This window comes from Vicugna pacos, chromosome 1, assembly GCF_048564905.1.
Source record: "Vicugna pacos chromosome 1, VicPac4, whole genome shotgun sequence".
Taxonomy (NCBI): domain Eukaryota; kingdom Metazoa; phylum Chordata; class Mammalia; order Artiodactyla; family Camelidae; genus Vicugna; species Vicugna pacos.
The window spans coordinates 78,618,671-78,690,759 of NC_132987.1; the positions used below are offsets into that span (position 1 = coordinate 78,618,671).

Consider the following 72,089-nt stretch of genomic DNA (forward strand, 5'->3'; position numbering starts at 1 on the left):
TAAGTCCTGAACCAGATGAATGTGCAGCTCCACGGTGTAGGTCTTCACCTTCATCTATAGGTCAGCTGCACCGTCGTGGTTGGAGGCAGTGGGACTCAGACCTGTATTTCAGTTTGTGCTGGCTGGTTCTAGACTGCCTTCGTGAGTTCCAGTTTGCTCTTGCTCTGTTCCCACCTTCCCTTCCTAAGTACCATTCTGCTGGCTCGGCAACTTCAGATCTACTGTCAGATGCAGAGGCAGCAGGCTTCCGCAGACTTCTTCACCATCATGCATAGTTGCATGGATCTACAGGGCCCTACGGTTTACCATGTATGTGATTTATACCCTCATTTCCTGATACTTCAAATGGGCCCTAATTTTGATAGTGAGTCTTTTGTCTCTTTTCTTAATGACCATTTCTTTTCATACTTCAGACCTAGACAGATTTTCTTCTCTTTCTGCCTGGAAAGCTGTTAATGCAACCTACTATATTATTCTCCAGTGTGCCTTTCTCTGGGCTATTACATCATGCTGACATGCCTCTAATATAGCAACTATTTTATTTGCATTACAACTACATCTTTGTTTTTAGGTTATTTGACAACTCTGGGTTTGCTGTTATTCAAAGTAGGTAGGATTATCTCTGAAAGGTTAAATTGCCTTTTATCTTGGGTAATTGAAATTAGAATGCTAGCAGTATTACATTTTTAAATCTTAATATTTATAATGTATGTTTACATTAAGAGAGTTCTAATTCAGCTTTGTACGAATTACCATATTCTTATGGGCAAAGTTAGGGCAAATGACGTTAGCTCTTCTGAGGGCAAAAACTGAATGTTACTCATCTTTATGTCTCCTTTAGTAGTCAAAGGTAGTAGTGCCTTATTCATTTAGAGACACAATTAATATTTTAATTTTCTTTGGTTTAGCAGAAATAAATAAATTCCCCCAAAATTAAAATTACAATTGGCAGCTTTATATAGTTACTTATTTAGCTTTATGTAGGAGATTATGTTAAAGCTTAGCATATATTCTAATAAAGTCATAGTTTAGAAAATGCATTCCAAGCATGAAAGAGTGATGGCATTTGTATTGCAGATGGAAAAGAACAAAAGATGCCGCTTACACTTTCAACATGCTGAAGATAATAATGAAGGCTCTTAGTTATAAATGACTGTGCTTATAATGAGGATAAAACAATCCACAGGAACAAAAGGACAGTTTTAGAATGAGTGGTAAATGTAATAGAGCTACTTAGGAAGGAAGAGAGTCATTACTGAGAGATGAAAGAGAAAAACAAATTGAAACAATGAGATTATATCCCATGATTGTTTTCACATTTTTACTATAGGAAGGTAGATGAGTTACAGAGCTCATCTTGATTCTATTAAGTATTTAAAGTAAAACTAGGAATAGAATTTTGAAAATGTTCTTTAAAAAATGTGAACGCCACTATTGACTGCTGGTGGAGGCTAATTAAGGAATCTCTTAATAATGATGAGAAAACTGGCTCATTCCCAATTCAGACTGATAATCACCAAGACAGACAACGTGAGTGATGGCTGTGCAATTCTATTATATATATCAAAGAATCTGTGAGGGAAACTTTGATATCTACAGTAAGATTGTCAATCCATGGCAAAATATAGCCATTTCAGATCAATTTTCAATTTTTTTATTTCATAAGAAGATGTGTGGAATAAATGATCAATTGATGGTATACCACAAATGAAAAGTTGGTTCAATGACATTGTATATTCTGTTTAAAAAATATTAAAAGCCACCTATCCAGAGCATTGGTCATACTGATCCCATGTTTAAACCTTAAAATGTGGTTGTAACACAGAAGCATGAGATGAAACTTAGACTGTTAAAGTGCTGTGTTTTATTTCAAATCTAACCATTCTATTAAGGAACTTAATTCAGTTGTATTTACTAAGTATACTTTGGAAAGTTTTAAGTTATAGCATTTGGCTATAATGGAATTTGTTGTTCTATTTTAAGAATAGAACAGAATTTAAATTTTAAGAATAGAGCACTTACATACATTGTCAAGCATATTATTACCTAGATTTGAATAAATTGCAGATAAGAATATGCCCCTGACATGTTAAAAACCTTACCCACTGATTTCCATTGCCTTATAAGTGGTTTAGTCACTACAGTAGCATTCTAAATATTCTATTTTATTTGGTGTGAACACAAGGTCTGATGACTGCGATTAAGGGTTAGCATCATTATTTCTGATGAAAAATGTTGGCTTATTGTTCCTGACAATAATTGAGATAGTTGGGCAGACTCTGTCTCCACCCAGAAAATATGTATTTTACTTGCCAAGAGAACATTAAATTTGCAAATGAATCTAATATTTAGTTTAATAATATTTTGAGATAATGACAGAATTTTGTATTTTCTTACAAAGACCAAAATTTTCTCATCATCTTGAGGCTATTTGCCCAGTGACTCAGTGGCATTTATTCATTTTGGGAAAGAGTTGACAGAGACTAAAACAAAGAAGTCTGTTGAATTTCTGAGCACATTTTTAAAATGTAGAACTGTCTTGGAATAGGATAGAGTCTCTAGTGCAAATACTAGAATTTTTGTAGACAAAAGGATTTGGGCTCCATTATGTTAAAAGGCTAGTGAGCTCAGAACAGAAAGATTATACCTACACCACATAACAAAGGAAATGTATGAATTTTATAAGAGCTCTTTTTCTTGCTATAGCAAATGGAGAAAACAGTAGAACCAATCAGATGGAGAGAGAGAGAGAGAAAGAGATCTAGAAGAGGTATGGCTAGAGCTTTAGATGCTCCTTGAGTTCCTTAAAAAAGACCTAAAACTTTCTCCAGGGCAGATTGCAAAAGGTGGATGTGAGAGTAAGTTTAGTGGGATCTGAGACAGAAAAGACTTGTGTCTCCTTCCTAGCCTGTGGCATGGAGAAATTAGACTCTCTTAGAGTGATCCCATGTCCAGACTGAATCCTGAGGGTGGTTCTAACAATGCATAAGGGTGGAGTCAAAGGGGATGGACCTAAAGTTAGATTTGTTGAGTCCTTGCATCCCATCACTAACTGGGAGTGTCTATGAAAGTTCCCTGGGTCCAGTTGGAGAGTATGGTTTTGGCTGAGAACAAATGAACAGAAGCAAAGATATACATGGATGCACAATGAGACATAGACCTGGATCCCAGAGGTCATGGGAGGATCATGGACATTAGCAGTAGAGGTTATACAATGATGGAGACCAAGCAGAATGAGTTACTCTTAGTGGAGGCCAGAGCAGATGAAAAATAATGGTAGAAAAAATTGTCCCATGATGCCACTCTAATCCTGCCTGTCAAATTTGGATCACTTCAAAGAGAAGGACAAAAGAAAAGAGAGGACTACTGAGAAAGACTCATAATTGACTAATTATGTAAGTATCTAACCTAAAAACTGAACTCATTGCCTAAAAATTAGCGGTATTGAGCAAAATGAGGATTTCTAAAATACGCTGAGTATAAAGTATAAAGTCACATAAGCATAAGCCCATTGTGTTGCTAAAATCTTGTGCCTGCCATCTGGCTATTATTATTTTACAAGTAAGAATTTTAACATATTCAATTATATTTATTTAACAAAGTGAAACGCCAAATTAGAACTTTAACAAAGGCCATATTTTAGTCAAAGTATTAGCTATAAACTTTGGAAGATCAAACTCAAACTGATTAACAGTTCAAGAAAAAACAAGAGAAGATAAAGTTGGGAAAAACATATATACCTACCTGGAACTCAAAACTGAAAGTTTTCTTATCTTGGCAATCTCCAAGATGCATTTGCATTTTGAAATCCCCTATTGCAAAACTGTATTCAGTAAAAAATAACTTCTGATGTGCTCAGTAGAAGAAAACTAACCTCATACATGTCCTGTGATGAGTAATTTAAGCCCTGATCGACTTATAAAACACCCTTTTGTACTTATTCAGGCCTGCCTTGAATTACTGAATATATCCTTTTAATATTTTTGCTCTGCTCCCATTTAAATAATAGGATAGATGTAAATTACCCTTTAAAGGTGCTGTAAGAAATGTCTAATAAGCCATGAAAATAAAATATATCTGAATATGAGTACTTTAACAGCTAATTGGACAACAATATAATCTGTTTTCTCTTCCATAAATAATTTTAGGTACAAATAATGCCAAGGTATTTGTAATAAGTAGCTGGGATAAAATAGTTATTTTTTATTGGTCACCAATGTTATCACAGTTGGAAACTAGAGAGGAGCAGTAGAAAGTCTCATGAATTATGGTACCAGAGTACTGGGTCACCTTGAGCACATCACTTATTTGAGTCTTTATTTGTAAAATGAGAGTTTAGACATTGTCAAATGAGAGCTAGAGTTGCTAAAGCTTCTTTTTGTTTTTTGATCATGTAGATCCTTTGATATACTGAAAGAGGTGATGCCTGAACTGAATCTTTGAAAGATGAGTTAGAAAGAACAACAAGGATTTTGGAGAAAGGCATATGAGATTGAAAAAAATAAAATGGCAGGCACAAAGATGTGGGAAGAGAGTTCTTGGAGTATAGCACGTACTACTTACCGCTCAGTATGCCTAGAATATTAAGTGATGAGACTGGAAAGGAAGAAAAGCCACACCATACAGGCTCGTGGGTGGCATTCAGAGTGGAAACTGAGGTTTAGATGCCAAGACACTTGAGTTTAGACCAATCTGCACTTAAGAAGCATTGGGGAGTTGGGCAGGTGAATTAACTCCTGTCTTTTAATGTATGAAAAGGAGAGGTTTAGAGTTGATAAATTTTATATTTTCCATATTATTTTAGAATTCTTCCATTCATACTTTTTCTTTACATTTTTGTGATTCTACAGCCTTATCAATCAAAAGTAATTTCTCTTACTATGTGTCTACACATTCCTTTAAAGTTTAGTTTCATGTTTATTAGAAATACAGGGAAAATATTAATCTTAAAAAGAAGACATTAGAAACAAATGAATGCTATTCAAAAATACTTCTTAGATTTATTTATTAAAGTAACAAAAGACATCTGTTTTCACTAAATAATACAATTAGCAGTGGAATACTTTTCAATAATTTAAAAAATTTAGGTTTAACATTGTGATGCTGCAATATGTTCCTTTACTTTAAAGAGAAAAATGAAGACCATTTTTAATAGATTCCTACCCACACCCATTTGTTATTGTAAAGGTTAAAAAATGTGAAATTCTTATCTTTTTGTAAAAGAAGAAAAATTTAATTGGTATCTTAATTTAACAGCTCTTCTATGGTCTTTGCCGTGAGTTAGCTTATGAAAATTCATGTACTACAAAATATTTTCATGGTCACACTTGATAACATTACAAATTTTTGTAAAGATTTTACCATTTAAAGGTCTTGTTTTTTATAAAATTAATCACATTAGAATTCCCTTATGCTTCCCTGCATATATCATTAGTGACAACCAAGTGAAGGAATGAGTGCCAATTTGGGTATTAAAAATAAACATTTTTTTTTAAAATAAACAAAAACATAGAAAGAGAAGTCCTATTGTTTTCATCCTACATCCCAATATACCACTTTGGAGCCTGTTTCTTTAATTAATTTAGAAAAAAATTTGTATGAACAACTTTGAACAACTTTTTAACTATTAATCACATTGGTATTATAAGAAGATCTTTAATTATTAAGTGATTTATAATTTAACATTAAGAGCAAAATGTTTCTTGGAAAAGATTAAATTCTAAAAGAAACTTGGTGCCAAAGCCTTTTTTCTCTGAGCAATTATGAAGATGTTTTTCTGGAAAACCTAATTTGAAGTTTTATTTCTTAGGCTATCATTAATTAGCATAAGTTGCTTAGAGGATGTTTGGGGAGAGGAAGAGAAACAGGAAAGGCCACCTGCGGAACACAATGATCAGAAGTTGTTACATGGAGATTTCAGCACTAATATTTTTACAAAGGAAAGGCACATACTGTAGTGATTATTGATTGCCTGTTGGGGAAGGGAGGGTGGGGGTCAAAAAGAGAGCAGGGGACTTCAAGGGTTTGAACATCTGATTAAGAAGCACAATTAGAGGATCCAGGAAGGGAAATACATTTGTGCAGATGGCTGTGAAAGGAAAACGATTGTCTTTGCTGTTGTGAGTCATAAATTCACTCTTTTTCCTCACAGAAGAGATAATTGATGCTTCAAAAATTATGCACCAAAAGTACAGCAGTGAATCCAGAGTTAGTCTTGGGTTCATATTGTCTTTTCTTAAATGTTACTGGAAGAATGGCTTTTAGGACATAATGAAATTCTATTCCCAATGATAAAAAATATTTCAAAACAGGGAACCAGGGCAGTTGTTTCCACTTATGAAGTGATCTATTTTTGAACTTCATGCAATGTTCATTTTCATCGAAACTTGTAGTTTTTTTAGAAAATGACAGGGATATAATTAGAGAAAAATGGATCAGCTTGCTTTATTTAAAGGTTTAGTTATTTATTTTTAACAAGAAAGAGGAAGCAGGCAGGCGAAGAAATACCAGAACAAAGACCATACATGGGGATAATGTGTGATTTCAGTTTCTCCCAAATGGTCATTATTTCCTTACTTGTACTTTCTTTACAATCATCCACCTTCCTTTCCTTGCTCAGCGAAATGCATTTTTTCTTCTCTTGTTGAAGCAAAACCCTTATCCCTCTACTTTCTTGGGGAATTTCATAGTTGAATTTTCTTTGTTATTATTATTTTTATTTGCAGTTGAGCAAAATTATCTCCCTGAGCTGCAATATTTTTTTCTGTAAAATGGGAGCTAATAATTCAATCTTTTTATTATAAATCCTTAAGAGGTAGAAATAGTTGGTTTCTCTCCTACTTGCAGTATATATCATGATACCTCACTCATGATGGTAGCTCAATAAGTATTAATTTTTTCTGAATAACAGACTGGCAGTTGTTCCCCCAAATGGCCATTATTTCTTGAGCTAATATGTGTGAAATAACTTTGTCAAATAAGGAAATATATAAATATATTTTTATAAATTGTCACAAAGGAATTTAATTATTCCCATGTTATGTAAATCATACCAAGACACAAAGAAGACTCAAGACCAAGTTATATAATAATCATCAAAGCAGGAAGGACTCTTATTATGGACAAAACACTGTGCTATTATATATATTTAACTCATTTATTCTTTACCACAAGATTTCACTTAGGGTTGTCCACACTAGACAGCAGAACTTTAACTCCAATTATCATATATGTACAATCCTTTTAGAACACTTACGTACAACATATGTAACATCAAGATAATTTTAGTTATTCTATAATGCAGGATTTAGTGGCGTGGTCAAAAAGAATTTGTTGATACTAATATCTAAATATACACTGTAAGAAGGAATAGAATTAGCTCACTGTACAGACACAAACCCTAACAGTTTAGACATCATTCCCCAGATCTTTTCCCCCAAGAACTGGTGGTAGCTCTCAGTGTAGCTAAGGAGTGTAGCCCAGTATAGATCCATTTCTGTATGTTTTATATTGTTCTTGTCTCATGCTGAGATGTCTGCTTCTTGTATGTAGTTTTGTTTTGTTTTGTTTGTAGTTAACTTCCTGATTAACTTGAGGAGTTACCATGGACATTTTTCACTATGACCTGAGTTTTTACCCTGTGTTTCTTGTGAAATGGAAGAGGGGACAACAAAAGAATCATCCAAACGTTTCTGTCAGTGAGACTCTCTTTTTGCTTGGGTCCTGAACTCAAAATGGCATCCCCGTGAATTAAAAGACACCAATGACATAATGGATTCTGTTCTGTACCATTAAATGGCATCTTGTCCTTGAGTCTTGTGGGACAGACAGTCAGTGGAATCATACTATTATGATTGCTGAACACCAGTTTCTGATTGCTGCCAACATCCTGTGGTCCTGTGTTCTGTGACTGAATTATTCTGCAATAGCTCTTTCCAGATATATCGTTCCTTCTTCTCTACCTTTCCTACCACACTTATTCACATGCCACTTATTCCCCTGCTTTTCTTGCCTCAAGATGCTGTCTTAGATTATTTCCAGGTTGTATACACCTTTATCATTATTAATTTAGCAAGTAGTTATATTTTTGTACGTTAATCTTTGGTTTAAGATTCCGTAGAACATATACTCAAGCCATTTTATAAAGAGAATTCTTGCCCAAAGACTGCCAGATAGCAAAACTCCAAGAGAAGTGGTCACTTAGAAAATGGTCGGCCATGGGTTTCTTTGCATCTCTGGCAAAGTAAGTTCCCTTTGAAATATTACTGTGAATAAGTCATTGTGTAGGCTATAGGCCAGCTCTAATATTTCTGTTCTCTGAAGTGCCCTAGTGGAATGTCATGCAAGCCCAACATATAGCAGGTGGGGCTTTTAAGGGCAATGCCCCTAAACAGCTTTCAATGCTACAGACTTCCACATTGCTTCCAGTTGAACTGGCATCCTGCCTAAGAAAAGCAGAGACTTCGTGGTTTAGGAGAGCAGCCTTGACCCATGTTATTTAGTTTTTGACAGTGTCTTTGCTGAGAATATGAACTCAAAATATGCTTTTGACATTGAGTATGCCACCGTGTCTCTCTCTTTTTCTTTGCATCTGTCGTATCTACCAGATACAGGAATGCCAATGATAAATAACAAAGAAAAAAGAATGACTAAGCAATTGAGTGTATTAAGCATTCATCTCCCAGAGCCCCTAAGCTAATTATTTAGTCTCACGTCATTCATGTTAGGTTCACTCTTCCCTCACAGTGTATTTTCATCACCCAGGTATATTACTTCCTATTTGTCAAAATCAATATAAGAAACAGTAGCAGTAAGTTCCCAAGAATATTGTCCTCATAGTTTTCGTTAAAAAATTAAAGGAATCCCACCTGTCCTCCCAAAGTACTATATTATTTAGCAATCAATATATTTACCCATCCATCCATTCCTTCTCTTGTTCATTCACCCACATATTTAACAGGAAGGTTTTTTTATGCCAAATTAATTTCCAAGGACCCTGCTGGGTTCCAGGGATATGGAGGTGAACAAGCCAGAACCCTTTTCTGAGGGAGGGATCACAACCTTATGGTTTAATCAGATTTTTTTAAAAAATCAAAGAATTACAGTAGGCAGGCCTATGCTAGGATTTTGACAAAGACTATTTCAATACATCATAAGAGCACCTGATTAAATTGAGAAAGTCAGGAAGAGTTTTCCTGAGGAGGTAGCACTTGAATTGTGTCTTGAAAACAAATAGTCCAATTGGATAGAAGGAGGTAGCTGTGCTCTGTGCATATGCAACGTCCTCCAAGCATGCAGTGAGCACGACATATTCCAGGGCTACCCGTGATCAGTGAGGTGGCACTGGGACGATGTGTAGGTTGCAGAAGCCAACCCTCGTATGACAGTTAAAATAACTTCTATTTGATTCTGAAGGCAGGGTTTATCTATTGAAGTGTTTTAAGCAGTAGATTCATGCCCAGGCTTGTGGCTTTATTAAATTCTGACATAAGGAATTGATTAGAAGGGTTGAGGCAGTAGACAAGGAAATAAATCAGGAGGTCTTGACACTAATGACCCCTTTACCTAATTAAATTATTTTCTTCGTATTGACCTATTAACTGTCTCCTTATCATAAATTGTCTTACCTTTTACCAGTCTGCCTGAGATATCTTAGAGTATATTTGATTAAAATGTTTATTAAAGATAGTATGTGCACAATACTGTAAGAAACTAGAGGAATAAAAGATAAATATGGACATTTTCTCTTTTCAAGATTTTTTTGTTAAACTGGAAATATTCAGGACCCAAGTGTCTTTATATAGACAGGTTGGAAGAAGAATGTTCATGAGAGAGATTGAAAAGGAGCGACAATACCTATTTGAGATAGAGGAGGATTGTGAAAGTCTTCAGCAGGAAAATTATCAGAAGAAAATGAATAGAATTTCAATCACTGAAACTAAGAAAGAGAAGAATAAATTTCTAAGAAAGTGATGTTAGGCAGATCCCCTGGCATGCATCTTGTAGCATTTTTTTTCCTTCTTTAGGGAATAGAGGTAATTAATGGATTATGACTCATACTTAAGAGACTAACCAAGGTGGCTATGTCCTTTTGTAGGTTGTTTGTATATTGTATAGTGACAGAATAAATGAAATATGCCAAATTTCTGTTTCAGTTCATTCAAGCAAACATTTATTTTGTTTCCTCTATGTCCCAGGTACTATTCAAGGTCCTAGAAATATAATGGTGAAAAAGACAAGCAAAATGCATGTCTTAAATATATTAACATTCTATCTGGGGAAGACATATGATAAACATATAAATATGTCAATGAATTAAGTTATTTCTGTGTTACATTTTATAAAAGAAATAAATCTAAGTAATGGGACAGACACTCAGGTGGGTAGGGCTTGGGCAGGCTATTCAGATAAGTGATTGTGGGAAATTTCTGATTAGTTTGGTTTTTAAAAAAGCTTTTTAATGAGATATAAATATACACAAAAAGGTGTATAAGAATCACTCAACTTATAGACATGGCTTCATCTTTTGGGGGGCATGTTTTTGCTTGTTCACCACGTAGATCAAGTTATGGACCATGTCCAGTACTGCAGAATTTTCCCTTTAGCTCCTTCCCTAGCAATACCCTGTTGTTGAACTGCCTGTTAAATATTTAACTTTTGAAATAAGACCTGAGTAGTGAGAAGAGATCAAGTCTGTGAAAATTTGCAAGCAGGATATTCTAGGCAAAGGGAACAACAAGTACAAAATGCTGAGGCAAGAAAACGCTTCCTTGTTCAACACACAAAATTAATGTCAAAGTGGCTGTAACATAGGGAAACAGAAAAATGGTAGAAGATTATATCAGAGGGTTATGCAGCAGGCAGGTTATATACGGCTTTTTGGTTACACAAAAGAATCTGATTTTTCTGCTTCCGATGTGGAACCTGTTGAAGGAATACAAAAAATGTCAGAGATCATTGATTGTTGTAAACATTCATTCCAAAAAACTTTACGTGAAAAGTATGTGGAGACTGAACTATGACAGTGGGCATGGAAGCTGGGAGCTCAACAGTGAGATTGTTCTCAAGAAAATAGATGATGAAATCTTGAATTTTGTTAGTAGCAGTGGAAATGGATAGCATTTGCTAGTTTCAGTCAAAATGTAAAGTCATAAAGCAAGTCAGTGGGGCAGAGTAACTGGCTGTGGCATATTCAAAATAAATAAATTGAGGATTTCTAGGCCTAAGCAACTGAGTGACTAACGGAAATATTCATAGAGATGGAGAATATTTGGGGAAGAATAATTTTGGCAAGTGTTACGGATGTATGTCAAGACATTATTCTGTTTTGACCACTTATGTTTGAGATGTCCAGGGGAGATAGTTAGACAGACTTTGGATTATATTTGGGGATTCTGTGTTAGATTTGGTATTTCAAAGCATGAAGCAGAATGAAATTACTCAAGGAGGGAGTACAGACAGAGAAACAAAACTGAAGGATAGCAGCAGAGAAGTAAAACTAGCAAGGAAGATTTGGAAGGAGTAGACAGAAAAATAAGGAGAAAAGTAAGAGAATGAGATACAGTAAAAGCCAACTTGCAACAATCTCTTTCAGACTCGATGTCAGAGACTTTGATAACACAAAAGGTTGAGAATTGGCCATAGAATTTGGCAAGATTAGAGAACTCTGGGGAACAAAGAGTTTCTATTTCTTGTTAGTCCAAAATTCTTTTATCTATTGATTTAGTCATTATTGAGGAAGAATTTACACAACAGCTGTGGTCTCTTTTTTCTTTTTTTCTTTAAAAATTCTTTTTAATTGAAGCATAGTTGATTTACAATAGTCTATAAGTTTCAGGGTACAACATAGTGATTCATAATTTTTAAAGTTATACTCCATCTATAGTTATTATAAAATATTGGCCATATTCCCTGTGTTGTACAAATATATTCTTATAGCTTATTTATTTAATGTCCTTATAGCTTATTTATTTTCTACATAGTAATTTGTACCTCTTAATTCCCTTCCCCTATCTTGCCCCCTCTTCCCTTTCCTCTCCCCACTGGTAACCAATAGTTTGTTCTCTGTATCTGTGAATCTATTTCTTTTTTTGTTATAGTCACTAGTTTGTTTTATTTTTTAGATTCCACACATAAGTGATATCATACAGTATTTGTCTTTCTCTGTCTGACTTATTTCAGAAGCCTTATACTCTACAAGTCCATCCATGTTGTTGCAATTAGTAAAATTTCACTTCATTCATGGGCTCCTTTTTAGGGGAATATTCACAAACTTTAGGCTTTCTTGGTTCTTGAACCATGTCAAGCAAGGCCACATCCTCACTCAGAAAAGCAAACAGCAAAAAAGATAATGCTAAGATGACCCAGAGTAGTATATCTCTGAGTAGTATATTTCAGCTTCTCAGCATTTCAAAAATTCCATTACCCTCAGTCACCGGTGTTTCTGATTTAATATTCCTTTATATATGTTGTTCTGAATTTAAACAGGGAAACATAATCACTAATCCATTTTCCCATAGCAGTTCACCTCTTACTATATCATAGCTGGCTACTGCCATCTTTGCACTGCAGGGAAACAGGCTCTACATCTCCTTTTCACAGAATGTGGTTAAGATCTATAGTTCAACCCATTTTTTATTAAGATGTTATTTTTAGAGCAGTTTAAGGTTCACAGCAAAATTGAGAGGAAGGTACAGAGATTTCCCATATACCCTCCCCACCATACTTGCATAAACTCTCTCTGCTTCAACAAAATTGTAAAGTTGGTGATACAACACAAGAGGAAAAAAATTAATACAGGGGAAAATGTGTGCACAAAATTTCTCCTTTTCAAAACAGAATATTTGCTGAAACCAAATACACACACACACACACACACACACACACACACACTTTTTTCCCTTTCCCTAAAATAAAAGAGCATCTCTCCTCCAAAGTAAAAAGATTCTCGCTCACCTGAGAGACAAAAACTGTGTGAGAGGACGTACACTTCTGGCACCACACTGTGACTAGGAAATGTGGGCCAGTCTCCCCACCACGAACAAATAGAAAACCTAATCAAATTGTATATTTTTAAAACTACTTGAAGGTATCATAAAGGTAACAAGGCACTGAAAAATGAGGACTCCAAGGTCTTGAGTAAGAAAAAGCCCAGAAAGAGATGCCTAGTATATGGAAAATGCCAAAAGACAAGTGAGAAACTGGGTAGACTTTTGATAATCTTATGGGATTGGGAGTGACACAGTTGGAGTCCAGAGCCTGCCAAGGAAGCAGTGCCTGTGAACACACAGAATAAGGGCTGCACTCTGCAAATCAGTGTGAACTTGAAATGGTTCCGCCATTGTGAGTGGCTCAAATGTTTGGAGATGACTGGTATGGCTTGGCTGGAACCTTATGTCTATGGCCTCAATTTTGGCTGTCAGCTGGGTTTTTCCATTCTCTTCCATGGGGTCTGTTGGAGTTGGAAAAACCAACGTGGTTCTTTCTTCATGTCTGGTGCCTGGATTAGAATGGCTAGAAAAGCTGGGTCTAGTCAAGCAGCTCTTTTCCTCTTTCTGAGTGGCCCCTCTCTACAAAGTCTCACAACTGCTGAAATTCTTTCATGGCACTGAACTTCTTTAGAAAGCCATCTTAAGAAACTCCAGTAGAAGTTGCAGGGCTTGATATGACCTAATCTTGAAAGCCACTCAGCATCACTTCTACGTTATCTTGATTATACATGCTAACCTAGGACCACTATGGAAGAGGACCACAGAAGGGTGCAAAGACCCAGAACTTTGATTCATTTGGAGACCATATTTGGAAACTAGCTACTACACAGTCCCCAGTGAGTTATGTATGTGCTTGCTGACTTCTGGAAGACACTTATTTTTCACTCAAAGTGCACTTCCTGAAACACAATTTCATCTGTGTCAGTGGGATAAATACAATTTATTGCAATGGTTTTGCAGTTGTAACTAAATTGGAATGACCTTCATAAGGCATAATGATACCAAAGAAACTAGATAATATCATCTTCATTTCCCAAAACCAGTAAGTTTTTGGTTTTACTTAAGCACCCGAGGAGCAATTTTATGGGCATTGCTTATGCACTGAAGACTTTCATATACTATTCCTTGTGTGTTCTTCTGTGGTCCCAGTGCTTATGTATTTATTCTGTGAGAATTGGTTATCATTTTTAATTATACACTTTCCCTTCAATCACAAAAATGTATGTTAAAGCATTGCAGTGAGTGGATACTCTGTATGTTTGTTGATGCTACTTTCTATATAAAAATATGATATTATTATGCATATAATTACTCAGTAAACATGTGATAAATACCTCTTTCATGCTGGCTCTGCATAATATTTTTATGGACGTGCACATCCTTGAAACAGCTACATAACCCTCTCCTCTCTTCTCCCCACTATCTTCCTTCCTGGTTACATGGCTTGGAGTACTACTCAGGGTAATTAAAGTTTCAAGAGCACTGACAGTCATTTAAATGTAATGATTTTATATCTAACAGTTTTCTTCAAACTGTCCCTGGACAGGTATAAGATTTTAAAATTTTCAAGGCAGTAGAATAAAATACATTCTAATTGCCTTCAAAATAACAAGAGCAGCGTAAAAAGATTATCCAGTGTGCAGTCTTTAGTAAATCTTCCCTCCTTCCCTCCTTTATCTTCTTTCCTTACTCCCTTACCTCCTAATACGGGATTGCCAAGAATATCACTTTCTCTTCTGAGAGACAAGTGTATAGTCTGCAGATATTTTCTTCCATGCCGTAGGTTGCATTTTCACTCTGTTAACTCTGTTGATTATTTCCTTTGCTGTGCAGAAGCTTTTTGTAGCATAATTCACAACAGCCAGCATATGGAAATAACCTACAATATCGTGACAGACAAAAAGGTAAAATCCAGCTGAGAATGAGGTTTTCTCTGATCATTGTTTCTGAAGTGGTATCTTGCCTTAACATCAGTCACAATGTTTTCTTTTTTTCTTTGGCCATACTCACCACAGTCTATAAACCTATTCATTTGTTTGCTTATTTCCTCTTCCCTCTTGAAAGTACAAGATCAGGGAGAATATGCCTCCTTTTATGTCTAGCATACCGCTGAATCTTTGGTACCTGGTTTTAAGTTAGCAATACATAAAGACTGGTTGCATAAATTAGGGAAATAAGTTATTCCAAATGGCCACAGAAACTAAGTAATGCAATGTCCATTGTGTAGTATTGCGGATGCCTGCTCAGTACATGCTCTCCCTTCTCTTGACAACTACCCCTATTTTCATTCAAGTTTCCATGTTTCCACTGTATGATCCAAATATTTTAGGGGAAACTACTCTACTTCTAGCTCTGGAATGCGACATTTGAACCAAGCAGACAAAGGAAATCAGAGAGTGACATTCCCCAGGCTCTGTGAGTGAATGGTTTTTGAGCCACTTGAGCCAATGAGGAAATCTAGGAAGCAATTTCTTCTCTTCACTGTTATGTAAGAAGTGATATACATTTTGTGTGGCCTGAAACTTACCTTCATACTAAGGAAAAGAATACACCAATGACTTCCAGCAGGCTTGATGCAGTCATCAGTTCTCAGATCTTGACTTACCCTGCCTCTCAGCAGCAGTTGACACCTTCTGTAAAACATTCTGTTAATCATCCATTTGTTGGTCTCACTACTATTGGCTTGAGTTGGAGAAGATTTGGTAATTGAAAGATTTCTTTTTAATGAAATCAACTGCAGGCTTTGCATTTCTAAACAAATAATTATGGTTTATTATCGTGGATTGTGTGCCAGGAGGCCAGATTCAAGCTCTGTCGCTTTCTAGCAACATGACCTTGCTAAATAGCTTAATCTCTCTGGGGCTCATTATTTTTATCTGATATTATGGAGCAAATGCAATAATCTCTTTGGATGTATACCCAGAAGTGGGATTGCTGGATCATATGGTAGTTCTATTTTTAATTTTTAAGGAGACCTGCATAGTGTCTTTCATTGCAGTTGTGCGATTTTACATTCCCACCAACATTATACAAGTTTCAAATTTCTCTGCAAACTCACCAACACGTATCTTTTTCATGTGAGGTGCTATCTCATTGTGGTTTTTGTTTGCATTTTCCTGACAATTAGTAATATTGAGCACTTTTTTTATATACCTGTTGCTCATTTGTATGTCTTCTTTGGAGAAATACCTATTCAGTTTCTTTGCCCATTTGTTAATTGGGTTATTGCTTTGCTTTTGAGTTGTAAGAATTCTTTCTATATTTTAGAAGTTAACTCCTTATCAGATATATGGTTTGCTAATATTTTCCTCCATTCCACAGATTACATTTTTACTCTGTTAATTATTCCCTTTGGTGCACAGAAGCTTTTTGCAGCATAATTCACAATAGCTAACATACGGATATAACCTACAAGATCACTGACAAAGTATGGTATATACAATGGAATATTACATAGCTGTAAATAGAAGGAAATCCTACCATTTACAACAACATGGATGAACCTGAAAGACATTATGATAAGTGAAATGTTAGTCACAGAAGGACAAATACTACATTATTCCACTTACATGAGTTATCTGAAATTGTCAAACTTATAAAGACAGAAAAATGATTGGTGGTGTCCAGGATATGAGGGGTAGGTGAAATTAGAGTTATTGTTCAATGAATATAAAGTTATAGTTATATAAGGTGAATATTCTAGAGATCCATGCAACATAACACCTATATGTAACAATATGGTACTGTGCACTTAAGAAACTATTAAAAGGGTAGATACTACGTTAAGTATTCTTATCACACAGACAAACAAAAGATATAAGGAATCTTTTGGAAATAATGGATGTTTGTTACCTTTACTGTGGTGATGGTATTATGAGTGTATGCAAATAGTCAGCAGGTATATGAAAAGGTGCTCAACATCACTAATCATCAGGGAAATGCAAACTCATCAAATTGCATACACTAAATATGTGCAGTTTTTGTGTATCAGTTACACCTCAAAAAAGCTGAAAAAATATAATGCTTGTGAAAATACTTTGAACACTGAGACAGTTTTTGCACATTTAAGAAGTCACTACCATTATTAATATTATAATTAAAAATGTGTCAGGACAATAATTTATAAGGCACAAAAAAGGATTATGACAGATATAAGTATGAGGAAGGATATTGGATATGTTGTAGAATCAATGGGAAGGCTTGAGAATTGAGATTAGGAATTGTAGGAGTTCAGTAAGTAGGAAACCCAGCCAGCACCACATTCCAGGAATAGTCTGGTGAACATGCTACCTTTGGCACCACAAGCATACGTACTCCATCTGTATCAGTGTCTCAGCTCTGCTGTAGGATACCGCTGCTACCATGGCCAGTGTCACAGGAAATGAATTCCAAACTTCATCTCTAGATGACTAATTCAAGTTTAAAATATCTGACTATCTTAGCTTTAGTATTGGGTCTACATCCTACATGCTGAAGAGGGGTCTCTTAACCCAATTCAGATTTTGCAGTAGAAATCAGAGTCCACCAACATTCCCTGTATGAGAATGAATTACATCAATACCATTTTCTTAATAAACTATGGGTAACGGGTCATACAGGGACAAGGGAAACTCCCCATGAAGTTCTCAAAAGCCATCACTGTTTATCAATTACCCCTATAGAAGAACAACTTTGACTAACAAATGGCACTGGGAACTATGCTATAACTGTAGGTCTGTATCTGTAATAGTTACTTTCACAGAAATGAAAGTCAAATGATGGAGCTGGCAAGGATGAAGTAAAAAACACAAAAGAAAAATGCCTTTGTAATCTTACAGCGTGCCAAATTACTAGTGAACAGTAAGGAAAATACACAGTTCTAGTCAATGATAATTACTTCAGATGCATATTATATGGGTAATTTGTGAAAATGAGATGAGTCATTTATTAATTATATATTCAATGGGCTAATTTTCAGAAGAAAGTATATATTTATCCTTTATGAAATCCTAAGATTTATTTATAGTCTTTGTAATAACTTGAAAGTGAATCTTACTTTCATAGCTTTTTATTCAAAATTTCAATTTTGTTGGCTGATCATATTGATTTAATTGATGGCCATTGGAATTTTTCCTATGCCTTGAATGAAGGAAAATGAGAATAATATTTCAGTCTTAAAAGATGATGAAAGTTATCTTTGGAATATATGTTCAGAATGTAAATATATGTTATATATATAAAGCTTCATTTATCTCTATATGAATATATATATTTTTTACTTCATGACAACATTTCAAGTCACAGAATTTTCTCTCCCTGAACGAAGATACTAGTTTACTGTATGGAGGGACTGAAACCAGCACATTAAGATTTTCCTGAGAGAAAAGACGTGCATAGATTATTTTGTTTTCTTTTGAGAGAGCTCAATCTAAATTTTTCTGAAGTTTATCTTTGACACAGTTTGTCTATGTTGATTCACCATAAGAAAGCAGGTGAAGTGTTAGGAATAATTCCCTGTAGGATATTTTATCTGTGATGAGAACTTGGTTTAATTCCACTGTGAATCTGTTTACAGAGATTCTGTAAATTTAAGGAAGTATAGAATTGGGCCTGAAGTCAGTTTACAGGTCTATCGCTGTGACTCTCTGACAAGCGTAGGTGACTGGCCCTTTTCCTGGTCTGTAACAGATGAAGCTGGTGCCTGCCATGTCCCTCTGGATTCCCTGAGCTCACCTGCAGCTTCGATGGGAAGTCCCCATACAGACCTATTGCTTTCCCTTGAGCACTTGTGACTCTAACTGGGAGTCTGGGAGATTAATCTGACCCCATGAGTGGAGCAGGACAAAAGTGCTGGGGAGGTGATGCCCCAGGAGCAGCTCACAATAAATGAGGGCTTGAGGTCTGTGGATAGACACCTAGCTTCAGGCCCTTTGCGTCCTGGAGTTTTGACATATGCTCGCTTTGGTTTCTCAGAGGCCCCTCGTGACACTCTACCGAAGTTGCTCATAGTGGTAATCTTGTTGTTAACACACACTTTCTTTTCTAAAATTTTTTATTAAAGTATAGTCATTTTACAATGTAGTGTCAATTTCTGGTGTACAGCATAATGTTTTAGCCATACATATACATACATATATTCCTCTTTATACTCTTTTCCATTATAGGCTATTATAAGATATTGAATATAGTTCCCTGTGCTATACAGTATAAACTTGTTTATCTATTTTACATTAGTTAGTATCTGCAAATATTGAACTCTCAATTTATCCTTTCCCACCCCCTCCCTCCTGGTAACCATGTTTGTTTTCTATGTCTGAGTCTGTTTCTAAGTAAGTTCATTTATAGGTTTTTGTTTGTTTTGTTTTTTAGATTCCACATATAAGTGATATCATATAGTATTTTTGTTTCTCTTTCTGGGTTACTTTGCTTAGAATGATGATCTCCAGGTCCATCCATGTAGCAGCAAATTACATTATTTTATTCTTTTTTGTTGGCTGAGTAGTTATTCCATTGTATAAATATAACACAACTTCTTCATCCAGTCATCTGTCAATGGACATTTAGGTTGTTTCCATGTCTTGGCTATTGTAAATAGTGCTGCTATAAACATTGGGGTGCATGCATCTTTTTCAGATTACAGTTCCCTCCAGTTAAATGCCCAGGAATGGGATTGCTGGATCACATGGGAACTCTATTTTTAGTTTTTTAAGGACTGTCCATACTGTTTTCCATAATGATTGCACTAACCTACATTCCCACCAGCAGTGTAGGAGGATTCCCTTTTCTCCACACCCTCTCCAGCATTTGTCATTTGTAGACTTTTGAATGATGGCCATTCTGACTGGAGTGGGGTGGTATCTCATTGTAGTTTTGATTTGCAATTCTCTGATAATCAGTGATGTTGAGCACTTTTTTCACGTGCCTACTAGCCATTGACACACACTTTCTGATTCTCCTCCCTCCCTTCTCTGACTTACTTCCCCCCCTCCTCACTGTGCTCTGTGATATCACCTCCCAAATAAACTCCTAGCACTTGTCTCAGGGTCTGATTTTTTGTCTTCCTGATATAAATGTTCACCTAATCTTATTTTTTTTTTAAGCCAGCAGTGTCACTATTCTGGAGACACAAGATTGAGGGAAGAGGAAAGTCTCTGATTGCATTTATGAAGAGCTAAAACCATCTAAATTTTTACCATAGTGGCCATGGCCTGCTCTAGTGATTGCTTCTTCCCTTTTACTTGTATGTCTTCTGTGATTTGAGACCCTCTCTCCCGGCATGGGCACAAGTAATACATGAATGAAAATCATTTGTTAAGCTGTAAGAAGGAGTGGTTTCTTTGAGATATTTATGATTGTAATCCTTCCTTCCTGTTAACTATACATTCCTTGGGGTTTTATGACTATTTTAAATAATTGCCTGTGGAAATGGGGCTTAAAATATCGAAATTCTGTGGTCCACAAAGCCTATTATCATTTGCCCTTATTTTTCCTCTGCCCAGTCCACCCCAGTGTTCTAGCTTCCGTGAGATCAGGGACCTTGTTTGTTTTGTTTGTTGCTCTATCACTAATAAAATAACAGCAGAAGTGCCTGGAAAACAGTAAATTTTTCATAAGTATTTTTTGAATGAATCAACTTAACCAATTGAATTACTTAATAGCCTTACAAACTTGGACAAATTGCCTAACCTCTCTTTGCCTCAGTTTTCTCATATGTAAAATGGAGATAATGAAAGTCCCTCTCTTAAACGATTAATTTTGAGGTTTGAATGACATTTTATATGCAATACACTCAATGTAATTCCTGACACATAATAAGTGCTAAGAAGCATAGCTTTTATTATTATTAATGCTGTTAATTTAATATATATGTATTGAGGAATGACTATATAACAGATTCTATTAGATGGGATTACAACCGTGAAATAATACACACAAAGTCACTATGCTCATGAAATTGTAGTAAAGTAAATTTGTCATGATAAATAGACAACACTTATATAAATATTTTAACTTAAGGAAATTCCTTTTTTCTTTTCTATAGATATTGAAGAACTACAAATTATAAATCAGGTGAAAGTTTTTTTTTTAAAAGCACATCTTAATGACTTCAACAATATGAAGGTAGATTAATTGGGGGAAATGCTGAAGACATGGTGAATTCTTAAGAAACTACTTCAGTATTTCAGGCAACAGATAATAATAGTAGTAAAGTGAATGCATCTGAGAGACTTTTCTAGAGGAGGAAAGACAGAGCTGGTAGATGGCCACTCAGTGAAATGACAGGGGAAATACAGGAAGAACAGGTAGGGAAAGGGACGTAGGATAACTGTGTGTTCCCTAAGATCTACTGAAGAAGAGCATTGCAAAAGAATTGGGAGCCAACAGGAGCTGGAGAAGATGAAATGGTTCTTAAAGCTTTGCAGAAAGTGATAGAGGAACAAGACCTGTTCTTTTTTCTGGAGCAGTGAGTTGGGGAAATCTAGAAGTTGGGGGTTAGGATGAGAGGATGAATAAGAACTGGCGATGTGGCTGGACAGAGGGAGATTGTTTATAGAAGTGAAAGAGGAGATCAGGAATATTTTCTCAGTGTTTCCGCAAGGTGGTGTCTCTCCTTATTTAAAGGTTGTTTCTCTCATCACTTCTGTGTTCAGAGTGACTCAGTTTCCGATTCTACCCAGAATGCCTCTCTACAGCTCCCAAAGGGGAGCAAAGAATCTTGGTGTCTCTATTTAGTTAGATAGGCATCACCTTATGCTGGATGAAATACTCTTATTCCATCAAATCAAGGCATACTTTCCAACCTTTCTGTTGTCTTCTTAGTCACTAAATGATAAAGATTATTTCCGTTAACAGAAACATAATACCATCATCACATTTAAAAATATATAAAAATTCTTTAACGTCCTCATATGTAGTCAGTTAAAGTTTTTTGTGCGTGTGTGTGCTTTTCTGACTCATTCATTTCTTATTTTGGCAATGTATCAGCCCTAAATTTTTATTATTTCCAGACTTAGTTCTCTTCTTCCTGCCAAAGTTAAAAAACAAATAAAAAATTGGATTTTCATAAAGGTTCTCCCACTCCTTTGGGGATTTAAACAAAATACCACTAACTCAAATCATCTGAAACAACCAGTTTCTATGATCCTGAAAATGTAAACATGTCAGCAAAATCAAACATGACTCATATATATGTAGCTCAAAGGTATTAAGGTCTAAAATAAACCCTGGAGTGTGCCTGCTTTCTAAGAGAAGAAAGGGCATTGCAAGTTCATGACTAAATGAAAGACTTCAGTAATTTGAATATATTTCCCAGAAGCCAGAGGGCTGAAAAGGTGGCTATGCAAGATGTGTGCAAACCTCCAGAGTATGAAAATTAAATACTTTAAAGGATAGAAGTTGTTTTTCCACTAAGATAAAACATCCTATGAAAAATACTTACTTTGTGGCAGTTGCTCTGTTAGGAATTTTACCTGTGTGAAACAATCCTCACAGTATTGCACAAAGTAGGGATTATGAAGCCCACATTACAGATTTGTAAAGCAAGGTTGTCTTATGTACTTGTTAGACTTTAAAATGCATGGTCTTCTCATGACTATAACAGACTTTTTCTTCTGGTGTCATCAAGGTATGAGGTCACCAGTGTGAAGATGAGGAAAACCAAATTTGAGATATACTTATGTAAACATGATGCTGAGCTGTTGTCAATGGAGAGAATCTACTCTGTGCACCTCAGTGGCAAGTGTGGTGATGCTTGCAATCTTAGAGCAGCTCACCACTTGCTGGAATTTGGTCATCGCTAAGTTTCCTATGCGCATGCATTTATTTAGCACTTTCCCCTTAAGTTGATACCCTGTATCCTTCAAAGTTCAGTCAGGAAAACATAGTCCCAGTATGAATTATATGAATGAGGGATTTATGATATTCATAAATGAATGTGCAATAACCTAGGGAAGTGAAAGTCTAAAAGGGGGAGTGCTAGACACCAGTCGTTCCATTGGACACACAGGTATGAGTCAGAACTGCAGGATTAAGTTGCTATATTTTGCAACTAAAACTGCGTAACACCCAGTTAAATTTGAATTTCAAATAACATAATTTTTAGCATAAGATATCCCATGCAATAGATGAAATATACTTACGCTGAAATTTTTTTCATTGTTTATCTTAAAATTCAGGACACCCAGTTAAATTTTTATTTATCTGGCAACATGATAGCAGGAACATCTGAGAAGCCAAATATGTTCATTTCTGAAGTGGGACTGCAGAGGGGAAATGTGTGAAGAGTCTGTGGAAATAGGTACCAGCTCTTTGGCTACACACGTAAGTGTGTGGTGATGAGCCTGGGGCTGCTAAATGTCAACAGGGTCAGTGGTCAGGGAGAGGAGCTGGGTAATGAACAAAGGAGAGCAAGGATAACTGGGCACCTCTATGATGGACAGACATGATGTCTAACTACAACCACCTCTGGGGAATGACAACTTCATATCTAACTTCTAAATTGCACGGGGACCTCTCTTGGCCACACAGAAGGCAGTTTCTTGTCTTCGTGAAACAGTGTAACTCTGTGTAATATATCTGTCATTTTTGCCTAAAATACACACTCTATCTAGCTCTCTCACTCTCTCTCAATCTCCAGAGTTAAAAATGCATTTAAAAATGCATGGATTTTAAATATAGCAAGTTAGAAGCATACAGTATGTGGTGTTTTTCTTTTGGATCTGGCTTTTGTCACATAATATCATGTGCTCATCAATGTTGCTGCATGTACCTGTAGTTTATTCCTTTTATGACTGCATAGTAGTCCATTGTATGAATATATCCATTATGAAAATTAATAAGTTTATTGAAAGGGTAACTTTATGCTAACACTTGAATAGAAAACCAGCATTGTTGTCATATGTACAGGTAAGCATGCAAAAAAATTACCATGCAAATGTAATTTAATACTAGTACTTTGTACTTATTTGTCAAGTGCTCTGAAACCCCTCTCATTTCCTTTTTTCCCTAATCTTACTTAGAGTGGTATCAAATATATATAGACACTGTCCAGAGACTCTTCTTTTTAAGTGATCAAAAGTACTGATGGATAAAAGAAAATTATTTTGATGTCCTAACCTCAAACTATCTAAAATAATTTTACTCACAATCAGTGTTAACTGTCACTACCTCAACTCCTCATGCACATTATGAGAAATATTTACACTAGAATGTGATGTATAAATCATTGGAAATCAGGAAATTGGGATATTGTGAGGTACCTTGTGGCCCATACTCCAAACACAACTCTAGATATCAGCTCTTCCCAATGCTGAGCCTGTGGCAAGCCTAGGAAAGCTTTTAGCAGGGCCTGTAATACTTCTCTTGGCCAGAAGCCTGAATTGACTTAATGAACCAGAGAGGGCTAGACTTGGACATGACTTTGGAAAAGCCAATGTGCATGAGGGTTTATCAAACAAAGGACACTTATTGAATGCTTAAAATCTTGCTCTGTACTGCTCTTAATGCCTGCCTGCCTGCTTCTGTGATCTATCTTCTTGAAGCTGGAAGCCATGTCCTTTCAATCTATGCATCTCCATTGCCTAACAGGGTACATAGCATTTGCAGGATACCTGAATGAATGGCAGTGGCAGTACCAGTACACATCATGGAAACAGAGTATCATGGCACAACCTTGATGAAGTTGGTGGAGCAGAGAGATGGAATGGAGGTGATGGAAACTCAGGTTGCCGGGTTCATACTGGCTTGTAGTGGGACTGTTAGACTTCAAGATGCTGTGTTCTGTTCTGCTCCAGCTGTCTAGGGAATGGACGTTTCTTAGGGTGAAGGTTTTCAAACCTTGCTTGAGTATTTTATCTACCAGTTAGCTGTACCTTAATGGAGTTGCCCAAAGAGACTCATTAGTGACAGGTGTCCTGGGAGAGGAGTTTATGATGCCTGAAGAGGAAAAGCCTCTTATTTGGGGGATAGATGGAGAATAGGGTTTTAAGAAAATGTTCTGTCACCTAGTTAAAAGACACTATATGACCTAACCATGGCCTGAAGAAGACAATAGTGTGTCTAACATTTGATAGAGTTCTTTTATAAATTGGCTAAGGACCCGCATGGGATATAAATGTTCTTGTTCCCAACTGGATGGATAGAGGGATAGATAGATAGATAGATAGATAGATAGATAGATAGATAGATAGACAGACAGACAGACAGACACATAGACAGACAGATAATACATATTATATTAAAATAATAATAAAATCTTAAAATACAACTTTAAGAACATTTTATAGGACTGGTACATTAAAAAGGATTTCTTAAGAAGTATTACTTAGTAGTAAGGTACAAAAATGGTACCCTCAAAGCTTTCTTTCCTGATTCCATGTTGGACAAGAAAAGTGAGACCTAATGACACATTCATGGGCTATATCACATTCTGTTTATGCTATTATCAGAGAAATATTTCAAAGATAGGAAAACATAAGGCACATTGTGAAGTAATCTATAAAAGCTCCCAGCATGATATCTGGCTCAGTAAGCAGTCAATAAGTATTAGTATTTCTTCATCTATTAAGATCTCAGGATTAGGAACTCTTGTGCAGCCTGGAAAATGGAATTGATAACTATCACTGATAAAATAGTTTTACTTTTTAAAAATGCTTAAGACTGATAGACTTTTTTTGAACTTTTAACCTAGATTAGATCTATAATAATGAATAAATGGCAGAAATGGTTTCAGTGTAAAATAAACAGTTTTGTAGTGAATGAAGAGGCTGAATTTACCTCATAGTTTCTCCAGAGGAATCATTTTATTCAAGCCACGTGTCCACAAAGGAAGTTTTTCAACCGTATTTTGCTATTTGGCATGAAAATTGTTTTCTGACTCTATATCCTTTGTTTATAAAGCCTGCATGTTTTGATTTGCCTATAGCAGTGTCTAGTAAATGTTTGCAGGCTAAATGAAAGGAAAATTAAGCAACATGGGAGGCAAGGTGGGCAGGGACAGCTCCCCTTACTTAGCCAGAATCACCATCAGGAAAAAACTGTGTTGGAAACTTCCCTCAGTATATCAGGGGGAAAAAGTGCTAGTACTTTGAAAAATCATTTTTACAATGTAAGACCAACACTCAGCAAAACGGTTGCTTTCCCTTGCTCTAAGTGACCTTTCCCCTTCCTCCCAGGCCCTTTATCCTTATTGGTCCCATTTCTTTTGGTCTTGATCCCTGCCCCGGTCAGTGTAAACTAAACAATGGCTGAGGTGGATTAACCTGTCTGCTGGACCACACCCGTCTCCCTCAGGCTCCTGTTCCCATCAGATCCAATCCCCAGAGCCTAGAGAATTGTCTGGTATACCTACCAGTCTTCGCTATACTAAATTGAACTTCTGTGTCTCCCCAGAATATTTGCTTTTTATCAGAACTCTTAAACAGGATCAGAATAATACATCATTAATGCAAAACTTCAGGATTTAGGAGAGAGATTTTGATAAGACGTTCTTCCCAGCACTTTTCATGTGCTTTTCACGGAGTTTTGCCGCCTCTGCTTCTGGATGTCATCAACTTATTTTTCTCTTTAAACTTGAAGCCTCATTGCCCCTTTGAAATCATTTGTACCAATTGACTGTACATTGCCTGTTCTGCCAACCTATACTCTTGGTCCTCAAAATATCACAGTCTGGCCATGTTCAGACTGTTCTGGGGGCAGGAGTAAGTGCATGTTCTAGAGCATTTCCCATGGGGAAACCCAGCTTGCTAGGAAGTGGAGAAATGCAGCTTGCTGGAGAATGAGCCCATCAGACTCCACAGGATGTGTGTACTTTGGGATAAATAAATGTTGATAAATTGGTTCCATCTGAAGCCTTCTTTCTCAGAGTATGAAGAAAATTTACAGTGTTTCTCTTAAGTAAATGAATGATTGGTGGACAGGGAATAAATAGCAATTTTGAATTACCCTTAAAGATCATAAAAGTATTAACTCAATATCTTACTGCATATTTATAATCTATGAAATGTTTGCATTTTTCCCCATGTGGCTTTTTAAACTGGGATATTTATATTTACATCAGACCTTTCATTTGTTCTGCTAATGATGTTTGTTCAAACTTGATGGTCTTGAAAATGCATGACTAACCATGGTGTTGCACTATCATTCTTTCACTTGCCAGTGGTTAAAAAAAATCAGCACTGGCTTAAGCAGAAAGAGGATGTATGGATGGTTTCATGTAACTGAAAATTTCTGGCAAGGATAGAAAGGGATGGATGTGGGAGAGAGAATTTCCCTGAAGACAGAAAGTGTGTCTCTTATTCTCCATTTTCCCCAGTTTATTCCAAGAGTTTGGTACAAGGCTAGGCCCAGAGTACATATTCAACACATATAAATTGAACTGATGTTAAATTAATATCTGATTCGGTTCTCACATTACCAGTTTTTCAGTTTACTATTTTGTTCAATTATTTTAATTCTACTAAGACAGTTTAAATTTTTTTTCAGCTTTTATTTATCTAACTCTAATTTCGTTTAACTTCTCTTTGTATGTTATTGTTATCTTTGTATCACAGCTTCTTATGTTATAGATTCATGCTTCTCTTTTAGAGTGACTATATCTGTTAGTATCACATTAAATAATCGTAAGCTTTCTAATGTGCTGTCTCATAAGACTAAAGGGGTGAGGGAAGGGACAGTGGAGCAGAAGAAGAAAGCATTGAGGGTTTATGATGGTTTTACATGCTGTATGTGTATTAGCATTTTCAGTCCTAAGAGCAAATGCTTGAGATAGAATAATTATCCCCATTTTACAGATGAGAAAACTGAGGCATAGAATAGTAAGTTATTTGCCCAAGTTTTCAGAGTAGGAGTGGAGGAGCCATATCAGGAACTCATTCATGTTAGTAAATTGTTGATTGGTTGGTTGCTTGGTTTTGGAGCTGAGGAAATAACATATCCTGTCTTCCATGGTGCAGTTTTCCTTCAGAGCTTCTATTTTAATCATTGGTGGGGTTTTAAATATTGATTTTTTTTCTCTATTAAGGAGAAGTGTATTCAAAAACTAAGCACATTTTGCAGATGGATATTTGAGTACTGGTTAAAACCCCTTTTCCAGTAGATAGCTTGAGAAGAAGTTAGTGCGCATGTTTCCTGACTGAACCTGCGTATGTAGCAGGTATGTCGCTAGCAAGCCTCATGTTCGTTGTGGGACGTTTCCTTATCCTACTAGCTATTCCTCTTACATGCTGTATGGGAGAGTATATGAAAAATTGCACTCATTGCCTTTGGCAGTAAGTGCTTGTGCAGTTTTCCACTGGAGTAGACCCTGGCTCCCTGGGCAAGAGATGCACATTAGTAAGAAGCCTGCTGTGTGTCCTCATGTTCCTTCCATGGGAAGGCGTCATGTCTCATGGAGAAAACTTGGAAGGAAAACCACTTCCCACTCTTCATCCAGCCCCTCCTAACTTAAATTTACTAGAAATCCCTCTTAACATACCAGTAATACATTGTATGATCATCTTAATATTTAGATTTTGTGAATCTTTTTCTGGATCTCATAGATAGTTTTTTGGAAATTTATAAGGCTATTAGTCAGAAACCATGTTAAACCAACTTATGCGTCAGGTTCATTGATTTTTCTAACTTAACTGTCAGAGGGTGATCTATATTTCCCTTTCTTATAAGTTATTGGTGGGAGACAGGAAATTCGTTTTCTCACTTGAACTCTAACATTATTATTTTACAAACAATTCAATAATATAAAAATTAAGTAAATGGGAGGAAAAGGTTTTAACAAATAATAAAAACATCTAAGTATAAGCTATGATATTCATATTTAAAATCAATCAATGCCACTCACTACTTATTTTAAATTTAATATCGTTTCTACTTTAAAGTTAACATTTATTTATCTATTGATTTACTTTGCTTCCAGGAATTGAGACATGGAAGGGCCTCAAAGGATTCATAAAACTCATGAATTCAGCAAACGTAGGTACTGACTGAAAAACAGTTGTAGTGCTCTGGGATTCTGAGGTCAGAGTACTAGGGCCTGAAGTCACAGTACTAGAACTGTGCTCCTCCATGAACTGTTTTTCTGCAAATAAATCACTTGTTCCATTAAGCCTCAGTCATCTTTTTTATAATGGGAACAATAAAATATTTTATAAGATCTATAAAATTACATAGAGATAAGGGAGTATAGATAGAAATAAGATTCCAGATTTATAGATAAGAAATGATCTTGAATAATATCTAGGGAAATGATTTGAAGTGACAAATACTATAGAAATGTAGGAATTATCCTTATTAATCATTATGAAATACTTATTTTGTTTTCTGTTGCAAGGTATTTTAAATAATATTGTTTAGAGATAACTCAGGTGCTCAATTTTTAACAACTATTCTCAAAGAAAATGTCACCATTAGTTTTAAGGATGTCAATTCCCCATCTTACTTTTGAACTTTCACGTGCAGATTAAAAATAGAAGTAATTCAAAATATGTCACTTCACATCTCTTTTTCCATTTGACCAAAGTCAGGGTCTATACTTTGCTATTTTTGTTTTCCAGTAAGAAGAGTCTACTTTCATGACCAAGTTATAAACTAATTTGAGCAGTTTCATCTCTTCTTAAAGACAAAACTGCACAGTAAAGTTTTGTTCATTTTTTCCCTGTTAATTTAATAGCCTTTCTTTAAAATGATATTTTAAAGAAGATCTTAACCTATTTGAATATAGCCTAATATTCTGTTACATAAAATCTAAGATTTAAAAATTCTCTGGAGAACACTCTCCATTTCTCCATTTAACTCTCATCTCCCGCTGATGTCATCGTCCATGTCAGCCAGGATGGCTTGTTTGTCAACAAGTTTCACACATTCAAATTTCTAAATCAACTCACCTGTCATTTCTTATGAACAAATGCTCTCTCTCCCTTTTCTTACCTAATCTTACTCCTCTGCTAAAGGCCCGTCTACTCTGTAAAGCTCTCCAAGCATAATGACATCTGACTCCAGGTGCTCAGCAGTCCATTTCTACCAGCTTTCCCAAGAAAGCATATTTGAATTTTTCATATTTCACTGCAATATTAGCCAGTACTTTTACATACTGACATATGCATAACTGGTCAGATCTCAACTATGCATTGTTTTTCAAGAAACTTTGAGTAAAATCACTGGTTGATTAATTTTAGCAGGTCATCTTTTCACTTTGTCACCTTTGAGCCTATTATTTCTTTTTTTTTTAACATTTTTTATTGATTTATAATCACTTTACAATGTTGTGTCAAATTCCAGTGTAGAGCACAATTTTTCAGTTATACATGAACATATATATATTCATTGTCACCTTTTTTTCTCTGTGAGCTACCATAAGATCTTGTGTATATTTCCCTGTGCTATACAGTATAATCTTGTTTATCTATTCTACAATTTTGAAATCCCAGTCTATCCCTTCCCACCCTCTGCCCCCTTGGCAACTGCAAGTTTGTATTCTATGTCTATGAGTCTATTTCTGTTTTGTATTTTTGCTTTTTGTTTTTGTTTTTCTTTTTAGATTCCACATATGAGCAATCTCATATGGTATTTTTCTTTCACTTTCTGGCTTATTTCACTTAGAATGACATTCTCCAGGAGCATCCATGTTGCTGCAAATGGTGTTATGTTGTCAGTTTTTATGGCTGAGTAGTATTCCATTGCATAAATATACCACCTCTTCTTTAACCACTCATCTGTTGATGGACATTTAGGCTGTTTCCATGTCTTGGCTATTGTAAATAGTGGTGCTATGAACATTGGGTGCAGGTGTCATCCTGAAGTAGGGTTCCTTCTGGATATAAGCCCAGGAGTGGGATTCCTGAGCCTATTATTTCATACACAGAAAAGGCATTTAGTAAGTATTCGTCTCTTTTTCTGTTATTTCTCCCCTCATTTCATGAGCAAAGAGCCATACTTTGATCTTTATCCATTACAACACTTAAAAAAAATAATTTATTTTCCTTACCTATTCCCTTACAGCACAGTTATGCTCTAATTTTACAAATGGCTGTTATGTTTATGTGTCCATCTAATGCCCGCAGATAACTCTTTGATGAGGATATAAGGCATCTTTTTATAGATGAGGGAACAGAGGCTTGATTAGTCCATGTAACTTGACTGAAATCACACAACTTGAAGCATGTCACTAGGTATTCGACCTGGTTCTAGAATGACTGAGAGGTAGATCAGTGGTGGTTTCAGAGCAGGCTCTGAGATTAGGCCGCCACGGTTAGAATTCTGGCTCTTGCACCTACGAGCTGTGTCACGTTGAACTGACTGCTTGACTTCTTCTTCCTTATCTGCGGAAAGTTGAATGTAATAGGACTCACCCCCTTGGACTGATGCTCTGATTCAATCAGTTAGTGTATGTAAAGCGCTTACAACACAGGGGTGCCTCCTCTGGAGTGCTCAGTCAGTATCAGCTGCTAATCTGAGTGAACAGGAAGGTTAAGTGAAGGCTGAAGGAATAAGTCCTTCACTCTAATTCGGCTGAGCTTGCCTCATTTAACACAATAAACTATGAAAAAAATGACAAGAAAATACGAAATAGAAGAAACCTACTATCAAGCAGGAGAACAATTTTATAGGATTAGTTTAAATTAACAGTAGCTCTGTTATGTCCACTTGCATGACACTAGGCACTAAAAATTATACAATGAATTGTAGGGCAGGGGATGCTGACGCAGCACCCTCTGAGGATAACACCATTGCCCTGCTGAGGATGATCTGATGGCCTCTCTGACTAAGGATACAATAGGAAAGTCCTGTTCAACTCCCTTTTGAGTACATTTCCTGAGACTTTGTCAAGCTCAATTGCACAGTGACACCTGCTAAGTGTGAGAGTCATTGACTCTTTCCTTGGGAATAGAGCAGCAACCAGCATGATCTGTAAACTTTGTTGACAACGGGATCTCCGTGTGCCTCTGGCCAGCCGAAGGGCTGGTTCTTCTGAAGGACACAAGCAAAGACAAGCAGAATCTCAGAACCTTTACAAAGTGGTTAGAATCTGCTATATTAGCTGTCTACTTTAGTGGAAATTCTTACTGTTTTGTGCAAAGGAACTTATTTTAATTAGAATCATACCAGATAACTCAAAAGTTTATGTGATAGGTATGATATATATTATCATGGATTGGAACTCCTTAAATAAAACTGAAGGATTCATTTAGGATAAAAATCTTCCCCAATTTATTGAGAAAATATTCCCTCCAACACAGAAGATACACTAGTTGACAAGATTTACATGGTGGGCTTTTTTTTTTTTCAAGAGAGCCTGACATTGTACAAAAAAAAAAAAAACCTAAAAATATTTAATGGATTTAAATTTAATAGTTTTAAGTCACTGTGTTATAAGCAGACAATTCTGGATTTCTGTTGTAGGGAAGACTGTCATAATCATACAATGATAATGATTTGTCCACATTTGGCAAAGTGCTCATCAATAATATATAGAAATTAAATTAAGTATAAAATATTAGATAAATACTTTAAGGACTATTATCTATTCATTTCTCTTGTTTTATTTTCCAAGTCCTATTCCTGTATCATTTTAGATAACCAGAAGATATATCTAGACTTTCTTAGCTAAGCTCACAGTCCATTGTTCTTATACTTTTTCTTGGCTTTTAGTAAGACTTACAAGAAACAGTTAAAAGATGGATACATGTTCTTCTGCTGGAAAAATATAAGTTAAATTTTCCTTAGTATGGAAGTTTCTAAGAAAACATTTCTATTCTGTAGAACTTGGCATTTCTTTTTATCTTACAGTGAGAAACATGTAAACCCCTGTGGTTTCATTTTTACTTTGATTCCCCCATGTTCAAAACAAAATTGAGTGTTCAAATATAGTAATTATTGCATCTAAGTTCTCGGAAGAATTCTTTCTCTTTCTGTCTACTGCCCTCATTTAATTTTACAAGTATAATGGCCTGAGTGTCATGATATTTAATAAGGGTTTGTTTTTAAAGCAATAGAAAAAGAAATGATAACATAATATGATAGAGGTGTTAACTAATGCTATAGCGGTAATCATATTGCAATAGGTAAATGTATCAAATCAACATGTACATCTTAATTAGACAGTATGCTATGTTAACTCTATCTCAACTTTTAAAAAATTAAAAATGAAAACCAATAAACTTGTAAATCATCTAAGATCATTTGTGTAGTTGACATGGTGAAAATTAAAAATAAACAAATAAATAGTAATAAAAAAATTTAATTCTAAGACCATAAGCTACAGATACCAAGAGAACCAAGGATACACTCGATTTGTGATAAATGTGATTAGAGAAACTAAGTAAGCACTGCCAAGCAATTGATATTCAGAGATTGAATGCAAATATTAGTGAACCAATAGGACTTGATTTTGTAAGAGAACAATAGGACTAGTAATTACCATGGAAATGTATAAAAATGGTTGTAATGAGATTATTGATTTTTTTACTTTCTCCAAACACATGTTTGTAGATTTCAACATCCCTTGAGTGATTTTTCCCTCTTTCAGTCTACACCCAAAACTTACCATGAGGAAATACCAGGCAGTAAAACCAATTCTTTGCCCCAAAGAATGCTTCTTAGTAAAATGGAAAACTTGTTACTAGATGGCTCCATCAATATGTGTCTTCTGATGGCCTATGTTATCCCAGCTTTAAAATCAATATTAATTTAGAGCATCCAAAAAATATTGCTGCTGTTTTTTTAAGAACAAAATAATAGCATTACTGAACTTTTGTAACTTTAATAACACATTATAATACAACTTCACACTTATAAAGTCACATTGTGTTCAACTTCAAAATAATAAATCACATCAAAATATGAATATCATTTACTCCTTACAAATGAAAAGATGTGATTTATAATGTCATGCTTTGAATGTAAGGGCAGGATACCTTTATCAATCATCTAAATAAGCTACACTATTTAATAGCTTTTTGAAGGCAAATACTTTGAAAACATTTTGCTGTTTGGCTTTCCTGAACAATGAAAACTTCGTACACTATCTCAACCACCAATACATCCATATTCTGGTATAACAGGCTTTGTCTATTGATTGCTTGATATTTGGGGGTATATGCCCCAAATTCTCATTTTGACAGCATACTGAAAACGTCAGGAAGTAAACAGAAGACTAGTGAGCCTAGGAATAAATCCTACTAAACGGTTAAGTCTTTATAAGCTTCCCAGGCTTTCACATGCTAGGTCATTGGGTCATTTATATCTGGAAACAGAAAACCGTTTGGCTTGTGGACAAAATCTGATACACCACCTGCTTTTGTAAAAGTTTTGTTGGAACATTGCTGTGCCCATTTGGTAACATTATCATCTGTGGCTGCTTTCTCATTACAATGGCAGAGCTGAGTAGCTGTGGCAGAGACTTACGGCCCTCAGAGTCTAAACTATTCACTGTCCTTCCTTTTACAGAAAGTGTTCACTGATGTAGAGCATCTTGGGAATGGAGCCTTCATTTTTTTCAGTGATAGTTGCTTTAGGAAATTTTTTCTTAGATTCCAGGAACAGAATAAAGCAGTCATTGCCTTTCTGTTTAACAAACATATTTTGGACAAGAAGATAGCATATTCCAGTCCTAGATATTAGGGTGGTAACTCTGGTTCCTGACCACTTTTTATTATGTACCCGACGCTATACCAAGACATTTACGTGGATTAATTCTCACATCATTGCTTAGAGGTTGTTGTTCTTAGGTAAAATGATTGTATTAATGGCCCCAAGTAATGGCCTCCCTTTGTGCTGTAACTTTGTAGTTTCCCTCCATTTTGACTCTGGGATAATCCTGTGAATTTCTTTAGCAGAGTAACACTAGCTAATTCTGAGCCTAGTCTTCACAATCTTAAAGCCCTGCCATTGATATGAGGACTAATCCAGGTTAAGAGACCATGTACAGCAGAGCTGAATAACCCAACTAAAGCTATCCTAGACCAGCCAATCCTCAACTAACCTACCAGCTAAGAGTACCTGCCTGAATAAGTCATGCTGAGATCACTCAAGTCCAGCCCAGAACATCAGACCAGCCCAGATAACCCATAGAGCCATGCGAAATAACAAATGATTATGCTACGAAGTTTTTAGATGATTTGTTACACAGCAAGGACCTACTGATGCAGTATTATTTTATATCCAACTTTCCATACAAGTAAATTGAGGCAGCATTGGTTAACTAGTTTGGTTAAGAATGAATAGATAGTGGAGAAGTCAGGATTAGTAACCAGTAATCAAACTCCAGAGACTTTAAAAACCGTTAAGATCAGGGTAAAGGAAACTATATCTGAAATGGGCGGGCGTAAGGACTCCTTCCTATTTCTTACTGGTGAAATGTGGTTGGAGGAGATTAGACAGATCCTATTACCACCTCATCTGTGAGAGTCAGTAGTGCAGGGACTAGACAAGTAATAGCATTGTCTGACTGAGAGGCTGACGGATAAAGCAATATGTTCCATCCTTGCTGTAGTAATAAAACTCCTGAAACGGTCCGTAAAGCTCAGTAGCCAAAGGGGAAAAGTAGATGAGCCACATGGAGATGCAGCAAACGTCCAGAGAGGAGCTAGAGCTAATAAATCAGAAGTAGACACTTGGTGCTGAGAAACTTACACTGACAGAAGTTTGCTAAGCAGAAATTCACCAACAAATTTCATAAATATTTTGAGTAAAAACATATACCTTATTATACTCAATGTGAAATAATAGGCAGGAAACAGTACAGAAAGATTCCCTTACTGTTTTCTTTATGATTGCCAGAGCATCTTTTCATTGCCTATGTGAAATGAACTTTTCTTTGTTTTTTTGTTTCTGTGTGTGTCTGTTTTTTGTATATTGGGAATTCTGTGGGAAATGAGTATGATGGTAGAGAATGTAAAGCAAGGTCCAAACTGCAGAAATGGAAGGAGAAAAGAAGCCCTGCCCCACAAAATACAATGAAAATTTCCCCAGTCATAAACAAGGCTAAAGAGATACCTGTGACCTACCTCCTAGGTGGAACCAAACAATGAATCTTGCACAGTGTAGTCACTTTCTTTGTGGATTTAATAGGAAATTAAAACCTAGACTTTGTTTCACATGGAACAGTATCTGATGACAAGAGCTAAGCAATTTTTCTAATAGTGAAAAACAAAATAAAACAAAACTGGAGGCACTTCAGATGTCCACTGAGTAAATATTGAATAAATAAAAATTGTGGTATTTGTACAATGGAATAATATTCAGCAGTGAAAATAAAGTTAACTCTATCATCTAAGTGAATGGGCACAAATTATATTAAATAAACAAAGTAGATGGCAAAGTGTATGATTTCGTTCATTAAAAAAATTAATAAACATAAAATTAAATACTGTTGCTTAGGGATACAGATGGGATAAAACTATCAAAAAAGGAATGGCCTACCTCTAGATGTGGAATAAAGGAATTGCTATTTGGGAGAGTTGCTTGGTGCCTCAAAAGCAGTGATAATTAGTTCCCATTGGGAGAAAAATATACCCATGTTCATTTAAAAATACTATATATGCCTTACATGTAAGCTACATGTAGTGTAGATTCAGCATGTAATAACTGTAAGATAGTGTCTTCTCAGGACTGATTAGTACATTTGTTTCCATAATAAACTACAACTTTCCTTGGTTCACATTGCTTTCATATGAAATGGTGTCATTGACATTCTTATGTGAGTGACAGTGGAATTAGGACTCTACATCCATTTTGAGAAACTACCTGTAAAAACCATCTTTGGTCCACAAACACTGAACTGAAGGTATGCCAAGATATGAGTCCATTTTGATGCCTGCATGTCAAGCACATCATAATAATGTAGTTTTCTTTGAGACATCTTGAAAATGAAAGTGATGGAATACTGAATTAAAAATAGCAAAGAACATGAGACAGTCCGTTAGTAGGTTCAGTGTGCGTGAAAGAAATGGAAAGGCTTCCAGTAACGTAGCTGGGCTTTACATCGTAATAAACACATGACAAGGGTCTCTTTGTTGCCTTCAGAAGCTACAAAACTCTGTCAGCCTGGGCAGGGTGGGTCCTGCTCTGAGAGCCGCTGGACGGTGGCAGGAATAGCTGCATAAATGATGAAGACCGTGCTTGCTCCCAAACTGCTGAGAACACCGGATATTGATTAAATTGTCATGCCTCCATGGCAAATCCCGCCCCCTCCTTTTTTTCCTGTGTCTTTTTTGGTCCTTATTGTTCCTCTCTCAAAAGCATGAAGAAAAGATCACATACACACACTCCTATACATGGAGAAACTCTGCAGAAGTGCTGGCACACTCAGAGAGGAGCACAGGTCTTTTCCGGCACTGGAAGTTGAGCCAGGCTGCTGGACAAATCTGATAGAAAAGCATTCCCTCTCACAATGCAGTTCTTACGGAATTTGTGACAGCTGTCTAGAGTAGCCAAGCGTCTGAGAGGAGAGAAGTTCTCTCTAATAAGAAAGATTCATTTATTGTTACCAAATGGTAAAGGGAGATGGGAGGGATTAATTAGGAGCTTGGGATTAACAGATACACACTACTTTATATAGAATAAACACCAAAGTCCCAATGTATAGCACAGGGAACTATATTCAGTATCTTATAATAACCTGTAATAAAAAAGAATCTGAATCAGATATATAAATAACTGAATCACTTTGCTGTACATCAGAAACTAGCACAGCATTGTAAATCAAATATACTTCTCAATAAATAAATGGAAAGAAAGGAAGGAAGGAGAGAAAGAAAGAAAAAGAGGGAAAAAAAGAAAAAGAAAATGCTTAGGGACAGGCTTCTAAGAGCCCCAAGCATTCCACACTATCTCAAAACTCCTTCCAACTTCAATTTTGAAATCAGAAGGTGCAGGAAAAAAAGGTACTTTGGAGGGCAGGAGGGTAGTTTATGATGTTTCTCTTTTGATGGATTTCCTGCTCTCTGGTACAGCAACTGAGAGAGACTGCAAGGTTGCGGGGAACATAAAGCGAAGGAGAGCAGTGGCATTTCCTGAATTCTACACAGGTCCTGCAGCTTTGATACATGACTGCCCTGCACAAGGCCATCAATTCTCTGTGCAGCACCACACAGAGTGGAATATGTAATTTGTATGATTATAGTTACCATTATTACATCAAGCTGAACAACATTTTCAGCTCTGTGAACTAGAGGGGAGGGTGTTGGATTCAGACTGACAAAGAAAGAGTGCAAAGAAAGAAGAGAGAGTTTTAGAAATTCCTTTTATTCTCTTTTCTGCTGGTTTCCTATTCTTGACAACAGAGTGCATACCTGGGCTGTAATCTGATAGATTCTGATTATGGCAAGTGGGCCAAGTAATCCACATTTTATAAGTACTCCCAGGTGATGCTTAGGAAATATTTAAATGATGCAAGACTGAATACATTATGAGATTTAATCCCTCAAAATCATCTATCTCTTTACTCTAAGCCTGATGTATATTGGTTAAACCATTGGATTTTGTTAGATTATTGGATACAAGTTCCTTGAGTGACAGGACTATTTGGTTCTCCTGCCCCTAGAAAAGTGCTCAACATGAAGGAGGCATCAATCAATAAGTACAGATTTATTGCATGGGGCTATGCATACTCTGAGTCAACGTTATTGCTATACTTTTGTTGCTCTTGGACATTAGCTTCTCTATGTGGCATCAATTTTGGGAGCTGGAAGTACAATATTTTCCTATAATGTCATGAGAAATGTATAAAGGAGGCTCATCGTTTGTTCCACAATCTCAGATTGCGATTTAAGAAAATGTAGTATAGATTTATTTAAGGGTGCATCTCCTAGAAGTAAAATTAGGCCCCTGCTTCTCTCTTCAGAGCATGGATCCCATTGACAGCAGCTTTATGGGCATATCTTTCTTAGTAACAAGGGCTAAATTTTGATTTTAGATATGAGTTTTAGACAGATCAAAAGAATGTGTCCTCTGTGCATTTCTGGATTTTCCTGTTCTACAAGAAGAATGAATATTATTAATAAAATGGAGGTTGCAATTAAACTTTGGAAAACAAGTCTCTGAATTGGTAAAAGTCAAGGAATGTTGTAAACATTTCAACTTTTGGATTTGAACTGAATCAGTTTAAGCTGGCTATCTTCAACATGGGACTAGGCCTTCCTAAGCTGCTGACTCTTGCATATCAGCATGTCATGTCTTTTTAAAATGTTTCTCAGTAACATTTTAAGGAGGCCTTTTGAGGACTCCATAGGGAGTATAGGAGATGTATATAATGAATGATGTCAACAAGAAGAAAAACTTACATCATTATGTCATTTGAAAACATCTACTATATAATATTTTGAAAATTCAAATGAAACAAACCTCTGAAAGCATTATAATGTTAGGTCACTTGAAAATAGATAATTTCAACTTGCTTTGCTGGATAAATGAATGGAGATGAATTAATTTCAAAGAGTGAATTTTCTTATTTAGGAAGATGAATTCAAAGGTCAAAACTGAACTGGAATATTAAAATTATGGAAATATTAGTAATATGTACTATAAGCTTAAATGAACATGCAAACAATCCATAGCATAGTCAGTTATGTAAAAGTTGAAAGCTGTGGCCACCATGCAAGATGTGATATCATGTAAATTTATTTTTCAAAATTTGTTGTATATATTATATGTATAATATATGAAGTTGTAATTGATGTATATGATTATGCTTCAAAGACAAGATGTAGGGCCTTGAGCTTCATACAAAATGACATTTTGATTGGTTCTAACATTAGGTGGAGACATTAGGGAAGATGAATAAGGTTTAGCTCCACTAATGACTATATTTGAATGTCATGCTAGAGGAAGTTCACTGACATTTCTGTTTAAATTATTTTGTTTTTGTCTTTTGCTGTTTTGTTGGTTTACCTGTTTGTTTTCTTCGTCTGCTTCCTAGAAAAGTGCTGTTATTACTTCTAGTATGAGGAGACCAGGCTACTCCCAGTGAGAAAATCTGAAATGTGTGTTCTTCTTTGTGAATGATCAAACCTAACATTGTGCTAAACAGTCAATGACTCTTTGAAGGTGCTTTGCTCAGTATGTTTCTTAGCAAAAGTTGAAATTGTTTCAATCCATGGAGTAAGTTAATTTAAATTGTTTCTCAGGAAATGAAGATAGCTTCTTTTTATACAGTCTGTAACAGCACTTGTCTCTTGATGGGTGAAATTGTAGCTGCATTTTGTTTTCCTTCCTTTACATTTTTACATTTTACACACATGTGCACACTTGCACATACATATTTCCTTATAATGAATATTATACTTCCTTTTTAAAAGAAAATAACATTTAAAAAAAAGGAAGAGAAATAGTCTCATTATACAGAATTAAAGGATAAAATTGCTTTTGTCAAAACAGTATTCTATCTAGATAATGCTGTGACTGTTCTTGGCAACTTTTATTGAAATAAAAGTTTATTCGTGTGTTTAAAAAATGGTTATTTAGCTCTTATAAAGTGCCAGGCACTGGTCCCAGGTGCTGGGATGTAGCAACAAATGAAGGGAAGCTCCTGATACCATGGAGCTCATATCTTTGTGGATGATAGACAGTAAATTGTGTAATATATCTGGTGATGACAAATACTACGAAAAAAATAAGAAACAGGGTGAGGGGAAGGGAGTTATGCAAAAACTGCTACTTTGTTAGGCTGGGCAGGGAGTCATGAATGTATCTGAATAAATAGGGGCATTCCAGTAGAAACCTGATTGAAGCAGGTGAGCCAAGCAAATATCTCTGGGAGGAACTTCAAAGGCAGAGTCACTAAGTGCAAGTAGCCTTGGCGATTTCAACATCAGGGAGGCAGGGTGGATGGGGTGGACTTTGAGAAGGAAAGTAGTGCAGTACATAAAGTCCAACTGGTTAGTAGAAAATCAGATTGTATGGAGTTTTAAGGACCATAATGTTTTGAGTAAGATGAAAAGTTGTTGGAGGTTTTGAGCAGAGATGATGTTCTGTTTCCTAATTAACAGGATCATGCTGGCCACCGTGTGGACAATAGACAATAGCAGGAAAGAAGTGAAAGCCAAAAAGCCAGGTGGAACCAACGAACCGTTTAGGTGAGGTGTGGTCTCACTTTCCAAGTTTCTTGGGTACGGGGAAGTCCTCAGCTTTTCTGAATGTTTTGTATCTCATGAGATTTCTTCTGTGGCCTAAATGGAAGTCTCATTTGGTTACTATCCAAAGAAACTATGAACAAAGCTACCAGCCTTGGCTTGAAATTATCTCCAACTTATGGCCTATAATGAAAAAAAGAATTATAAAATTTGACCAAAAATATTCTTTCAATTTTATTTCCATCATCTTGTATATAATTCTGCCCTATTGAAGAGACATTTTGAGAGGATGCATATTAGCATTTAAATGATTTACCTTAAAGTCTGTTATACCTTTTCAGGTCTAAAACTGATTTTTATTCCTATGAATAAAATGGGGGAGAAGAGAACAAAAGGTCTTAGATTATGAATTTGGAATTGTTGAATCTTCTCTCTGTTGGAGGCGATGTTACTCATATACAAGGGTCAAGGGAGTCCAGAAAACTAATGCAGAAATAAGGGCTTAACTCTAAGGAAAATTTACATCTAATTTTGAATCTCTCATTGGCAGCATTAAAAAAGAGAAATGAAAACAAAGAGTAGAAAAGGGGAGATTGGATAGCAGAGTACATTGTTTACTTGCCTTTGCCTCCTGGATTTTCATTCTTTTCTTTTATCTCCACAGCCCTGAGGAGTTACTGGCACCCATTTCATTTGTCTTTCTCCAGGTTTAAAATTGAGGTGATGAGATGGAGTATTACCTGTGTGCTTCAGAACATCCACAAGTGACATGTGATAGTTGCCTGGGAAACTAAGATGAAATTCTACAGGCCTTTTGAAATGCTTTACATTTGAGAATAAAGCTCAGCTGAAGTTTAAGCAGCATACTGACAGTGAGTATTGATCTCTCATATTATCTGTTAGAATATTTGAGCCGTAGATAACAGAAAACCCCCGACTCAGTGTTTTAACCAAGAAAGAAATGTCTTATCTAATATATCTAGAAGTCCAGAGGTAGAATGGGCTCCAAATGTGTTGTAATGAGAAGCCTAATATAATCAAAGATCCGAGTCCTTTTCTTATTTCTCTTCTTTGTACTCAGCTACCTTCTGAGGCTGGTTGTCCTCATGGTTTCAAGATGGCTGAGCATGACAATCTGAGCACCATTAAGTTTTATTTACTGCTAGTAGGAAAGGAAAGGGGAGATTTCTCCCTTAAACCTGGAAAACATTCTTTTCTTTAATCTGATTGAGAAAAATTAATTCACATGTCCACATCTAGACTAAGGAATGCCATTATCTAATTGGCTCAAACAAATCAAAATCCCCCTTGAGGACTAGCTATATTGTTAATCTTTGAACTAAAAGGGCTTCTACTAGAAAGAAAACAAGAGGGAATTGGGAATTAGCTGTCATATATATCACACAATGGGGAGACAATGGTTAACAACAGACATTACACTGGAAAAACTTTCAAAGAATGGGGTCTGCCCCCAAGTTTTGTTATCCTGGTCCTTGTCGTTGATCGTGTGGACACGTATCTCCCTCACTCAAGATAAAAAGAGGAGAAGGAGTTCTGGTGAGTCCAGTGTTTGTCCTTTCTGCAGTATTTTGAAGCACTCCATTAAAGAACTTAGAAATAGTCACTTTAAAATATAAGTGATTCTAAGGCTTCACTGAGTATCCAGGAGTCAAACTCCACGAATATTTGTGATGTTACAATACTAGTTTATTGCTTATAGTTTCCTGTGTTCTGAATTCTTTAACATACTGGTGGTAATTTATTTCAGCATCTATATTAGATATACCTGTAGATATTGGTATTAGTAAGCAATAAGACAGGTGTTCTGAGATATTTTCCCTTTCTTTTTGGAATCATGAAATTTTCTTTGTTAAAAAGAATTTTAGCATATTACAGGCCAACCAAGCAACAACAGATACGTGAAAAACTTGCTTTTTTGAAGTTTATTTATGAAGAATGTATTTATTTTCTGTTGCTGTATAAAAATTGCCATAAGCTTAATGACTTGAAGAAATGCAAATTTATTATCTTAGAGATTCTGTTGGTCAGAAGTGTGGGCGTGGTGTAGCTATGTTCTCTGTTCAGAGTTTCACATGGTTATAGTCAAGCCTGCAACCAAGTGTTGGTTACACTGTCATTCTCGTCTGAGGCTCCATGTCCTCTTTCAAGCTCATTAAAGTTGTTGGCAGAATTCAGTTACTAGTAGTTGTAGGAATGGCCCCATTTTTTAACAGTGGGGACCAGGGACCACTCTTGGCTTCTAGAGGCCACTCACAGTTCCTTACTACTGTTTGCTTTTTTCTAGGCCAGCAGGAATCTCTCTCTCTGACTGAGTCTCCAACTTCCTGTGTCTCTAGGCTCAGATCAAAGGGCACATACAACTAAGTCAAGTCCACCTGATAGTCTATCTTAAATTCAGTTGATTGAGGACTGTAATTTGATGTGCAAAATCCCTTCACAGTAGCACCTAGAATTGTATACCTGGGAGAAAGTAGGAGCACACCAGGGAGCTTCCAAACATAAAGGCTGGGCTGGCGGTGAAGCTATTCCATCTCTCAATGGAAGATCCAAATACTATTTGTTCAGGTCGCATGTGTTTGATATTAAATACTTCAAAATCTCTCTCTCCCTACCTTTCTCTCCTCTCCTCTCCCTCTAGCTAGATACAAGTCAGTTGAATTTCTTCCTTGCAGGATATATAGAATAGATAGATATATATAGAATCATCTTTATAGGTTGGAAGGGCAGGATGAGAAGGAAGAGAAAGATAATAAAAGAATATCACTATGTCTGAAGAAAATGAGGAAAAGTGTAATGAGAAGATGTGAGAAGAAGCAAAAACAAAATTGAAAGCAAGCATCTATGAGAGAGTAGAAAGTTGATGTCAGGTTTCTATGGGTTTGAGATAAAGTTAGAACAAAAGAAAGCATTATAGGAGAATGAAAGGATGGAAAAAGCAAGGTAGAAATATCAGAGTTGAAAGTAACAATAATGATGGCATTTGTGGCCACGGATTTGCTTTGAACAAGGCACTGCTTCTTTTTCCTAAATAATTTCCTGTGGTGATGGCCCCACATATTTGCATATATATCTTGATCTTATTAACAGTATTTCTCAACCCTCACTTTGTTATGGTCTGGCTGCTGCTTTGAGAAGCCAGACAAACCAGGTAATATTATACTTAATGAACACGTATGAAGGCCAAAAACATAGCTACAAATAAAAGAAATTTAAAATAGTCCAGGGTAGTCTTTTAGTCCACTTGCAACAAACTGGACAAGAAAATGAGAATTTTTTCTTTTCTCCTTTCTCTTTCTCAATATATAACAAGGATGAATATAATTTGAAAACAACTTCATAAATCCATTTTCCCCAGAGCACCATAAAGAAATATTCCATATGGATACCAACTGGTTCTTAGTTACTAAATCAGAAGTGATCAAAGTTAATGACAGACAGTTGGCTGAACTGAGGCTTTCAGTAGCAAATTTGTGTGTGTATCTATGTGCATGTGTGTAAAATCCAGTACAGATGTATTCCAAATGCTATCCTTTAAGCAGGCCAAATGCATCTTTTTTTAAAATAAATTATGAACTATTGCAGAATTATTTTCATTTTAAGAAGAAGGAATGTGTCATATCACAAAAGTAGGCGACTTCATTTTGACTTCTGATTTTTTTGATGCCCCTGAACCTTTTAGGTTTTTAGCTCCATTAAAGAAGGGCCTTGGCAGAGGTTGAAGGTTCCTCTGATACCAGTAGTCAATAGCAAATGAGATGAGCATGTGTGCCGGGCTGCTTCTAATGTCCTCTGTGAAGATTCACATTTCTCTTTGACTGGACACTGCTGACCATGAGGTTATGCAGTTGACTCATGTCCATTTTCTTGCAGGGATTTGTGACAGTGCTACAAAGAAGGGAGATGAATTGAGAAGAAACATCCCTCTTTCTCTCTGCCAAGAAGCTTTAGAGCATAGCAGAGGGGTGATTCAGAATCCGACATTCTTGTGACTGATGCCCATTCTACTTAGATGACGCCTTGTTGGGACGTTGTAAGACATCTCCCACCAGAATGAATAGGAGTTTTTCTGAGAATAGAGGCAGATATATATTTGCAGGATTGTTGATAACAGCTGCCAAAGACAGGAAAGATGCTGAGATTAATAGCCTAAAAGGAAAGATAAAATTTAGACTAGTATTTTTAAAAATTAATTTATTAACTAAGTCACCAACATTGACCTCAGGCAGATACACCTACTTTTCCTTGCTTTCTAGTTCTGAATCCTGATATATGAGTTACCAACCATGGATTAACAGGCATCATTTCTCTCATGAAGTACTCAGATTAAAAAAAAAAAAAGGCCTGTGTTCCATTCCTCATGGTGTTCAGGTTTAAGTGTTTGTTACTAAAGTACCAGAAAGCAATGACACTTTATAGCTTTTGGAATACATACGGCTTTTCAAAATGTAGTTCATGAATGCTGCCAATTTCTGAAGTAGGTTATGATATTTTTCATCACAGGGTATCAGTAGTCCTATGATTTTGTTTGGTTCAGGAAAACTGGCCATATTATTTTGCAAATTATGACTACAAAATACTGAAAGTAATCTTGTCAAGAGAATGTGTTCCTTCTGTTACTTGAATTTTGTCTTGGTTGGGTCTCAACTCTAATGAAGACTGGCATGAATGATTCTGGTTTGAAAAGGTCACAGTTATACCAAAGTCTATATAAATATTTCCCTCTCATTATGTCTCTGTTACACAGCTGTGATTGAATTTTCCTGGGAAAATGTAGTAGGAGGGCTGAGATCAGTGACCAGTTTATTGACAGTAGTTCTTAATATATATATTGCCCTTGGGGAAAGGAAGTGATTTAATGCATAATAGTATTCACTAATGCATAAGTAGAACCAAAATTAGGTATTACTAAATTGTTAATAAATCAGAATTTCACTTAAGAGTGAATTTTACTTTAAATATAAAATAATAACCATACATCATTATGCATCCTTATTCTAAAATGTGTGAATGTAACTGACTTGATCATGTTCCTAGAGAAAATCCTTATGAGTGACATTTTTGTTGCTATATCTTCGTTTGACAAGCCAAGTTGCTAAGTCCATATTAATGGGTTAAACTGATTGTTTTAATTACATCTGGAATGCAAGAGTAAATGAAGAATTTATTAAATTAATTGGGTTATTTTATTCAAATGCTTCCATGGTGATTGTCATGATACCTAAGTAATCAGACTCAATCTAAATAAATTAATTCAATAAAATATTAGCCTAATTTGTGCCTTAATGGAATCATTTCATTAATACTGTCAGGAATGAGCAGAAAAGTTTCCAGGCATTTTAAAGAGCACGAGCAAGGGAAATGTGATCAGTACATTATGGCTGGCAATGGAAATTATCAAGTTAAGGAAATTTTGTGACTGATAAGAAAAGGGGTGATGGTATTACCCCCTAATTTACTGAGAAATGGAGAAATGTAAGGCTCCCCACATGCAAATACTCATCTCCCATCTTTTTCATTCCTAAAATCACTCCACAGCTTCTCCCTCTCTTTTCTACTTTGCAGCCTTTGAGAAGGGATAATCTTTTTTAACCAAGGCTGGTCCTTCTGCTTGTGTTCTAATCCTACCCATTGTTCTGTCTTCCCTAGGACTTTGGTTTATCAATTATGGCCGTTTAAATTATCTATCAATTTGCACATATTTGTTTAAATTTTCATTTCCAACTATTTTCTTTCCCTCCGTCTGAAAAGGTGCTTGGGATGAGCAACAAACAACTCCCTGAGAAAAATAAACAAAAATACAAACTTCTCCAAATGTTGCTGCCCCAAAACTACTTACTGTTTCATCACTTTCTTTCCATTTTCTTTCAGTAATCTTAGAAAAGGAATGTATTGTCATGGCCTTATCATCCACATAGTTAACTTATTTTATATACTTATAATTCTATACCTAATGAAACTGTGGTCTCATAGATTAATTAACAAGTTTATTTAATTCTTCTTCAATTCTGATTCCAATGTTGAAGCTTTTTTGGTGTATTTTCCTGGCCAGTGTTTTATCATTTGCCTCCTAAATTTCTGAATTCATTAATTTTTTTCCTCTTACTTTCCTTTTCCATTCAGTTTCACCACAAAGCCCTGGCTGTACTTTCCAGCTAAATTCAGGAATGTATGAAAGCCCTGACTTTGCTTTGCTTCACTCTTCTGTACTTACTTTCTTGGTGACCATATGCATTCTCTTGGTCACAAGTTCATTCCTATTCCATTGCATTTCAGGTATATTTACTACTGATCTAACTTATTCCTAAGATGCTAACATTCATTTTTAGATATGAATAACTTGCTAATAGCACAGTTTCAAAATCTAAAATTTAAATGGATAGACAATATCTAAACCTAAAGTTTTTAATTTTTTAAACTTGCTTTTTTTTTTTTAACTCCCAATCAACAGTCCCAAGATACTAACTTGAAATCTTGGTGATAAAGCTTGCTTCTTCTTTCCTCTAACCTTACACATCAACTCAGATATCCTGTCCATAGATGAATTCTCCTGTGTTTCATTTATATTTTCCTTCCTTTTCATGATTACAGGCAACATTTGAGTTCGGGATTTTGTTACCTATTATGTTGCCTTATTTAATATGAACATTTTCTAATAGGGTTCCCTCATTCAATCTCTCATTTATAAGATTGGTTTGTACTCATACCCTCTACTTCTCTGCTTTGTCTCTAATTCCGTGAGATGGCAGTGCCTTTCCCTATTCTGATACTTCTCTCTCAATAACTGCTTTTTTTTTATTCTTAAAGTGGTTTGATAATACCACATTTTTTTGCCAAGAAGACTTTATAGATTTTTGATTTTTAACACAATTAAAGAAAAACTCTTACCCTTACATTTATTTGCCATAATCATCATAGCCACCAACATCATATCTGAAACCACAACTTCTATACTGTAATTTTTCTAAATTATAGATCTGTGCTCATTTGATTGTCAACAACTCTATGAAATAAGTATTCATATTTCCCCTTGATAAATGGCAGAGCTGCAACTCAGAAAGTTAGCTACTCAAAGCCACAAAAGTGTATCCTTCAGGGTAGGGAGTGTAATTGACCATGGCTTCAGCTGCTGGGCTCTGAAATCCATCACCATGTATGCACCAAAGTCACAGTTCCTAAGGGCTCCCATTCAATGACTGGGAGATACAAGACTCCTCTGACAAACAACTTGGACTCAAGGACTTACTACTAATGTTTTATAAATTTTCCTGAGCTACACTGCAGTCTAAAACCATCCTTCCTTCCTTCTCTTTCTCCTTAACAAGTGGCGTAAATCATGATCTGACAACTTTCTTGATCTTCTCTGGCTCCCTCCCATTTTCTCTCATAAGCATTTACTCAGTCAACTCTTGCATGCCTAATGCTGTCTTGATATGTGCTTCTCAGATGACCCATACTAACAGAGTTACACCACCACTTAGAAGCTGAGCTAAAACTTGTACTGTAGAGTATCCATCTCCAAACCTAGTATACTTAACTAATATATAGGCTCCATCCACATTCACAGATTTTTCACCCGTCTTTAATCCACCACTCTCCACCCAAACCAGGCTGCTATCCATTTTCATTCTATTACCTTCCATTTTGAATGCCTTTCAATCTCCCTTTCAACATACACATTTCTTTTTAAGGTCTATTTCAAATAGTGCCTATCCTTCGAAGCTTAAAAAAAAAAAAATTTTCCCTAACTTGAATTCTCTCTTCACTGCATCTCTATTTGTGCTTCTTTTATTGGTTTAGGGACGATTTTAACATGTTGTCTAAAATAGTGCTGAAATATATATTAGCTGCATTCTAATTTCTACTATTGACTTCGTATTGGACTTTAATTATAGGTCCATGTGACATGGTGCCTTCCATGCTTCACTTTATCCAGTCTTACTATAAGCAGATACAAACAGAAACAATTTCCAGACTACAGAAATAATCTTTATTGTGTTGAGGTCCAGTGGGGCTTGAAAATATATAAATATCTACTATAGCATTGTATCAAAATAGTGGCTTTTATTCACTAGGATTTCTATACTATCAATGAAATAACTTGCCTGATATTACTGGTCAATTATAAGATTCCTAAGAGTAGTTATTTCTTTTAATTAGATCATCAATTAAGTGATCTCTGATGACCTCTCTCTCTCTCTGTGTCTCTCTCATTCTTGCTCTAGCTCTCCCTCCATCTCTTTCTTTCTAGAAGAAATAGTATATGCATCCATTTTTCTTTTTCTATATTCAGCTGATGGGGATATGAAGAACTAAAGGTTTCCTTCAGACATTGTTGCAAAGATAAGTTGATTCTTCTAAAAGTAATTTAGATCTAGGCATTAAGCATCTATAGCTGCTGACATCACAAAAAAAGGATGACTAGAGGCTGTGTCTCTTGATAGAACTTCTAACTGTGACATAATCTTTTCAAAAATGAATAAAATGTAGGAGAAACTGAATTTAAAAGAAATCTTTAGATCCAGATGTTAATTTAAAGAAAATACACATGACTAATGAACATGTCAAGTGACACTACAAAGATGCAGTCAGTACCTAGGTTCTTTTTTCCAACATTTAAATTGCAAGTAAGGAAAATAAAATTGAAGGAGATCCTTATAAATTAAAAAAGATTTAAACAACATATCGACAATTTGCAATATGTACTCCTTATTATGATCCTGATTCATTAAGAAAAATAACATATATAAGACAATTAGAAATTTGAGCATTTAAGCAGGTATTCAATGATGTTAAGATGCTATTGTAAACACTTAAGTAATAATTGGCATTGAAGTTATATTTTTTTAAAAAGAAGCATTCTTCAGAGATACATACTAATGTATTTATTGCTGATGGACTCTGGATACATAGGGTGTTCTATTTTCTATGTTTGAACATCTGTAATAACTGCCTTGTACGATTAGTATAAAATAAAGAGAAAGACAGTGGCTGACTGAATAAGCAACAAAAGCTAAGTGCCCTTCTTGCGGACTCTGTCATCCTCAGTCTTGGACCCTCTGTGTTAGTCTGCACTAGTCTGCAGTGCGGGTTGTCCCGTGTTAGTTCCTACTGCAGTGATGAGGCCTCAGAGAGTAGTCATAAGCCCTAAATCACAAGCTCCTGCTTGGTCAGACGTAATATTAGGTGAAAATGGGGATTAGAACGCCAAGGACACATCTGTTTTTGTCAATACATTTTATTCCTAGGTGGAATAGTGAAATTACTGTCAGAAAATGTTTTTAATGAGCAAAGAGTTAATATAAAGATACTTGATGATTTTATGAAATAGTGTTATCAAGGCTGATCTATGCCCGTCTTTACACTACGATAGGGATAAAACTGCTAAGCAGACCAGGAAACCTGTGATGGTAGCCAGAGCAGCCCATTTCTATTCAATAAGGCCATCATTATACTGAACAGCTTTTGCCATTTGTCTCTTGTGTTTCAGACTCAAGGCAGAACATTTTTGTTATTACAGTGTGATGTGTTTAGGTGCACAAGGCATAGCTTGCTTATCACTGCATCTCTCCATCAGCACAATTTTGTAACATGTAAATGGGTCATAATACTTATTGAATAAGTAAATAGATAAATGAATTCATGTGACTTTTACATTATATTACATTCATTACATTTTAAGTTAACATCTTTTTGAGGGATTTGGAATTCTAAATAGTGAGTCATTAAATGCAGTAGTTAGTTTCGTCAGTTTTATATTAATACCATTAGCTTCAGTGACAAGGGGATATTTTCTCAGTAGGTCTGCTTGCTCCGGGCTGTAGCTCATACGGACTGCATAGCATCACATAGTATAGAGGAAACACTGAGTTCAAGTCCCAGCTCAAGGTAACCTTTACCACACTGACCTATTTGCTCTTCCTCAACAGCGACAGCTTTGTGTCTTCCATGTCTTTGTCTGTTCTGTTTCTTCTGTCCTGAATGCTCTTTTCTCCCTGTTTGTTTGGCCAACCCTCACATTTCCCTGAAGACTCAAGTCAGGCCATGCCTCCTCTAGGGAGCCTTCTCTAAGCACCCCTGGCCTGGATGAGGTGATGCCTCTCTTCTGCACTAAGGAGACCCTTCGGGCTTGCCACCGCAGAGTTCACAGCACTGCAACACAGTCATCTGTTTATTTGTTTCTCCCCTAGCCCTGTGTCGCTCCTCCTCTTCCATCTCAGCCTGGAACACACGTACACACACACAGAGAGACACACACACATACTCACTCAATAATAAAATATCTAAGAGTAAGAACTATGCCCACTTCTTTTTTTTTTAATGATCCCATTTGATTTTTTTTTCCGAGGGGGAGGTAATTAGGTTTAGTTAGTTAGTTTTTCAATGGAGGTACCTGGGATTGAACCCAGGATCTAGTGCATGCTAAACATGCGCTCTACCACTTGAGCTATACCCTCCCCCCATGCCTATTTCTTTGTATCCTCAGTGCCTAGAATAATGGCTAGTACGCAACTGGTGCTCAATGAATCTTCACAGTTGTTGACATGACTTAAAATTAAATAGTTGTATGAAGTTGTCATTAAACTTTCATTTCCCACGTAAGTGGAAAATTTTTCTTTGTCATGAGATGAAACAAACATACACCTCAAAATGATATGACTCCTACTGGTAATGAAAGGAGAGTCACCTTCACAACCAGTTTGACATCACAATTACCTGGTATGATTTAGGGAGCATCTAAAGGACTTAGCCTTCCTACTTGTAAATAACATTCTGGCTGTGACACAATGCCTGAAATACCATAATTATTCACTCCTATGGTTTAGGTAATAAATGCTGCTGTTACAGTAAAAAGTTAACTTTCAGAGGAAACTTGTTTGATAGTTTGCCAGATAGCATGGTATTTAAGTAGTGAACCATAGATCAGATAAATTTGAAGAGAGAAATGAATTCCAAATATATAGAGAATGGTTCCTCGGTAACCCAAGAGCATCATGAGGACACAGTGCTAGTAAGTTGTTACTGGAATGTGGTAGGTACTAAATATAACCTCCCCAGCTTCCCTGAGTACCAGTTCTGAATAGCACCCACTTAGCAGTGCTACTGACTGGAGGTGCACAATAGGTCGTTACAGGATTTCCTAAAGTTCAGTCAATTAAATTCCACTTTCCTGATGTTACTATGTCTGGGTAACATTTATACTATTATTTAATATTTCTATTTAGATTAATTCACCTTAAATTTAATGCCTATGATAGTCTCCTCTCAAAATCCTATCTGTGAAATCATGGGTTAAATGTGCTTTTTTTCCTAATACATATTAAGATAATAACATAACTACTAAAATAATTGAATTCACCTGGCATTTTAAGTTGGAAAACACTTAAGAAATTATTCTCTGAAATTAGGTTGACCAAGGTTTAATTAGTGTCTAAAATTTACTTACTATATCTTCAAACAATTTATTTAAATGATCTGAGCTTCAAGTTGTTTATCAGTAAAATGGGGCCAATAATAATGCATACACTTTAGAGTTCTGAGGATAAAATATAAGAAAGACTGTAAAGGATTTAGCACACTGTATGTCTTGAGAATATAGCAGATACACAGTAAAGTTTAATGCTTATTTAAAACTTAATCATCAATAATGTTGTTTCAAATGTTACACTCAAACGTTATTCTCAAAGGACTCCAAATACATCACTTTCTTTGACATTGCCTGATTTATACTTGAGGCCTTGAAGCAGCAGTTAGTGTTATCTCTGCTTTATTAAGCCACATTTTACTGAAACAGAAATGAGCTAGCCTATGGATTCCCAATAGTTCATGATTATAATGCTTTCCTGTTTAGTTTTTTGTGTAATCAAGGTTGACTTGAATCATTGTATAACCAAAGATTTAAGGAATTGTTGTTAATAAATGGGTTAAATAAACAATACAAGGTAATAAAATAAATCACTAGAAATACTTAATTTTGAAAAATTATAAAATTAAACAGAACTTGAATTTCATAGATGCTGCTGAACAGATACATAAAAACAGACACAAACGTTTATGCACATAAATATGGGATCTGAGAGAGAAGGAGATGGGAAGAGAGAAGAGAGAGAGTTCTCTTTCTGTGTGGGGTCCTGCAAGCACAGAGGGAGACAATAACTTACTTAAGCAATATAGATACTTTTTTCAGCACTAAGAAAGTGATACACTAAAGTGCAAAGTAACTTCAAGAAGTCTGTAGTGGGAGAAGGAAATGAAACAACTTACTCTAGCAATTTAAAGTTTTGTTTTATTTTTATTATTTTAAACAATCAGTTTTGTTATTGGTATGAGCTTGTATCTGATACCATCACTATTATAAATAAAAATAAAATTAAAGCGCATAACCTCAAGTTTGAATTAAAGCGCATAATCTCAAGTTTGAGTTGGACAAATGGGAGCTACTATTTTAAAGCTTAAAGCTTTCTTAAGTCATAGCGTTTTAATAGTATCAGAGCCCCCCAGTTTTAAATTTCTGTGGTTTGTTGAGTCTGGTCTATTGAGCCCAGTCTCAACAAGTAACATCTGAACATCTGTGGCCCTGTTCCCACACATCATAGCTTCATTTAGCATTTCAGTTTTGCAACACGTGGTTCACACTTCTTTTCACCTCTGCATAATATGAGCTACCCTGTTATTTTAACTGTTTATCCCTCAGGGTGCTTCTGTGAGTCAGTAAATATTATTTAAAGATGAAGATGATAGTTTTCAAACATCTGTCTGTAGAGTATAGTGTATGCTGGCCATTTGGATAAATGTGAAAGCTGATTTTTTTAAATATAGTCTCTTTGAGTTTCTCTTAAGGTGAAAGGGAAAATTGAGTTCAGCCGTTTTTCCACATTCAATTTTTGTTCTTTCTTGCCTTTCTCATCCTCCTGTAATAATCTGTCCTAATTTGTCTTTAGATTTTTTCCTTTTCCCTCACCTTGCTCTTTCCTGAATGCTTGTGTTTGCATATTTTCCAAACTGAATTTCACTACTGCAAAAAAGTAAATCTCTTCAAAATACTAGAGTTTTGCAAAAAAAAATTGCAATTTTTCCTTGTAAATACCATAATATTTTTGGGAAAAATTTAATACAGGAAGCTGGGTGGAACATAGCTACTGAATAAGAACAAATAAAACATTAGACTTCTTCAGCTTAGAAACATAAAGTTTAAAAGTGACCTGTATTTGTTCCATAAATGTTGATTCAGTACCTTTTATATCTCAGATCCTGTATAAGTTTTGCTATATAGCAGTGAACAAAAGAAAAACAATTCCTGCTCTCATGAACCTTGCATTCAAGCATCAGTAAAAAGTACAATGATATTTCTGGTCACAGGTTTAGAGGGCTTGGAGTGTAGATAATTGGCACAGGGTATTTCAGAAGAAAAGAATACAAAATTAGAAATACAAAATTGGATATATAACTAAATATTTATTTAAAACTAAAAGCATTTCATAAAATTAAAAAAAATTAAAGCTGATACATGCCACAGTCATTATAAAATTCAGGAAAATAGCATAATACTTATATCAATAAACTATCTGACATGCTTCTATAGTACTTTGTTCCCTAAAATTTTAGCTGTACTATTTTTACAGCCTCTTTACACATTAATGATTTTATACCATTTTCTGTAGAGAGTATAGAAAAAAATTCAGGCATTTTGTCTAGAATGATTGAAATAAGTTTGTTTTATTATTGATAGTTTAGAAAAGTTTCAGTTTCACAACTCAGTGAGAAATGTAGTGCTAACTTGCACTTTATTATAAAGCAATGAAAAATACATGGTTAGCACACTGACATCCTCCATGGATACCTACAGGTTCGTTCTCTAAAAATTCAAGAATTCTAATTGTTAACATTTCATGGAAATAAAAAAGCTATTTATTGTGCATTGATAGTAATAGATACTGTATTATTGGGTATATATGTAATAATAAAAAGAGCATATTTTCATTGAATAAGCATCAAGCAGAACTGAGTCTTCTGCTTAAATGTTTACGTGTCTGATGATTGGGAGAGGTTCCCACATACCACATTCCAAGCCTGTTTCCCCTCCACGGCCCACAGATTGCTAGTGCTGAGTACCGTAGGACTCATTCATCTCACAGTGTGACTGCTCACCATGCACATACCATGGATTGTGTGCCTTGGCACCACAGGAGGCCAGCACTGACCTATTAACTCTTCATGGAAGGAGATGTGACCACATACATAAGTCTCATTAAGCCCAAACTAAATATATCTTCAGTGCAATTTCCACTTAGCTGGATTCACCCTTAATTGAATGCTAGGAGTCAAGGGGAAGTCTACTGAAGGAAAGTCGGAGTGGAAAGAGGCAACTGACTTATGCAACTGTGGCTAAAATCTACTTTTGCAAATCTTACAAAAGCATCACTAGAACTCTTTTTGGAGCTTTGGAAGAAGCTTGAGCAAGTCAAAGGCTCCCCTGGGGTTCAGCTACATTAGATTTACCATAAATCCATTTCTGTGGTCACAAATGAATTGAACAAAGCTGTTTTATTTCTTTGGAGCTGACATTTCCAGAGAGACAGCATTACTCTTACCTATCCAAGGTAAACTCAGTTATATCGAGTTTAACACTTAGTTAACTTAGCGTTTTCCTGGGTGGAGCTCTCTGGAAGTGATTATATATGACTCATGCATTAGAGGAATATGGATCCAGAATTGTCCTCTATCTACACAAGCCTCCACTGAGGGTAAATCCTACTTGGTCCCCACCGTCATGTGTTTGCACCAATTGTTGCTATATGTGGTGTCCAAGCCTACACTATGTTCACCCAACTGAACTGGCTCTCAACCTGGTGGCTCACTTTTAGTCATTTTCAAGGTTCTCTGAAATGTAATAGAAACAATTCAGGTGTTTCCGTTCACCACAACGGGTAGTGCTGACAATAACATGCTGACTGTGAGCTCACCCACCATCCCCATCTCTCAGCACTTGCAATTCCACTACTTTATTACCTCAATTGAAGAAGAGTGTGTCTAAGAAGCTCGTAGTCTTCCTGGTCTTTGCTCTGAGTTGTTTTCTTTACTCTTGGATCCCCCTTAACATACTAGAATTTCTAATGCCTTTGTTCCTCTAAGTCTTGGCCTGGAAGTTTGGGCACTGGGTCCTCCTCTCAGCTTAGTTTTACCATTCAGATCAACCTTGTTTCATAGGAGAGTCAAATTTTTATCTCCTTCTAGGACAGATTTAAGTCTTAGGAAGCATTCTACATTCTTTCCAATTCTGTCTATGTCTAATAGTTAAGATTTAGGAAAATTAAAAAGCAATTTTTCTGTGGACTATTTTCTTTTGCAATTGAAAGTCCTAATTTCAAGATATGTTTCTCTACCATGAATTAAAAAATATTGTGAGGCAATTCAATGGATTTTTTTCCTGGACACTAAATACTTTTCCTACTAGGCAATGAATGACATAGGAGCAATTAGTAGGGTGTCTTGAAACCATAAAACAGTTTGACCATAAAAATGTCTCTTTAAAATTTCCAGTCCTCATTCTAGTATAACTAAAACTGATGAAAATGAGCAATTTTAACAAGTGGTAATATATTGAATAAAGTAGATATCTTTAAATATATTGTAACAGGAAAAAACCATGGTATCTCCATGGAAATAACATGGTATATTACTTCAACTAGATAATAACATTGAAAAGTCTTGTTTTTATCAAAATTAAAATTGCTTCATTCTAATTATAAAATAACTTAGTAATTATTTTTAAAATATTGTACAATGCATTAGAAAATTGCCTGTAATTCTACTACCAAAAGATAATGCTAGTAATATTCCATGCTCTTATTCAAAACTTGAATTACTTATTCTAAGGGCTAATGTAGGCAGAAAATGAAAGTAAATTTTATAAGTCCTTACAGTGGTTTACAAATGAAAGAAACAGATCTACAAATGGAAAATGGAATATGTTTTACCATAAGTAATAACTACTATGACTTCCTGTTACACATTTCTTTAGCTTCTATTGACAATATAGTCCTGGGCTGACCCATGGTCAGCACAAAGTGGTTAATCAACAAAGCTCTGGGAAATATGGTGAAAGAGATTTTATTGAAGGTATCAGAGAGATGAATTGTTCACAGAAACAGGAGGATTCTTTTTATAACTGGAGCTGGAAATTACCCCAGACTCCATAGCAGTTTTTATAACTCTTCCACTGAAGTAGGCAAAGATAAAATGAAGAGAGGAAATACGAGTGCAGTACAATGAGACAGGAAAGAAAAAATCCTGGGAAATCTGGCAGCTATCTTGGGCACATTGGAAAATATATATTGGAGGACAAACATTTTCATGTTTCAGCATTACACAAATCTCTAGAGAAGCAGCAAATTAGGGAAGGCAGTAAATTGAGCTTTAGCAATAGAATTGATGACAACTCTGAACTCAAGTCTGACTTTTGAACACTTGCAAAAAGCAATATTGAAAAACTCTCTCTCACATACTCATATAAAAGCCCAGAAACTCAAATATGCCCACTTCAAAACAATCTAGAGTGACATGTGGAATAGGAAACCAAGTCTTGCCATGATGTTGGTGAGAAGGTGTTGGCAAGGCAGGATGGTAGTAACTCTTTTAGCTTCAGCCAGTTTTGTGTGTTAACAGTTCCTTACATAAAATTAAAATTAGTGTCACCTAGTATGAAGTATTTATAGGACAAGCAATGTAGAATATAATTATATGATAAATGCATAATGTAGAAAGTAAACCTGAGAGAAAGTCAGGCATAGAAGAGTAGGTAATGACCTGCAATTTTTGTGGAAAATATCTTAAAGCAAGTGTTATTTGAACAGGACCTGAGAGTTAGAGAACAGACAACCAAAGTGGCTTTAGAAGGCTTTCAAAGCAGGGACAACAAAATTAAGTTATACAGATGAGCATATTGTGACATGAAGCAAGAGATACATGCAGACAGTGGGAAAGAAGGTAGGTAAAGTGAGTCACACAATTTTTGTATAGTAAAAAAAAAAGTATTAGTGTTTAGTTTAATAAGTTGGGATTTTACTCTTAGACCTGATCCCAGCTCTCTGATTGACTGTAAGCAAAATTCTTGTCTGCATCTCATTTTCTGTGTAAAACGATGTTAGACATAGCAGTTTTAAAATATGTTGTACATTGTAAAAACTAAAATATAGTAAATGCTTACTTTGTGAGCAAAGCCAAGCTTTTAGCATCCATTTCATACTTGCAACTTTATGAGATAGATTATATTATTATTCCTATTTCAGATGTGGCAAAATTGATCATTGAAAAAAATTATTCAAGCTTATTTTGTAGCTAGTTGACTAGGCAAAAATACGATGAAAGGAAAAAATTTTAAGGAAAATGGGTCAGGCTGCTGTATATAGGAAACAGTATATAGGGCTGGAAATTTTGTAGGGAAGCAAATCAGTTAAGACTATATTCTAGAAATCAACATATGGATTGATGAGAGATTAGAATTAGAACATGAAGGAAGAAACACGGAAGAAAGAATTAGCCTAGAGGCATTTCAATAAGTCTTACTGAAAACTAGTTATGGATGTAAAAAAGAAGATGGGCAGATTATGGCTTTGGAGTCAGGAATGCCTGAATTTTACAGCCAATTCTGACACTTTCTATCTGGATCTTGAGCATTTGCTTAATCTTCTTGAAACTTAATTCCCTCACCTATAAAATAAGAGTCAGGATACCTACCATGTCAGTTGTTTAAAGGATGAAATTAGATACCATACAATGTACCAGTGCTGTCCCTGGCATTCCTTCATTGCTGTCTATTCCCATCATGCTGATGGCAGGTTTAGAATTTTCATCAAAGCATATTATAAACTGAAATACTAATCATACCATTTATTTTTTACAATGTCAATAGTAAACATTTACTGAGCATCTGTTATAAGAAGTCCACTGCTAGCTTTGGGAAAATACAAAGAAACATATGATGCTGACCCTTTTTATCAATATTTTACAATCCACCAGGAAACATAGAAATGTACATAAAGAGAGAACAAAAATTCAAACCACCGTATGATAATGCAGTAAGAGAAGTACAAAGTACATTGAGAATTGAGAAATGGAAGAGCTTATTTCTGGCTATGGGATGAGGAGCATAAAACCATGATCTGACTCTTGCAGAGTAGGATTTCAACATACAAAATTGGCGTAACACCAGGTTTTTGAACCAGAGTGAAAAAAGGCATGTTGATAGGAAAATTACAAGAATACTGTGTTTAAAGTGGTCTGTGTATATTAGGGGAATAACAGAGGAAGAGTTATATATAGTTTGCAGGATTTTGAATGACAGGCCAGCATTGAATTTTATGCTTCAAGAAGCAGGGAGGGAGGTGACATTTCTTAAAATGGAAATACATAATAAAATTAGTGATGTAAGAAGACTAACAGACTAAAAAAAAAATGAAATTGTGGTGCTGGGGCAAGGTAATAAAGTAACTTGTGAATTCAAGATAAAAAATACAGTTTTAGCCGTATCCTTTAAGACAAGGATCCTTTATTTCAGGAGAATTTCAATATGTTCCCTCTAAAGATCTTTTTTCTCCTTTATGACCAATTGTTCCTGAGGGTAAACCCAGAGTGCCAAAGATAGAACTGGTATCAAAATTCTAAGGAAGGGCTGAGAAGGCTCTGAAGAAAACCAAGAGTCCGGTAAGGTGGGAGCATTTGAATTTGTGAGGACAGTATTTTAAGTTGGGATTTTGTTTTTCTCTTTTTGGAGGCTCTTAGACCAGGAATGTCTGCTGTTGTTCTAAACACATGTTATTTAGATGAGAGAAGACAAAGAAGGGAAAACAGACATGTTATAGCATAGTTGTTCCTTCTCAGAAATCCTGGGTTCGAGTCCTATCTTGCAGTAGTTCTATAATAGTGGGCAAGCTTCATAATTTCTTTGTACTTCAATGTTACCATCTTTAACATAGAGATAATACTTCACAGGGATATTGTGGAGGGTGAATGACAAACTGCATTGAATCAACTAGAAGATACCTACCACATAGTAAATATTACATGATATTTAGCTTCTGTTGTCTTTAGTATCAATTATTTTTAGGTAAAATCCATTGCAATTGTTCAAGGAAATGTTAACAATAATTCAGACTAGAATGTGTAACAGTAGAGCTGAAAAAGTTGAGAAAAAATTAGAATATTGTGGTAACAAAAGGAGGGGCAGTTAACAAGATAATATGGAACAAATAAAAAAGAATAATAGCCCTTGAATTCATAGAACTGAAAAAACAAAAATAAAACCTATGGGCCAGTCCTAAAAACACAGCCAGTCCTAAAATCAGCTAAAATAAAAACTTGTGATTGGGATAAGTTCTTAGAAATTGATAGGAAGTCATCACCAAAAAGTTACTGTTTTATCTGTGACCCTCAGAAGGACGAATGCTTCTCAGGCACCATCAGGCTTAAGTCCACTCCCTGCCCCAAGTTCTCCGCATGTGTTCTGGGGGACCAGCAGCATTGTGATGAGGCCAAGGCTATGGATATCCCCCAACATGGACATCAAGGTTCTGAAGAAACTCAACAAGAATAGGAAACTGGTCAAGAAGCTGGCTAAGAAGTGTGATGCCTTTTTGGCTGCAGAGCCTCTGATCAAGCAGATCCCAAGAATCCTGGCCCAGGTCTGAATAAGGCTGGTGAGTTCCTTTCTTTGCTGATCCACAGTGAGAACATGGTGGCCAAAGCTGATGAAGTGAAGTCCATGATCAAGTTCCTAATGAAGAAGATGCTACGTCTGGCAGTGGCTGTTGGTCACATAAAGATGACAGATGATGAGCCTGTGTACAGCATCCACTTAGCTGGCAACTTTCTGGCATCATTGCTCAAGAAAACTTGGCGGAACATCCAGGCTTTGTACAGTAAGAGCATCATGGGCAAGCCCCAGTGCCTGTGCTAAGGCACAGCTTAAAAAACCATACTGCCACCACTTAAAAAATGCAGCATAGTCAGTTTGTTGTGGAAAATGAAATAGAAACAACAGGGTGCAAGATAGCCTTGAATAACACCCAAACATACATAATGCATTAAGAAAAAAGAGAAAGAGAAGATAGGACCAGAGGATTAAATGGAAACCAAAAATAGTCTATTTCAAAGCCCAAGTGAAAAAATAAAATCTTCGTGGTGATTTACATGGACTTAGAGTTCATTGTTTGAAGTTCAGGAAAGTGGGAATTGAAGGGACAAAAATAACTGGGACTGGAAATTACAAGGCTAACGATGCTCCCTTAAATACACAGTATCATTAGAGTCATGTGGATCGAAGTCAGATATGGAGGCATATATGGCCAGCAGATGATAAGAAATAGACGGTCAGTCATCTTTGCGAAAGTGAAGCAGGCAAAATCTGGATTTAATGGTAGCATTTAAAAGTTTTTTGGGGAATATTCTGGGGAAAAAATGAGAGAAAAACACTAGGCCAAAGCTTATTTGATACTAGATACCATGAATTTGCAGTGGGCAAAGGCCATGTGATTTTGTTTTGCAGCCCTGGCCAATAAGGAGAAGGTAGACTAGGAGTTAATTCGAGGTTCAGAATGGGTGTTCTCTGAGTTAAAAATCATGAGACAGTCGTAGGGAGTAGCAAATATGGCATGAAAATAGATGTTCAGAGGCAAGTTAGCACCCAAATAATCTCTAGAACTAGTCTTACTACTTTCAAAATAGAACCAAGCAATATCCTGGCAGCATACATTACAGTGGTGGATGCCTGATATTTTATATAGACAGCTTGATTGTTTCTTAAAGTTGGCTTTGAGCCTGAAAAGAATATGCATTTGGAGTCTAAGAGGAAACCAATAGCAAAAGTATAGCAATTAAATCCAGGTTCAGCCCTCCGCTAACCCTTTTAGCTGTCTCAGCCTGACAGTCTGAATTTGGCAAGGGAGCTGCTCAGTCTGCTCCGCCCTCTTGGCGAGGCAGCCATCTGGCCAATTGCACCTGTTTCCAACAGCCCTACTACTCCCAGGAGCCCTATGTTGGTTTAAATGAAGTGGGAGCTAATGGGACTTGAATTACATGTGGAATGGGATGGAAATGTGTGAAAAGGAAGGCGAAGCAAAGCCAATTAGCTAACCTGGAATGGATAAACTAAACTGAGTAATTGGAAAGAATGGCAGAACAAGGTTGGACAAAATAGCAACCAAGATGATGAATGTACTTTAAAAAAAGAAGCAGACAAGTCCATGGCCGGGGGTGGCGGGGGACGAAACTCCATCTGCCTATTCAAGTGGCTCCAGCTTCTCATTCATATTAAAGATAATTCTGAACTATGCTCTGGCAGCACCGCTGAAACAAACTGCTTCGGGGAACAGGCTTCCTCTCTCCCAACCTCCGCCTGATGACTTGCAGTACATAATGAGCGCTGTGGTGCTGTCAGAGGAGCAGAATCTGCACCTAGAAGAGATTAAACTGAAAGAAGGGGAAGCCTCTAAAATAGCTTATCTTTCCTCCCTACAGAAATAATGAAGATATTTTTTAGGTAAAAATTGCTGAAATGGTCTAGATGTGAATTTTGCCTCATTTTACATATCATTTCAGATTTTATCAATCTCTTAGCATTACTTACTGTTTTAGCTGTACTTACTGCCGCACCTCCTATTTGTACTAGTTCACACTAGCAAAAATATGTCACAGGATTAAAATTCCCTTTATTTTCTATATTGAAAAACTAAGGATTGTATGACATGCCCCATATATTATTTATATATATATATATATATATATATATATTACTATGATAGTTTGTGAAATTTCACAACCATGTAATAGCTCCAATTGCAAAATAATTAACCTTAGATGCCTAGAATATGAAGACCTAAAAACCTTTTGAAATCACTTGCCCCAGAAGTTAATCAGCAAAGAAATAGTATATTGAAATTCTGCACATGTGTGTGCATATATGAGTGTTTAATTATTTAACTCATTGCTGACTTTTACTCAGAATTAACAAGTTACCAGAAAATACCTACATGTCTTCAATTTAGACTGTTTTTGTTAATCAGCATGTCTCTGAGCTAAGCATTTAAGAGGAAAAAAAAAAGGGAAACTATTTTCTATGATGCCAAAGTTATATAACAAATCCACATGTTCCCCTGTGTTCACTGAGTTTTGCTTCTTCATGAAAGGTCAGGGAAAGAGTAAGTACATTCTGTTAGGAAAGCTCAGTGGTGGCCAAACATAGACATTTTCCATATTTTCAAACATGGCCTGTCCCCACATATTCACTCATAACTCATACAAACATTTGGGCACTAACCAAAATTAATAATTTTGGTACAAGGGGAAAGTTTGAGAAACTAGGAAGGACAAGTTTCAGTGTGTGTCTGTGTGGGTATGTGTATGTGTTTAATGCCAGATACTGAGCAGATAGTGGGCTATGAACTTGGTGATTTTATGTCCATTTTCACATTCTATTTCTGTACTTCAAGTCTCCAACTCTAAAGATTTTTATGTGGGTATCATGGTGGCATATAATAAAACTCAGGGAGATTAACAAAAAGTCATACAGTGGGTTTTCTTGGGGGTAGTTTGAAATACATAGGTTTTGCTTTGGTTTTGTCTTTCATACGAACTCCTGAAGTACATCAGGAAGGAGTGCGCACTATTAATGCTTATGGAAACCACTATAATAAAGAAAAATAAAGTATTTTGACTTCAGGAATCTCCCACTTACAGATTATCTTCCCTTTATTTTATCTGCCCCATTACACACACACACACACACACACACACACACACACTTGCTAAGTTGACATTGCTTTTCCTCTTTCAAATTGGCCCAATGTGTTTCTTTTATCAGTGACTTATAAAAAGAAGTCGTTGATTTAGAAATGATAGCAGTCACCTTAAAAAAAATTCATTTATTCATTGTAAAGATCTCAAAATAACCCTACTCTTTCTGGGATGCTCTGCAGAAGGAAATAAAATGAGATTAACTGGGCTAAATGCCAAGGGAAAGTAGTAATTAGACACTTGCCCAGAAGAGATGCCAAACCTTCAACACTACCAGAAAACACTGAAGAGAAAAACTGAAATGGCAACGTGAACACTGCATTCGAACTTCACAGATTTCAAGATTCAAAGATTTCATTAACATTAGGGAGAATTTAGGGAAGCCATGTAATAAAATACTTATTTAGAGGTCAAGAGGCTTAAACTCAGGTTTGAAAGAACTTAATGTAGATCTGTAGATTAATCAGGATACTTTAACTCAGAACTATGTGTTTTCTTTCTAAATTCTCGCTTATTTTCTGCAACTTACATCTTCTCTGTATTTGTAGGTTTCAAACTCTCTCCCTCCCTTTAGCTATTATAAGAGATGAATTCTGTGACATTAATGAAAGAATTTGTAGAATTTGAACTTCACAAAAGCATGTTATGATTATCATCATCTTCGTATTCAAAAACTTCTTCCAGACACAAACGTGGCCTCAAAATAGAAGCAACATGGAAACAAAGGATTAGTTGACTTGCAAATGAATAAGGGAATTGTTTTAGAGAGGCAGCTGTATATCAGCAGACCATGTTATTTCAAGCATGGGCTTTTCTTGAAGACAGTGTATGGAATTTAAAAATTAACTGCAATAGTGCCAATCCTATTTTTGCTTGTGGGGAAGGAGGGCAAGGTTAATATATTTAGCAGTGTTACATAGAAACCTTCATTGCTTCTATGTCTTCTGGTAATTGTGCGTCTTTCCTTCTTATTCTTTAAGCAAATAGAGACTTTACAAACATCTCTTCCTTGTTGTTCCACCAAAATTTAATAATAATAATAAGGATGATGATGTTGATACCACAAAGAGAACAAAGCCACCAGCAGACGTGGGTGGCGCACACAGCTTAATACAGTGCTGCAAACCTCACAAACCCAGGGCCAACATTTTGCAAAGTGTACCCGGGGGTCACATAACCAATGGTTTGATAAACTACAGTCATAGAAAAACGTTAATAACAAGGATCTCGAAATATAAGAAGCTGCCATCCCAACATAAATGATGTGGAACAAGGCACTGTTCTGACAAGAACTATTTCATTAACCATGGTTAAGGGTTGTTGTCAGTTGTTTAGAACAGAGAACTCAAGACTGAAATCCAGCTCCTGTGTATAGACTTTTTACTTCATTCAATATGAATATTCCTTAATCTCCCTCAACAAAATGTTGTCGTCTCCATGAGGTCTTGATTTAAATAACTCTTCTTTCTGTTACTAGACATACCTCATTTAGTAAAACCAATGCAACCATTATAGTTAAGTTTCCAGTTTCCAGAGCAGGAAAAAACAAGAGTCCCCCTTTCCAAATTTTCTTTCAAAGCTTATACTCATTGGATATGGGGCATCACAGAAAAAAAAAATCCAGAAGAATCTTCTAAACTGAAGATATGAAATATTATAGTCAAGATTGTGGTGATGGAGCATATTTTAGAAGTCAAAGCTATTAGGTAGTATCAGTTCCCACTTTTGGCATATCTAGACATATTTGGCAGCCACAAAGTTGTTAAGGAGGTAGCAAGTTTTTCACTCCAATTTGCCGTTAGGCAATTTCTTAGTTACATTCTCAAGCCAGAGATTTCTCTTATGCCACAAGATGAAGAGTATAATTACCAATAAACCCATCACTGATAATACCATCAACTCACATTGCTTCTAACCACTGAAGACAATTCCTTCATTAAATCCCAGCCCTCCTTTTGGACTAGGTCTTTTTCATAACCAATCAAATGATAAATGAAGCCTCACATTGTTTAGAAAACTGTGCTTGTCATGGAGCCTATATTTGTCCAACCATCCCCCTGGAAAGTCCCATTCATCAGGCCTTGTCAAGTTGCATTACTCAGCCCCATTAATGCCACCTCACAGGCCGCGGCGCTATGTCCCACCGGAGCTGCCTGATAGGCTGCTCCACCCTGCACAGACTCCTAAAGGGCCCTTTGAGAAATGCTTTATCGAGGGCTCTGGTGAAGGAAACAGCACCTTAATGAAAGACATGCACTGGAGCATAATTAACTCCGGCTACAGCCCATTGCTGTTGTCACCAGTCCTTTCATTGATTTGTCACCTGTGAGGATGAGAACTAACCTTTTCTCAACTGAAAGCACAGGTGATAGGAGAAGCTATTTAAGTGAAATTAGAGGAGAGGTGATTTCAAAAGCTGTTGTAATAGAAATGTTTTCTATTCTCTCAGCTGAAAGAGGAACCAGTCCTCGATCTCTCAGTTGGTGTCGTTAGATTCAGGAGAACAGAAAACAAAGTCAGAAGAAAAGCCACAGATTGTCAAGAAAACCATTTGGCACAAGAGGTAAATGTTTATTTGAATTGTGACAAACACTGTTAGTAGAACATCAAGATGTGGTAGATTTAAGCCCTTTGTCTTTGCAAACACTCTGAACACAGAATATGGGGAGTGGAGGATCACTGAAGTCATGACGATGTATCTGGAATGAAAAGCAGATTGATGACAGCTGTGCCCTTTTACAATGCTCTCCTGTTCTTTCCTTATTTTTTTAATGTCAGCTTCTTTGAAAGAATTAAATGAAAAGATTATTTACACCTGCTTTAAAATGCTATACAGGCACACATGTGTGCATGCACACACACACACACTATTCAGCATTATTCCAGAATTACATGCAGCTTCTGGCCTAATTGCCTTTGCAGAGCAACAAAAGAAGTAAATGACTTTTTTACTTAAGCTGCTAATCGGATTCCTCTCAGCTATGGCGGCACCTGTGGGTGGAGGCCTCCCTTTAGAATGACAGTGTCCAATTACGAACAAACCTTGCTCTTCTCCCCAAGGGAAACAGAACTCAGAGGATCTGTGAGACAGCACATGGCTAAATAATCTGATGATCTGGCTACTTTTTTGACATTGCAATATTTATTTAGTGCTAATAGTGGTAGGATATACTCCTGCCCAAGTGGAATTCACAATTTGAAAGGGCAGCTTTAAAACACCAAGTGCTAAGCCTGGATGAAAGCAGTGTGTCAAGTTCTCTCCAAAAAATTCTGTATTTAACTGGAAAGCCCTGTTGTCAAGATTTTCTTTGTTCTTTATGGAAGTATATTACTTTTTTTATCCCAACTTTTAGGATCTCATTTTTTTGCTCCTAAAAATACTTTCCCCTGAATGTTTACCCACAATCCCTTATTAAAATTTCAAAATCTAAGAGCTCCCAAATTGTAGGATTTGTTTTAATGTTTGGTGGTAAACTCTGCCCTAACTTGAACCAAATAGCAGTCAAATTTCACCTGAGCTTATATTCATATTCTTTATTTGCCGACTTGGTGTGAATATTAATGCATTCCAATGTCTTTGATCACAGAACACTGACCCAGGCTTAGGAAGGGTGTTATGTAGTACGTAGTAAATGCCCTGTATTACGTTTGTCAAACTGGAAAAGTGATCAGTTCTGAACTGCTTGTCTCCAAGGAATTCAGTTAAGTGACTGTGAAACTGTTCTCTAGTCTCATTCTACCACCTGATCCTGGTTTTTCTTATAATTATATGTTCAGACTGGAAGTTTTGGCATAGGAACTTAGCCTTTTTAAAAAAAGGTTAATTGTAAAAATTCTGAAAGTGGTAAGTGGACCTGGACCTGGGATCCTTCGTAAAGCCGAGAACTGCCTGTTTCTTAAAAACAGGATTAGTCACATTTCATCCACCGACTAAAGAAACTACAAGGAAGAATGCTGCCTGCCAGGGGGTGAGGGTAGAAATCATCACACAACAGAAATTTAAACCCAAGCCCGGGTCACTCGTAAGTTGAAAATGAAGTTCATATTACCCACGGTGTGGAATATCAACCTAAGACGTCAGTGTGAATACCGGTCCGAAGTACTTCTGTTGGTTTCTTATTGCTGTGTGACAAATTACCACAAACCTACTGGCTTAAAACAATGTCCACTTATTAGTTCACAGTGCTGTAGGCCAAAAGACGTGGGCAGACTCAGCTGGGTTCTCTGCTTAGGGTCATACGAGGCCAAAATCAAGGTGTCAGCCAAGCTGAGCTCTTATCTGGATGTTTTGGGGAAGAGTCTTCTTTGGGGCTCATTTAGGTTGTTGGCAGATTGGTTTCCTTGTAAGTTTAGACGAGTTACTTTCTCCTTTTCTATCTTTAATTACACTGAAAAATTTCTTTTGCCAATATGTCAGTTAGTGTTCAATCAGAGAAAAAGAAGAGGGGATATATATTAAAGGATATACTGGAAAGAATTGGCATATGTGAGTGTGGGGACTGGCTGGGAAAGTTGGAAATCCATAGGATACGTTGGCAGGAAGGGCAAGCTGGAACTGTAGCCCACAAGTGGAAGTCTTCTGAGAAGCCTCAGTTCTGCTCATAAGGCCTTTCAACTGATTAAATCAGGCCCACCTAGACTAGCTAGGATAACCTCCCTTACTTAAAATTAGCTAATTACGGATTTTAATCATATCTACAAATACCTTCAGAGAAAATCCTAGATTACTGTTTGGTTGAATAACTGGGGACTTTAGCCTACCAAGTTGGCATATAAATTGACCATCGCAGCCAGTAATATAACATAATCATAGGGTAGGAGACAAAGGTCGTGGGGGCCAACTAGAATCCTAGCTACTGCACCACTGAACCTCCTATAACCACAAAAGACGTAAACCAGTCTACAGAGAACCTCTCATGTCAGAGTACTTCAGATTCCCCAGAGTCCAAAGAGTCCTACTAAAAATTAAATCACATTAAAAAATTGCAGAACAAATGAGAGAACTGTCACCTGAAGGGGGGGTTGGTACATATAGCAAAGAGAGGAACTAACACCAAGAAATGGAAGCAATATTACAATGTAGAATGAAATTTGAATACTCTGCTGGTAAATGATTAAGAAGATTTTTTAAAAAGAATAGAAATCACAATGAAAGTACTAAACTGTGAGGGGAAGGCAAGTTTAAGGTAGGAACAAATCTAACCTTAAGAAATGAAATATATAGCCCCTCAAATTCAAAGCAATAACAAAAATAAGTACATTTTAAAGACTTAGATAATAAGTTCCATTGAGAAAATAAACCAGGACCTGGGGAACCTAGAAAAAAAATCACAGAAAACGAAGCTCAAAGAGAGAAACTTATGGGTCACATAAAAAAAAAGTTTTGATCACAGAGGTTAGATTCAGTATGTCCAACATATAGCTAATAAAATTCCGTAAAAGAAAACATGAGAGGCAATGTCCAACACACAAAAAGACCCAGATTTTCTTGAATTTAATAAATATGAGAACATCAACAATATAGAAATCTTAAAAGTAAATCAGAAAAAATTAAAAGACAACCAAAAATAATAATTAGGGTAAAAGTAAAAATATTTCTAAGGAACAAGGAAATAATATCCTGTGCTGAGGTAAATTGATTGTCAACTTAGAACTTCACTCATTGGTAGGGACTCAAGAGAGATTGAATAATGCTTTCAGGGTGAGAGTTTATTATTTTCAAAAGGTTCTTTACTAACAAGGAAACTGACATTAAAACCAAGAGTGGAATGTGAGGAGAAACGGGCAGAGAAATTGATGAAAATGTTTGTGAATTTACATAATCATTGATGGTGCTACTGCTGTTACTGCTGTGGCTTCTACTACCAGTACTAACACTAACCAGTTGGGAAGAGGCCATAGTTAGTAGCAAGCTGAGAGTGAAATACAGAACATATATAATAAGGAAGATGGGAAGATGGAACAAATACTACAAAGTATTTCAAATAAACTGTATCAACAGAACTACACCTTCCAATGCTGAATGAAAAAAATGCTGAAGTGATTTGAAGGAACATTGAGTAAAGAAAGTAAGATGCAGGAGAATATGCATGGTGTTACACCATGTAGCTTTAATTTAAAAGTACACAAAACTATATAGAACATTGCTTTCTATGTATACATACATGACACAATTTTTTTTTTAAATCATAGGTGGGAAGGATGCACACCAGCCTCAAGGGACTAAGTTTGTTTAGTAAGGGTGGGAAGAAAATGAAAACAGAGAGGGGTGAAAAAGAGTCCTCGGTTTATCAGCAGCATTTTTTAGAAATAAAAACTCCTAAAACAAACATGGAAAATACTAACAACTTTGAAATATAGTTCTCTGTTATACTCTGTAATATCTTGTGTATTTGAAAGATTTATTTCTTTAAATGAAAGAAAAATATATTGAATATCAAGAAATAAGATTAATTGGAAGGGCTCTGTGAAGTAAAATCAGAAAACTGTGAACAATTCTGTTTCAGTAATCCATGCAAGAGATGATCTATGACAGTGGCTCCCAACAACAACAATAAAAAAAGAAAGTTAATGAGACTTTTCAAATGTAGAATCAATGTGACTTGATGAACAATTTTGTATGAGTGGCAAAGGAAAATTTTGAATCAAGAATGACTTTGTTGTCTTGAGAAATTAAATGAATGTTGACACTCCCAATTTTCTAAAAGGCAGAAAGTTGTAAAATCTTGATAGAGTTGTCCAAGGGATCTCTGGAAATACGAATCTATATTATAGACAGAGTTTGGAGTCAAATAGATGGATGCATGAGTGGATGGATTGACAGATGAATAAAAACCTCTATATCTATTTGTCCATTCTTCCTTTAATTCTTCAAGCTGTTTGTCTTTACTTTCTAACGACCCTAATTGCCCATACTGTTGCATTCCAAATTATCTTCTTTTATATTAAATTATTTAATGGCATTTTATTTTTCTCTTGAATTTAATTTTTCTATTTACATTCTCCTTCCATTTTTCTCAAAGCTTTTAAAGGATAAAGGAACTATGAAAGGAGCTATAGATGATTTTAAAAAGCATAAAGATAGATTGTACAACAGTCATAAAAAACCTCATAACCACAAATAACTGAATTTTTACAATTTGACTCAATCAAGTTTCCTTATAGTTAGAATTTCAACTTGAAGTTATTATTTTTCCCTCTCTACTCTCTTTAATTATTGGAAGCTTTTACTAGCTTGTAATTTACAGAAATTTGCCCTAACAAGGAAATTTTATTTACCACCTGGTTATTCTCCAGATTATAGTTTATTGATAGAAATTGATACAAACAGTTGGGGAATACAGTTCTTTGAAAGAGTTGATTATAAAATTCATCACAAACAATCTTAAAATGCTCGCATTCTTTAGAGTTGTAGGAATCTTTAAATACCAAACTCTGCTTTCCTCTGCATGTAATCTTATTAAATTCCCTCCTTCTCTTGGAAGGATACTTCCCACATCTTTGTCTTTTTGACTTCTTTGGATCCTTCAAGTCTTCACGAGTACTTATGTTCCTCTATGAAGCCTTTCCAACCTTCCAGGCAGAAAGTCTTCCACAGCGCTGAAATAGTGAACAGTAAATAACGACACACTTTTGGAAATGAACTTGATACTTGTCATCACTGTTTCTGTTGGCTCTTTGGGTAGGAATGGGGATAGTGCAATTCCTTTATAGCAATAGTAAGATGCTTAAAAGATGCTAGTAACCGAACAGTGAAACTTCCTAAATACCTAGAAATATAACTGACATTTATTTTATATTGATATAACTTTTTTTTTCAGGTAAAGAAAGAAGTCAAGAGAATCCAGTATTTTTTTCTGATAGGTATTGATGAAGGGACAGTAAGAAAGAAATGACTGAAAAGGAAAAAAACATTCATTCTGCCTAGAAATTTAGGCAAAGTTGCTAAATATAAGCATGGGAATTGTTTCTCATTGTAATATTTCATTCATTGAACACACTGATTGAGTACTTACTGTAAGTCAGGCCCTATGCCAGACCCAGAAATACCATGGCAGAAAACTCAGACCAGCAATCTTGCAACAGATGGTAGAATATGTTGAGCAGAATCATCTCTGCTCCCTTAAAATGCTTTCCCAGTGTCTTGCAGACTTACCATCTAGGCCTTACACACTTCAAGAAGAAACGTAGCCCTTCCTGCTTCCCTTTGAGGTAGTTCAAGCTTCACACGCTGATTGTGTTACCGACCTTGTGG

At 35.9% G+C, this 72,089-nt stretch overlaps 1 long non-coding RNA gene and 1 pseudogene across 1 annotated transcript; one reads left to right on the plus strand and one right to left on the minus strand.

Moving 5' to 3' along the window:
- Positions 1-10,373: 10,373 nt before the first annotated feature.
- On the minus strand, positions 10,374-41,785 carry LOC140697725 (uncharacterized). The gene is made up of 3 exons (XR_012074998.1): positions 41,652-41,785; positions 41,026-41,212; positions 10,374-10,923 (listed from the first exon to the last, which is right to left on the minus strand). It is a non-coding gene; the product is annotated as an uncharacterized lncRNA (long non-coding RNA).
- A 16,227-nt stretch (positions 41,786-58,012) lies between these two features.
- LOC102539674 (large ribosomal subunit protein uL1-like) lies at positions 58,013-61,001 on the plus strand (annotated as a pseudogene).
- The last annotated feature ends 11,088 nt before the right edge of the window (positions 61,002-72,089 follow it).